This window comes from Nycticebus coucang, chromosome 7, assembly GCF_027406575.1.
Source record: "Nycticebus coucang isolate mNycCou1 chromosome 7, mNycCou1.pri, whole genome shotgun sequence".
NCBI lineage: Eukaryota > Metazoa > Chordata > Mammalia > Primates > Lorisidae > Nycticebus > Nycticebus coucang.
The window spans coordinates 88,283-160,371 of NC_069786.1; the positions used below are offsets into that span (position 1 = coordinate 88,283).

General features: G+C 40.5%; 3 protein-coding genes across 3 annotated transcripts; all 3 read left to right on the forward strand.

The window, feature by feature from the left end:
• Positions 1-15,994: 15,994 nt before the first annotated feature.
• On the forward strand, positions 15,995-23,057 carry LOC128590423 (beta-defensin 106A-like). The gene is made up of 3 exons (XM_053597740.1): positions 15,995-16,043; positions 18,636-18,764; positions 23,005-23,057. Exons 1-3 carry the CDS (start codon positions 15,995-15,997, stop codon positions 23,055-23,057), a joined length of 231 nt encoding a protein of 76 aa, XP_053453715.1.
• A 637-nt stretch (positions 23,058-23,694) lies between these two features.
• LOC128590424 (beta-defensin 104A-like) lies at positions 23,695-27,452 on the forward strand. Its single transcript, XM_053597741.1, has 2 exons — positions 23,695-23,752; positions 27,292-27,452. Exons 1-2 carry the CDS (start codon positions 23,695-23,697, stop codon positions 27,450-27,452), a joined length of 219 nt encoding a protein of 72 aa, XP_053453716.1.
• Positions 27,453-34,209: 6,757 nt separating this feature from the next.
• SPAG11B (sperm associated antigen 11B) lies at positions 34,210-48,308 on the forward strand. Its single transcript, XM_053597742.1, has 3 exons — positions 34,210-34,270; positions 34,845-34,979; positions 48,139-48,308. The coding sequence occupies exons 1-3, from the start codon at positions 34,210-34,212 to the stop codon at positions 48,306-48,308; spliced, it is 366 nt and encodes a 121-aa protein (XP_053453717.1).
• The last annotated feature ends 23,781 nt before the right edge of the window (positions 48,309-72,089 follow it).

Consider the following 72,089-nt stretch of genomic DNA (forward strand, 5'->3'; position numbering starts at 1 on the left):
TAACTACTGTACATAATCCTATACTTTTTTCTTTTTTCTTTCTTTCTTTCTTTATTTATTTATGAAATCATAGCTGTGTACATTATTGGCCAGTCTCTTAGTCCCATTTAAGAGACCAGTTTAGTATAATAACTATGTCTCATTTTATGAGCTGGCATTGCAAATAAGTCTAGAATCTAATACAGGTGTGCCACAGTTTCCCCCCCTCTTTTGAACCATTTTTCTCTTTCTAATTTCTCACTTCACTAAAAATAAATTATAGCATAACTAATTCAATTGCTAAAATAAACTGTACTTTCAGTATAATGGGTCTGATTATTTGCATAAAGTGCAGGAAGAATAATTATTAGTCATCTAAGCTATTTCCTCCCTTTAAAATTGGCTTTGCTGGAACCTTTTATAAAGAATTTCAGGTTAGATTTGAAAGCCTTCTACAAGCCCAAGTTTCATCTGTGCCATTTGATACCTCGGGTAAATTCCTCTTCTCTTGAGGTCCCCAAGCAAATTGTGATTTCCAGACTTGTCAGAAAGTGACACTCTATACTCACCACAGATCAGGAAATGTTATTGAGGGGTATCTGGCCATTTTTTCCAAAGGGCTTTCTGTTGGCTTTATAAAGTCAACCTTAATTCCTTAACACATTTGTACACCTCTGAAAATGCTATTCCCATCAAAGCCTTGGTAAAACAACCAGTGCCTTCATCAGTGCCAACCTTATAGAACAAAAGAGATTCTTATTTAACTTATGCAAATAAATATTGTAAGAAATTAAGAATACTTACAAATGGATTTCAAATTCTGGAGAAATAAAGGAGAGAGAAAAAAATAAATGTTTCAAACTCAGCCTAGAACTATATATATATATTGCTGAAAGCTACAAATAGCTCAAAAGACAGAAAATTGTTTTCTTGACTTCTGGAAAGCAGAACACAGAAAGAATCAGCAATGTTTTAAACAAAAAGCCATAACGAATCAGCTCAGTTCCATGTAACTGATTTCTGTTCTGTTTGAAATTAGGTTAGCATTACTCATGGAAATGTTAGCTTTCTGATTAAAGTCCTAGAAGTTTGCTTTTAGCCCGATGGTATCCAAGGACATCATAAATTTGAATCCAAGAGAATTTCCCAGTATTTTCCAGTAATTTGTCTTGAAGGATAAACTTTGGACTCAGCCAGTTACAAAAAACACTTTCTGAGATGAATTAAAATTATTACTGACAATATACATTAATACAGATCAATATTTTATGATATTGGAATATACATATAAACATAATTCACACAAAATTAACCACTATTTTATATTTTACAATATTTTTTATACAATTTTAGTATACCAAATAAGCCTAATATGTCTTTCTCAGACTTTGAGTGGTCTTGATATTTCAAAAAGACCAAATTTAGAGTTTAGATTTTGGAAGGTTTATCAAATATTAAAGGCTTAAAACATTTGTTCAAAAAGATTACAAGCCAAAAGATTCTACAGCAGTGGTTCTCAGCCTTTCTAATGCCACACCCTTTAATACAGTTCCTCATGTTTGGTGACCCCCAACCATAAAATTATTTTCATTGCCACTTCATAACTGTAATTTTGCTACTGTTATTAATTATAATGTAAATATCTGATATTAAGCGACCCTTGTGAAAGGGTCAATCGACCCCTAAAGGGTTGCAACCCACAGGTTGAGAACCACTGTTCTAAAGGCTATACCTGTTAATTAACTGGATGTCATGCAAATTCCTTCACAAATCTTCTTTTATGAATCTTATTCAATCCTGCACAGACAATTTACAAACGCTGTCAACCTTCTAGATTGCCCTACCTATCACTTTCTTAAATAACCATTCTGTTTCAGGATGAACTTTATCACACAAGATCCTTTCCTTACACTATGCCATTTTTCTTTCTGCCTAATTTCTCTTACTCTCAAAAAACCACTTTTCACAAAACAGGATCACAGTTTGCTATGAAGTTAATTATTCACTTGGCTAAACTGATAATTAGAAGGTTTAAAAGGCAAGAATCTTATTTTTTGGCAAAGACTCAGTTTCCTAAATAAATTTGACAACCAAATTATTACATTTAAAAATGATAGACATTTTATTTTATCAATGTACCATTGATACAGGATATTTCTACTCAGGGCTAGACAGGAACCCCAACCACATTTTTTAGACTCAGGTGAGCTCAGAAATAAGACTCCCATCTTGAGGCAGAAACAGGCTGTACCCTACAGGCCACAAACAAAGCAGCCTGAATAGGGAGCATACAACAAAACAGCCTGAACAGGGAGAACACACCCTATCCCCTCCCTACAACAAAAACAGCAAAGACCTAATAACCTTGCCCCAGGGGAGGAACTGCATTCATTTATTTGTTAAAACACTCATTCAGCTTGTAAAGGTGCTTTTCCATCTACCAAGTGCTGTCCAAAATTTCTTTTAGGGATAATATTTACTCCTAGACAGAGGACCCATGCAGAAGACCTTTGATTTGGGCCTCCTCCCCACTGCCAGAAGCTCTGGCATTTTCACTCTCTCTGTATGCCCTTCTGTCCAACAAAATCCCATTTTATCATTTATTTGTGGCCTATGGGCTCAACTCTCCAATCCCTGAGATCAAGGACTCACTAAAAAAGGAAATTCCAGTAACGAAATCATAACACAGGCATTCTTTCTGATGATTTTTCATTGCCTTCCTAAATCTCACATGGCCACGTGGCAAAGATAGCCACCAAGGACTGGATCTGAATCTAAGACAGAAAGCAGAAAACCTGCAAAATACAGTTTCTCTTTAGAATAGCCAGTGAGTAAAGTTGGGGCAGGGAAGAGGGGGCCATGTGGGCTAGACTGGGCCCTGTAGTTGCTGGCCTAAGTATAGGGAACATGCCCTTAGGCCTCACAGAATCCCAGAGATTTAAAATCAAGAACACAAGCTCACAGTCAAATCCAGCAAACTTAGAAATATTACAGAGTTGCAGATTTATAATCTCTGAACATTTGAATTTTAATAACAGGTTTAAAGCCAACTTTATCCTAAAGGATATCACAATCACCTGAACATTCAAGGTATTTGAGTTATTCCTGTTCAAAGCTCTCAATCTGTCCAGAGACATGGTGTAGTAGTCTCCTGTAAGTTCTTTTTCAAAATGCTTCAGCACAGTTTCTAACAAGAAGGGCTTCCCCATGTGCTTCTCATTTCCTTCCCTCAGACAAACCGCAAACACTTTACATACAGGGATACAGACAAGGGCCTGTCTCACATTCATTTTGCCCCGTGAAAAGTGGGGGTGCACAAAACCCTGCCTATTATTACCTATCTCAGGCAGTTTTCAAGCACTCATATGCACACAATTCCAACTCATTTCTAAATCTGGGCAGCCGTGACTTTCTACTAGAAATTCTGCTTAGTCATAGGAGGCAAACCAACACTCCCCTGTGAGAGGAAGTCAGAGCCCCATACTTGGTGTCCAGTCTCTGTCCCACCATACCTACACCCTCTCCTATGCCTCTCACCAGTCCTGCTAGCTATCTAACACCCAGGGGTTGATCAGACCCCTGATTCCAATCAAATAGTGGGAACTCTGGACTAATTCTACCTTGTCTTAAATATCTCCTAGTGCTGATGCCAGTTCCTGTGTGTCATTCAGCAACTACCAGCCTATTCTTTCCTTGGGTAGTCTTGCCTTGTTGTACACATTGCACACACACAAAGCCAGGGAGGGGGGTTATGGACTAAAATCAACTACTGATCAATGTAGGGGAACTGATCCAGGTGACCTGGCTTCCCAGTGACCACTTAATGGACTACAGTCACAAAAGCCAGGTCAAGAAATCCAGTAGAAGGCCACCCTACATTAAATCTGGGCCATTCAACTTCAAAGAGAACTTGGAGGCAGTTCTTAGAAAACTGGACTCCATAGTCATCACAGAAGCCAGCAGTAAAGTTCTTTAACATGCACTGGAGTGGTGTCAGGGGTTACTTTATTGAGTTTCCATGATTGTGAACCCAATCAAAAAGAATAGAAATTCTATCAGGACAGACAATAAGAAAAACAGACACACTGATGTCAGGATAGACAATAAGAATAACAGACACACCGATGACAATGACAAACAAATGCATACACAAATTGGACACACACCTCTGATGCTGAGACCCACAACTGGCATCCTGGTGTTTCCAGGAACCTGGGACAGGCCTACCCAGAACCAGGCAGCACTTAGGAGTCCCTATGCCTCCTTCTCGGGCCCCTGTCATCCTCCCTACATGCTAACCTGCTTCCCTGTGGCATTCACCAGCATCCCAGTAGCACTGGCATGCCAGTGACAAAATGGGCCCATTTGTGGCCCATTACTGGGAATGTAACATTACTTCCTGAACACAAACAAACTACACTTAGACAGAAACAGAACACTTACCTTTCAAGAGGGAGTTTGGACCCAAGATTTTGGTGCAGTTCATATGAGTTCCTCCAAATCCCTCAGAAGGATTTCAGGAAATTACAGGGCCATGGAACATCTAAGGGGGCACAACCTCCTATAATTTCTGCCCTCACCAGGGGGCCACACAGGGAGACTGATCCTCCAGCTGGCAAGATCTCACTGGGGCCTCCAAATGTTGTATCCAATGTGAGTGGAATTATAAAGAAAACATCAGCACCCTGTTCAAATTGAGTACAGGGTCCTTTATTGGCCAGCTGATACTGAGAAATGTTCACACTTGAAAACTCTTGGTGCTCGAATAACAATGGAAGGAAGGTCTTACTAATAGAGCTAGCCCCAGAATCATTGGAAGCACAGATACCTATCTCTCAGATTAATCAACAAATCAATTTGTTTCCACCCATCTACACACAGCCCCCCTAGCAACCACTTGCTGCACCTATACTTTCCTCACTCTCCCCCTCCCTTCCAAAAGTCATCTATAAAGGTTTGTGACCATCACTGAGACTTCGGGTAATCATTCTTGTGGTTCCCCCATAAGCATGGTATTTGGAAACAAACCTTTCTCTTATTAATCTATCATAATTGTGAGCTGATCATTCAGTGCACAAGGTCAAGGGAAAAGGGCAGGTTTCATACTGATCCCTATATAGTAAATAGCAAGTAGTACTATGTTAGATTGAGAGATCCAGGACAAAAGGAAGTCTTTATACTTGATATTTTTCATGGTACCTGTTTCCTAGACCTTATATTTTTATTTTGCACCAGAACCAGCAAATTATGTAGCTAGTCTTGACCTGGGATTAACTAGTCATAGAAAAACAAGATGAAGTTTGACCTCTTGAAACAGTTTCAACCACAAGAATGATTACCCAACTGTATTCCATGCCTGCCTGCTCCAGTGGTGTCTACTCTTTAACTCACATCTCTGTAGAGATCATGACAAAACCTGCCCTTTTCCCTTTGGTTGGTTCATTGAAAGATCAACTCACAATTATGATAGATTAATAAGAGAAAGGTTTATTTCAAAACACCATGCACATGGGGGGAATCACAAAAATGATTACCCAAAGTCCCAGTGAGGGTCAGAGACCTTTATAAATGTCTTTTGGAGGGGAGAGGGGGAGAATGTGGAAAGTATAGGTCAGTAAGTGGTAGTTAGGGGGAATGTGTAGATGGAAGGAAATAGATTGATTTGTAAATTAACCTGAGAGATGGGTATTGTGCTTCAAATGACCTTGGAGCCAGGTCTACTAGCATGTGATAAGGAAGCCAGTAGGCTCCTTTAGATTTTAGGTAGATAAAGAAAAAGCTTCATTTAATGTCTCCTAATCATGAATGGTTTTTACCTTAAAATAATCTTTATTCCAAGGAGTCATATTTTGGTAAAAGGAGAAAGAGTTGTATGATCTGAAGAGAAACCAGAATATAGGAGTCATATTTGGGGACAAATTTCCTTAGCTCCTTCATTCCCTTGTCTGGAACTTCCCTAGAATTTTCACACATTAAGAGCTGAATTGGTAACTGTGAACAGAGAGCAGGTTAGTAATTTAGTAATAAGATGCTTGAAAAGAGATATAAGAACAGAAATTAGGATGAGAATGAATAAGCAGAAAAGAACAGATCTAAGCACATTTGTCCACACTCCATTAAATCAGTCTCCTTTTCCTGGGAATAGGCCAGCTCAATAAAATGGTTTTGCTTCATTAATTTAATGAAGAATATTTATCTTGTTCTCTAAGAGATGTAGACCAGTCTCTATTTGCCCTGACTGATTTATGTAAAGACAACATTTCCTCCCAATAACAGCACAAGTTCCTCCTTCTTGAGCTGTCAAAGCATCCAGGATGCGGTGATTTTGAATTACAACAGATGCTAGGCTGTTAACCTGTTTGAAGTGTTCCCAATGCCTACATGGTGATGTTGAGCTCTTGTTCTATTAACACGGAGAAATTCATGACTTCTCTTAAAATTTCATAAGTTCCAGTTACTGGATAAAGAATCCTGAGCATTAAAAAGAACTTTGAATTGAGCAGCACCTGTAGTTCAGTGGGTAGGGAGCCAGTCCCATATACCAAGGGTGGCAGGTTCAAACCCAGCCCTGGTCAAATTGCAACAACAACAAAAAATAGCCTGGCATTATGTTGGGTGCCTGTAGTCCCAGCTACTCAGGAGGCTGAGACAAGAGAATTGCCTAAGCCCGGGAGTTGGAGGTTGCTGTGAGCTGTGCGATACAATGGCACTCTAGTGAGGGTGATAAAGTGACACTCTGTCTGTACAAAAAAAAAAAAACCTTCGAATTATGCCATTCAAGGGGATGTCTTATAATGTCACATTTTGTATGTTTATAAGTTACCACCTCATGAACAAAGGAGCCCAGGTTTGTATTTGACTGTCATTTGTGTCAGATAACCAAGTCCATAGCACCCTGACCATTTGGGTGGGAACCATTTGTATGCCTTATCACCACACAAGATAAAAAGACCAATGTTATTTATAGAGTCAGGTTAGAACCTGTGACCTTCCAGCTTGGAGTTTGCTGTGTCTTCTCCTCCTCACTGGCATGTTCACATATCCAGTTGTCTTGTGTCACTGTCAATTTGTAGGAACAGAACAGGGAGAGGAATATTTAATATAAAAGGGATTTTGACTAAGGCTTTGGCAGTTATATGGCTTGATGCTATTACCTAGCTAAGCTAGTCCAGACATTTGGTCTATATAAATGTAATTGTTAGTGCCTAGCAGTTTAATAGGAGAGGGAGTGAACTATCCCAAATTACACAGGCCTGACCTGTGGGCTGTTCATAACATATAGTAATTTGACACATATTGTCAATATGAAGTTTAGTATTGGCACCACCATAGAATCAAACCATAGGGTTTGGTCACAATAGTGTTCCAGGATATTACCCAGAAAAGATCCAGCATCATTCTAATTTTCAATGCAGAGGAGAAAATTATGTTCTAGTGACTTTACCTGAACAAAAGACAGTTCTTGAGTTTTCACAGTTTTTCTGCATCCAGGTGTCTCACTATTGGATAAAGTTGTATGGTGCTTCTTTTCTGGATGTTGATGTCACATCTTATCATTTGTTCATTTTCCAGCTTGGTTCTACTATGCCCTCATATCAGCAGAGATAAAAATGAATTCAAGTTCCCTTGCATGATCTAGATTTTGGCATAACCAGCAATCAGATTGATTAGTGTGGCCAGAGTTTGAAAGACTGATGCAAAGGGTACCAGGTCTGTGCTTGACCTGCTGGAAAAAATAGTAAGGGTAAAAGTAAAACACAGTTTGAAAGAAGAGTCACAGTGGAAGATAAAAAGAAGAGAGAATGGGATGGATTGAGGCAACCTTCACTCAGCTTCCTATGTGTTATTTCTGAAAGTGGAGGGGGATGCTTAAAGAAAAAAATGTTTAAAAGTGACTATTGGGGGTTTTAAAGGAAAGGTGTATAGATTTGAATGAGGTTTCTTCATCTGTGATCTTGGGAAATAGTTGTCTACTTCATGGAGTCATCTGCTTCAGGGGCCTGGAATTGGCCCTGGAAATCCTTACTTTTAGGTCACCTGTAGGGGTCATCCTCCAACTGTGTCAATGTATTCTGGCATGGCTCATGTGAATCCAGGAGGGCTTTTCCTTTATTTTTATGGCAGCACAGGTGGTTAGCAGTACTTAATAAGAGCCTTCCCACCGGGGTGACAGTACATGTTTTCTTCTAAAAACTTTGATGTGTACATGATCTCCTGGTTGAAAGGGATGGCAAGGCTTGTTAGTTGGTGGAGGCCATGCTCTTTTCAACTGTTGATGATATGGTCTGAATATGTTAGTTAGTGCCTGTATACAGCTGGTCGTGGTATCAAAGTGTTCACTCAGATCTCTATACTTTCCATTCAGCCCAGGAGGTTTAGAGTTGCCAGTAGACATAGAGTTACCAAACATTATTTCAAAGGATGTTAATCCATATCTTCTACTTGTGATGTTAAGAATTTTTATAAGGGCCAGAGGTAATGCTTCTGGCCATTTAAGTCCAATGACATATTTTTGCCAAAGTTCTCTTTACGTTTAGGTTTTTATGTTCTACCTGTCCTGAGGATTGAGGATGATATAGAGTATGAAATTTTTATAAGTAACCCAGAGCCTTTGCAAGTGGATGATTTGTTTCTGCTGTTAAATGTGTCCCTTAATCTGATTCAATCAGGAGGAGGAGGAATTTCAGTTACCAATTTCTTTACTACTGTTGTAGCATCTGCACATCCGGTTGGGTAACATTCAGTCCATCCGCTTAACATACAGACAATAACTAAGCAGTGAGAAAAGCCTAAAGCTGGAGGTAAATCTACAAAATCAATTTGGAGTGCCACAAAAGGCAAAGTGGGTCTTTGGAGACTCCCTAAAGAGTGTTGGTCTCTTCCAGAGATTTGGTAAGATTTACAGAATGGAAGTACACTTGAAAATAATTTGGTCAGAGATTTTATAGATTGTAGGGCAATATCAACTATATATATATATAATTTTTTCTTAATCATCCCCCATTTTCACATATCTCCATGTGATGGGTGAAAAGTGTAAGTCAAATAGTTAAAAGGGAACTAGGGAATTTGTTTAGTTTATTGTGTAATTTATCTGATATTATAGATTGAATAGTTTTTATAAAGAATTTTTACTAGTTGGCTTTTAAATGTTACTATTTTTAATTCAGACTTAATCTTTGAATTACTTATTTTATTGTTTTAAGTAATTACTAGCTAGGTAACAACTTTCAGTAAGGTTTAATTTAATTATCAAATTTAATTTTATTTTACAATTATTTTAGTTTCTGTTACTATTTAAGACAGAATTAAAAATTTTTGTTTAAAAAGAAAAAGAAACTCAAGAGGCCAGTTGCAGTGGCTCATGCCTATAATCCTAACACTCTGGGAGGCCCAAGGCAGGTGGACTGCTTGAGTTCACAAGTTCAAGACCAGCCTGAGCAAGAGTGAGACCCCCATCTCTACTAAAAAATAGAAAAGCTGAGGCAAGAGGATTGTTTGAGCTCAAGAGTTGGAGGTTGGGAGCTATGATGCCATGGCACTCTACCCAGGGCAACATCTTGAGACTCTGTCTTAACAACAACAACAAAACAACACCAAAAAAAAAAAAACTCAAAAGTTGAAAACATAAATCTGTGGGATCTTGGAATCTGAGATTTTACCCAAAGGCTTAAGCTGGAGTGAGAGCGTGCACAGGTTAAGCACATACCTTACCTGGACTTTTGGTGCTTAGGGTCTCTGTTTCTGGGAGTCCTTGAGAGTTCTATCTCTGAAACTATTTTTGATAAAAATTAAATTTAACAGAGCTTAACTGAGTAAAGAGTATTTCACAGGTTAGCAATACTCATGGACATGTTAGCTTTCTAGTTAAAGTTCTGGAAGTTTCCTTTTAGTCCGATGGCATTAAATCTCTCAAGTCATCAGAAATTTGAATCTGAGAGAACCTGCCATCCTTTTTTTTACTATTTTTCTTGAAGGACAAACTTTGGATTTAGCCAGTTACAGAACACTTTCTGAGAGGAATTAAGATTATTACTGACAAAATACATTAAGACAGACTTTATATATTTTATAATTATATATATATTTTATAATATTAGAACATATAAAAATATAATTTACAGAAAATTAACCACCATTTCTTTCTTTTTTTTTTTTTTTGGCCAGGGCTGGGTTTGAACCCACCACCTTCGGCATATGGGACCGGCACTCTACCCCTTTGAGCCACGGGCGCCGCCCACCATTTCATTTTTGACAATATTTCTTGTACATTTTTAACATACCGAATAAGCCTAATATGTCTTTCTCAGACTTTCAGTGGTTTTATTATTTCAAAAATACCAAATTTAGAGTTTTGATTTTGAAAGATTTGTCAATTATCAAAGACTTAAAACATTTGTTCAAACAAGATTACAACCCAAAAGATTCTAAAGGCAATACATACTTCACTAGATCACATGCAAATTTCTTCACAAATTTCCTTTAATGAGACTCATTCAACTTGCAGACAATTTACAAACATCTAAATCTTCTGGTTTTCCCTGCCTTTCATTTTCTAAAATAATCATTCTGTTTCAGGATAAAATTTAATACACAAGACCTTTTCTTTCACAATGCCATTTTCCTTTCTGTCTAATTTTTCTTACTCTCAAAAAACCATTTTTCACAAAACAGGATCACAGTTTACTATGTAGTTAATTATTCAAGTGGATAAACTGATCATTAGAAGGTTTAAAAGGCAAGAATCTCATTCTTTGACAAAGATTCAGTTTCCCAAACAATATTTTTTCTTTGTTGTTGTTTTCTTTTAATTTTTGTTGTTCTTTTCAAACAATACATTATAGAGAAACTCCAATGATGAGAAGATGTATGGACAGAAAAGAGAAAGTGAAGTATAAAAATAAAAGTTGGATTGGCTATAGCTCAGTATTTGTCTTATTTAAATACAGTTTGAACAGTTGACCATTTTTGATTGGCCAAAATTCTATGATTTTCTCTGATTCTCAGAGAGGCAAGAGTAGAAAGGAGTGAAGATGAATGGATCAAACATTATTGAGGACAAGCAGCTAAAGTTTTATCTTATGAATGAAACTAATAAGGCTTAATCAATATTATTGTGTAATTAAAGATGTAAGAAATATTTTAAGAGGTGGAGAACAGCTTTTACAAGATCCACAAAAGTTATGAACAAGATGTAACTTATAATTTTGTTCAGTCATATTTTCTAGAATCTTAGCTTTTCAGTTGATCATTTATACATAAATATTAAAAGTCTCTATCTCTACAGAATATAGGAAAGCAAAAGTTGTGCATAGAAGGGAAAAGAACTAATGAACAGTACAAGTTATAAATATTAAGCTAGAACAGGTTCATTCTCTGCTCAATAATCAAACTTAGGGTTGCTGAGATGAAAATATAGAATTTTAATCATTAGACTATGAAATAAACTTGCTCATCATTATTCTTAGAGGGCAGTGTTCAAAAGATTTTTGTTTGCTTGTTTGTTTTAAATCAGATATTTGTTCTTTAATTTTGTCAGAAATTTTAGGGCTAGCCATAACATTATGTGTTTTTCTTTTAATCTAATTTCTGTGTTAATATAACATAATTATTTCAAATAAGAGATCTCTGAAAGTTTTAAGAAAATCTAGAAGTATTTTTTTTTTTTACATCTTTGGTCATTAATCATAATGGTATGTTTGTTCCAAAAGTGATTCAATTTGATGCCTTTTTATAAGGCCTCAGGCCTCTTCATAGAAAAACCCATTTCCAAGAGTCCCAAAAATTCACTCTCAGAAAGAGACTTATATTAGAATAGACAATGACAATAGACTCACTCCTCAGAGCTTGGCTTGTTCAGTACACACAGTGTGCTGCTTAGAATCTTATGTGTCCCAGACTCCCAGTCTTTCTAGACAGGCCACCCCACATGTTCCCTTCAAATCACACCCTCCAGATGGTGGAGACTGAGGGGAGAATTCTCACTCAGTCAGAAAGTCAAGCTCAGGGCGGCGCCTGTGGCTCAGTGAGTAGGGCACCAGCCCCATATGCCAAGGGTGGCGGGTTCAAACCCAGCCCTGGCCAAACTGCAACAACAACAACAAAAAAAAATAGCCGGGCATTGTGGTGGGCTGCTCAGAAGGCTGAGGCAAGAGAATCACGTAAGCCCAAGAGTTAGAGGTTGCTGTGAGCCGTGTGATGCCACGGCACTCTACCCGAGGGTGGTACAGTGAGACTCTGTCTCTACAAAAAAATAAAATAAATAAAAAAAAAAGAAAGTCAAGCTCAGAGACATAAAACAGGAACAGAGGGAAACCTCATACAGTTTTCGTTTCAGAGACCCACAACAAAGTTTGTCTTAAAAGACACTAGCCAGAACCATGTAACTGGCTGGTATGCAGGGCTGGTTTAAACATTGGGCTGATGGGAAGCTAGGCCCAAGTTCCACCCTATTGTAACCCTCTTTAGACAAAAAGACACAGAAAGACAGGTGACAAAACAAGAACAAGCAATAACAACAATAACAATAAAAGCTATTTCTGAGAGGAGATGGAATCAAACAATATGAACATTCATATACCACAAAGTACCTAAAAATATACCAATACCAGAGTCACTTACAAGACTTGTCACCAACAAAAACATTTCTCTTATTAATCTTAAATATGGAAAGAACAATGAACTTTTACCATCTGCTCAACTGGATCTTCCAGAGAGGAAGACCAGGAACCTGACTGTTAAGTAAAATATCTCACCATGTTCTGGCTGGTGTCAGGGTTCCAATCCTCCTGCTGTGACTTTTGGGAGAGCAGAGTGGCTTTGCGATCCTACTGACTACAGCAACTGTAGGGATCATGGCCAAACCTGCCTTTTTCCCTTTGGTCTGGTTTGCTGAAAGATCAACTCCCAATTATGGTAGATTAATAACAGAAAGGTTTATTTCCAAATATGATGTGCATGGGGTCTTACCAGAAGAATGAGGGTCTTGTCCCAGTGAGGGTCAAAAACCTTTATAGATGGCTTTTGGAAGTGGGGGGAGAATGTGGAAAGTGATAAGGAAGTCCACAGCCGTTCAGATTTTAGGTAGGTAGAGGAAAGCCCTCGTGTAATGCCTCCTGATTATGAATGGCATTTAACTCAAAATAATCTTTATATCAAAGAGTCATATTTTGGGGTAAAATTTCCTTAGCTTCTTCATTTTCAATGTGGGTTACATAGTGCGACCAAATAGCCAGTTGTAGTGGTGCATGCCCATAGTCTCAGCTACTCAGGAGGCTGGGGTGGGAGGATCACTGAACCCAGGAGTTCAATACTGCAGTGAGCTATGATCACATCCCTGCACTCCAGCCTGGGTGACAGAGTAAGATACTGCATCATAAAAAAGACAAAGTGAAGAGATAGGAGAGAGAGGAACAGGAAGTGGGAGATATGAAGAAGAAGAAGAAAATTGATGATTTTATGTAGATCACATATGAAAACTATGTTTTCAGTAACACATCAATCATTTTTCCTGGTTTTATGATATTTCAACATATGTTTCTAAGGTATTCCAACTTTTTTTGTTTGTTGAGACGGAGTCTCACTATGTCACCCTTGGTAGAGTGCTATGGCATCACAGCTCACAGCAACCTCAAACTCTTGGGCTTAAATAATTCTTTTTCCTCAGCCTCCCAAGTAACTGGGACTACAGGCAACCACCACAATACCTGACTATTTTCTTGTTGCAGTTGTCATTGTTGTTTGGCTGGCCCAGGCTAGGCTTGAACCCACCAGCCTTGGTGCATGTGGCTGGCACAGAAAACACTGTGCTACAGCCACCAAGCCTAAGGTATTCCAACTTCTTTTTTTTTTTGGCCAGAGCCAGGTTTGAACCCACCACCTATGGTATATGGAACTGGCGCCCTACTGCTTTGAGCCACAGGTATCACCAGGTATTCCAACTTTTAATAGTAGCAGTAATAATAATAACGGGTAATGAAGAGGTATGTTTATCTCCCTAATATTATGTTGTTTTTAAAGAAGGTCATCTCACTCTCCACCTCACAAAGGGGAAGAACTAAAGTGGATAATCAGGGCTTTCTCTCCAACCACTTTTGATTTACTCCAAATTAGGAAAAGGAGTTAATGGAATTGATAGAAGCCTGTAATGTTTCAAGTACTTTTTCTTATGGGAGAGGATGTCACAGTGTTAAAGGCACTGTTCTTGTTTAGGATTTCAAGAATATTTAGACATCTACACAAGTTTTAACAATTAGAATACAATACACATACACAAAGTCTTTGCTTGACATCCAAAATCAAATGTCCATTGAGCTCATATTCAGCAAAGTGAGGATTAAATGAGATGATGTATGTAAAACTAAAGTATACAGCATACAGCAAGATTTATGATTATTTTAATAAATAATAAAATATGTGTTTAGATTCAGCATTTTGCCAACTTTACACAGCTCATAAAGTTTGCATCTGAGGGCAGCACCTGTGGCTCAGTGGGTAGGGTGCCGGCCCCATATACCAAGAGTTGTGGGTTTGAACTCAGCCCTGACCAAAATGCAATAACAACAACAAAAAAATAGCTGGGCATTGTGGGGGGCACTTGTAGTCCCAGCTACTTGGGAGGCTTGGAGGCTGAGGCAAGAGAATTGCCTAAGCCCAGGAGTTGGAGGTTGCTGTGAGCTGTGAAGCCACAGCACTGTACTGAGGGCAATAAAGTGAGACTCTGCCTCAAAAGAAAAAAAACCTAAAAAGTTGAATCTACAATTCAGACTCAGTTTGACTACAGTGCCAGCTCTTAACTGATCATTGAAATATGACATAATTACTCTCATTTTACATGTGGATGAATTGAAGCCATTAAGGAATACAGCCCTGTAAGATAATATTTAGAAATAAACATATCCTACATCAAGCACACAAACTGAACTCAGTGTGAATTAAAAATGGTTTGCTGTTCTTGTAGAGGCTTAAGGAGCCTGGGCCCCCCTGAGCTACACACAGAGCTGGCTTTCCTGGGGTTAAAATTCCACAAGCTGATTCTCTGAAGTTGTGCACCCCATTAAGCCTGAGGCCAAAGGGCAGCGGCCCCTCCTCGGAGATATGGTTGATAGATAGGGTTGACATATGTCAAAAACATATTGTCAGAGGTCTATAGGTGTTCTGCCCTGTGGAGAAACACAGTTGTTTCTTCATGCTGGGTAAACTGAATGAACGCTTGAAGGTACTCTTCCTTTAACTCTGTTCCCTGTGGCTGTTTTCTTCTTTGTGATCTTTATTTAGATACCTTCCCAAGAGATTAGTGTCTAGAAAAGAATGTTTACTGCAGAAGTGATTGTGTTGATGTGGTAACAGGATATTTCCTTACAAGTTAATTTCAGATAGGTAAAATGAGGTAATGGTGAAACTAACAGATGATAGATTAAGTGTGTATGTGACTAGAAGTGTATAAAATCAGACCCCGAATAAAGAACTTTGCTACATGCCATCCCATGCTGTGTAGTCTGTTTCTTGCCCCACCACCTTTTTTTTTTTTGTAGAAACAGAGTCTCACTTTATGGCCCTCGGTAGAGTGCCGTGGCATCACACCAGCTCACAGCAACCTCCAACTCCAGGACTTAGGTGATTCTCTTGCCTCAGCCTCCCGAGTAGCTGAGTTGCCCCCTTTTCTTAACATTGCAAGAGTGAGCTTATTCCTGAAGGCTACAAGGCTGTCTCTCTGCAGCATCGGCATTTACACCAACAGGCCCTGATTAGAAATCCAAACTCCTGGCCTCCAGATCTTTTGTTTTTTTCTGCATCTTTTGTACTCTGACATCCCCATTTTCCTTCTTGAGAACTTTCCAAAATCAGAAAGATGATAATCTGCTGAGGTTTGTGGGCTCTGCTCAGCTGAGCATGAGAATCTTTGCCTTCCTGACAAGGCTCACTGATCAAGGTGTTATTTGTTCTGGAAAAATGTATAAATGTGGATGTCCTTTTCTCATGGACACTGTGCTGCTCTTTCAAGACCCTCCGAGTCATGAAGATATTCATCTTTTTCTTTGCTGTTCTCCTCTTTCTGGCCCCAGGTAACATGAGTATCTTTATAGGGAATGTGATCAGAGGTGGTGTCCCAGAGAAAGGGTCCACCAGCCATAGTGCACATGCAGCCTTGGTCCAGTTCCTCTGCAGGGGACCATCTGCTACTGGAGGAACCTTCCTCCTTATGCCTCTTCCATAAATCCTTTGCATTTTCCATTATTGTCTAGGAGGTGCTGTCATGGGTTTGTAGAAATAAAGAAAAGCCAGGTAAGATGGCTTTTGGTACCAAAAAAATATATATTGGGAAAAATATTAAAAGCAAGGGTAGCAGTCTGAGGACCTTTTAAAATATGATTATGCTAGAGATCATAACAGGTAAGGAAGAAAGACAAAGAAGGGAAAGAATGAGAGATAAAAGGAATGGAGCTTAGAGATATATGATGTGCATTCATGCCAGATGCCAATAGATAAAACAGCTCAACTTAGAATGACATTCCTTAATACCATTCCTTAACCAACATTCCTTAAATACCATAAAGCTGCATGCAATAATAACAACTTCACATAAAATTCCTTTAATTCTCCAAAGCCGATGCCTTCAAGGGAAACTCTTTTCTACTTTTAATTTAATGGTATGCAGAGCAACATTTTGGTTTGAACCCTCCATTTTACATATATTTTACAGATGCAAAAATTGCATCTCAGATGGGGTAAACAGATTCTTAGACAGATAAGCAAGAGAGAAGCCAGGAATGGTGTTCAACTCTGCTTTGCCACAGCAAGAGGCCTTTAAAATGCCCTCCCCACACCAGAGCTCTCTTCATTTTCTCATGCTCCTGGGAAACCACGATGGCTCCAGTTGCAGTCTAAGACTATACTCATCCCAGGTTCCAGAGAGCTGAAGAAAGGGCTCCTCAGGTCACAAGTCTGAAAATTGCTTATGGGAGAATAGGAGGCTTTAAGACCTACAGTGGTGCTGTGTCCATTCATCTGGCTTTGATGCACTGGAAACTGACCAGAGGTGCTCTTTTTAGATCACTTCATTACAAGTCAACACACTACAAATTTATTTACTAGAAAATTATCTAATATATATATACATGTATTTGAGACAGAGTTTCACTATGTCGCCTTGGGTAGAGTGCTGTGGCGTCACAGGTCACAGCAACCTCAAACTCTTGGTCTTAAGTGATTCTCTTGCCTCAGCCTCACAACTAGCTGAGACTACAGGTGCCTGCCACAACACCTAGCCATTTTTTTGTTGCAGTTGTCATTGTTGTTTAGCTGGGCCAGGTTTGAACCCACCAGCCTCGCTGCATGTGGCTGGCGCCATAACCATTGTGCTACGGAAGCCAAGCATATCTAATATATTTAAATGAAGCCAATGTATTAATGCACCATATGCACACTCACACACAATATCTACAGGCTATCTGTGATAGTGCACTGGATGCCTGTGGGCACCAATACAGTACAAGGATTCTTGTCACAACAAGGTCATATACTTCCATCCTGAATTATCTATCTCTAGAAGGGCAGAAAGAACATAGACCTTGCGGTGGAAGCCTGGGTTCACTTAGCTTTGAAACGGTGGGGTACTTATACTAATGGACTGAGATTCTGACCCTAGATAATGAGTGGCACATATGCTGGCACTAATCCATCTGGTTGCTAAGTTTCACATAGACATGAATTAGACACCCTTGTATTTTGACATTTAATGCAATCTCTGTACATCTGTCACCTTCATTACATATGCCCAAAGTAGGCAACTCTACAATGCTGATTCTGATAAGATATATTGTCTGTCCTTAACTTGAAGCAGGTTACTTTTATGATTGCAACTGATGAAGTATAGGCAGTCCCCCAATTACAAACATCTGATTTACATATGACTCGTACTTATGAATGGGAGGCTATTACCATTAATAGGTAAATGTACCTGTTCCAACTTACATACAGATTCAACTTAAGAACTAACCTACAGAATCTATCTAGTTCATAACCCCAGGGCTGCTTGTAGTAAAACTGGAACTGGAATTCTGTGCAAAATGATGTTAGAAATGTCTTGGGAACCATTCCGAACATACTCCTCCAGACTGCTCTAAAGCATCTGCTTCCTACAGCTAATGTTTTGTTAGAATATGGAGGAGAAATCAGATCAAGCTTTTCCAAATAGCTTCTTTACTTTATGTCTATAATAGTAATTTTTTTTTAATTTTTATATATTTATCCCATCATGAGCCATCTCCCCAATCTTAGTTCTTGCTTGACCCTGAGCAAGTAGCAATCTTTGAGAGTATGGTTGAAGAAGTCATGGGCTCCATAGGTGTTTATAGGAAGAAGCTGATAATTACCTCAACATATTTCAATAAAAGAACAATAGCTTCTGTTTCCCAAAGCCCCCACAGAGCATAATCTCAAATGTTGGAAGGCAAATCTATTCTTCCTGATATTTCACCCTATGAGAAAAAAGACAAAAATACCAAATAGGAGATATTTGCCCTTTCATCTTATCTAAACAGCAGGACATGGCACTATGACAGCTTGTAAAAAAATCTTCACTAATTAATTATATGACTCATATCTGGACATGTCTGAAAAGAGAATTAATCCAGTTGGCTCCTTCCCTTGTGTAGCCAAGAATTCATTTTTTGATGAGAAATGCCTCAAGCTTAAAGGGAGATGTGTGAATTATTGTGAGAAAAATGAAGAACTTGTTGCTCTCTGCCAGAAGTCCCTGAGATGCTGTGTGACTCTCCAGCCATGTGAGAAGAATAAGGATAATGACTAATTTTGAAGATAGGCTTCCCTGAGAAGCATGAATGACCTAGCTTCTTTTTTTCACTCTGGTCTCGTCTCTGTTGTTAGCAGACACTTTAATAAAAATAAATGACTGTCTTTGATCAGTTTTTCAAATACTTCATTTGGAAGGGAAAACGTGGCTACCTAAACTTGCTGATTTTTCATAATTTTGTGGTGAGGAAATTTTCCCAACACATTTGATATTTCTCTTAAAGGGAGATGTATATCAATAAAACTCTAGCTTCATTCAGGCAATTGGTCCTAACCAAATTATTGAGACAAAAGAAGAAAGAAATGAAAGGAAGCAAGAAAGGAGGGAAGGGACGGAGGGGAGGGATGGAGGAAAAAAGGAAGGAATAAAGGGCCTTCCACCCACAAGAACTGTAAGCATACATTTTTATTGTTTATAAATTACCCAGTCTAAGGTATCTTTTTATGACAGCATGAATGAATTAAGACAATTACCTAGTGAAGGGAATCTCTGAAAAGCAAAAAGCAACCTCTGCCTAAAGAAGAGAGCAACCCTCAGGTAAATAGTTAAAATTGACAAAACAAAGCACAGGGCCAGAGGTTAATGTAAGAATGAACTTACTTGAAGGCAGATAGAATAACAGGGCAGGGGGCCCCTGTGTAGAATGAGAGGGGGTTGTGAGATGGGAGAAGTAATTTTTCTTGCACAGTGAATGATGCTGTGTTTGAGACTAATTCCACAACAGATGTTGATCTTGCATCAGAGTGAAAGCACATGTAGTGAGAATCAGATGGAGTCAGGCAGGCTAAGGCAGGCATAGCACAGCTGGTCTGGTTGGTGTAGGTCCTGCCTGACCTTCACTGTCTCCCATTCTTACTGTTTTGTAAATTTAGCTCCCACCCTAAAGATATGTGGAAAATTCTAATTAAAATAGAATAGTTTAGGTGGCTTGATTTAGGAGATTAACTTTTGAAGTGGAATGCTGTAATAAGTCACTGAGTTATACTAAAGGTTAATATGATCTTTGCAATTATGTGAACTATGCAAATTAAGAAAGAATACCACATTGGGAAAGGGTAGGTAGCTTTGGGTATATAAGAAGTAGAAATTTGAGTAAAGATTGGTGAGCCATTTTGGCTACCCATCTACTGTTAAGCCTTTTTTTAACTTTTGTAGAGCCTTTTTATATCCTTCAATAAACTCTGAGTACTCTAATACGGCCTCTTTATTTCTTCCTGGTTGTCCTGTCTGCTTGGAAGTGGTGTGTCAACTGAAAGCCTCTGGCCAGGGTACATCCTGGTGTGGCTTGAAGTGCCTCCCTGGAAGGAACATGGACAGATTTCCATGAGTGTGGCAAGCAGGTTTTCTTTTTTCACAATGAACAGTCACCTTAATCTGTTTTTGTTGCTCTTTTGTGTTCACCAGTGGTGTGCTTTTCAATTCTTTGACCACCCAAGAACCTGCTGTTTAAAGCGCCAACACACTTTCACTACTTTAAGTGACAATTAAACTATCATGATCCCAAAGCTTAAGACTCAGTTTAATTCTTCACTGGAATAGAAAGCATTCCTTACCTTCATAATTCCTCAAGGTCAATGTATTCAATTCTATTGGAATAAATATCCCTTTGACACATACTAAATTAGTGGTTACTTCTTTCATCACCTTAAATATTTCATCCTATTTTCCTATTGTTTGTATGATTATTTCTGATTTTACTACAATTATTTTTATTATTTTTTTTTTGAGACAGAGTCTCATTTTGTCACCTTGGGTAGAGTGTCATGGCGTCATAGCTCACAATAACCTCAAACTCCTGGGCTCAAGTGCTTCTCTTATCTCAGCCACCACCCTTCCTTCCAGTATCTGGGACTACTGGTGCCCACTAAAATGCCTGGCTATTTTTGGAGACAGGGGACTCAATCTTGCTCAGGCTCCTCTCTGAATTCCTGAGCACAAGCAATTAGCCCGTCTCAGCCTCCCAGAGTATTAGGACTACAGGCATGAGCCACTGCCCCCAGCCTGACTTTACTATAATTCTTATCCTTGCTCTGTAATGGGCTCCAAGAACAAATTTCAATGATTCCCCCTTTCCTGTTTGTTATAATCCTTTCCTTTCACTACCTAATCTTTTAAATTATTTCCAGCTATGGTGGATTTTCTGCAAGACAAAGAAATCCAAGATTCTGAAGGACCCAGTGCAGACTTCCAGGGCAAAGTGTGAAGGAGGTGAAACATTCTCTAATCTTATAAAGAATTCTCAGTCTTTATTTTAGTCTAAGTCATACTGAGACACACAGAAGCATTTCTTAGCTACCCCCATTCCTCAAGTGAGACAAGAAGTGTAGATGGAGCTAGATTAAACAATTGCCCTTTCACCGGTTTTGATATGGTTCTGGTAAAATTGCCCCCCTCCTCCCACCCAGGAGTAGGCTTTTGTTATAAAGAATCCTCTGAACATATTTCACAATAATTGCTCTTCCCTCTCTGCCAGAATCACTAGGAGTTCCATTTGGCACTTCACCATAAGAACGTGGTGTATTTCTTGGCATTAAAACCCGGGAAAGTGTATGGGCCCCTTTGACTGTAAATTCAAGTGTTTATTCACTCATTCTAGTCCACATTTAGCCTCTGGCAGTTTGTCAAAGTCAAAATAAGTGTTCTTATTAGTTTATAGATTAGCACATCTTAGCTGTGACTCTCCATGTTTCAGGGTGATGGGTTTGTCCTGGGACTTCAGTTCTTTGATGGGTCCAAGAAAAGTCATTGATTTTTCAGTTTGTTCAACTTTTTTCTTACTTTAGGAATGGGAGTAGAGACATCCAGCCTTTTATCTGTAGCAGCTGAAACCAGAAATCTCTGGTACTTCTTAAGGACCCAGTGAAGTAATTCTGTTTTCTTTTTTCTCCCAAGATGGTTCTAGATTTCTTTTGAAGTTTAGTTATTCAATCCCTATTTATAATTCCTTTTTTATCTTTGTAGAGTTGCTCACTATTTTAATTAGAATTTTCCACACAGACAACCTTGAATATAGATTTTTTATCTTCCTGATGTTTATTATCAAAGGTTACTACAGCCTAACATGTGACAGGCTGGGAGAGCCCCATGGGTCAAACGTCGTGATGCTTCCAGTTTGTCAGCTGTGAGAATAGGGACAGCCTTCACCTGCTGCACGTTTGCAACTTACTGCAGGAGTCCCATGGGCACCACTCCTGTGCTGACTGCTTGTGGTTAGTGAGTAAGCAAACACACACAGTGTGGACTGAGAGCTGAGCCATTTCTGCTGAGCTGGGACAGCTTGTGCTCTGGGTTTCCCCACTGACAATGCTTATGTTTCCTGTACTGTAGTCTCAGGCTCTCTTCCTGCCCCCGACCTTTTTACATGTGTCAACCTATGACACTTTATCACTGACACTCCCCAACACATGGACTTCCTTTCTAATTTATGCAGGTGTCAGCTTATTGGAGGACCTAAACTGGAGCATTTGGTGACCTCTGACTCTCTATCCTGTTATTATATGAGAAGAACCAGGTCTCAGTCACATCCTCCCCTAAGTGGGAGCTCTGGGTAGGACACACTCACTGCTTGATTTTGCTTAGGATGTGTAAGCAAAGTGTTGTTTTTGGACTTTGTCTAACTTGTGTTCCAGAATGAAGAGACCTTATTCAAGAATATCAATTTCCAAAATGGGACACTTTCACCTTCTCTAAAGGTGAAAGTAATTTTTTTCTTGAGACAGAGTTTCACTCCATAACCCTGGACAGAGTGCCGTAGCATCATAGTTCACAGCAACCTCAAACTCTTGGGCTTAAGAAATCCTCTTGCCTCAGCCTCTTGAGTAGCTGGGACTACAGGTGCCTACCACACCTGGTTAGTTTTTCTATTTTTAATGGAGACAGGAGTTTTATTCTTGCTCAGGCTAGTCTCAAACTCCTGAGCTCCAGCAATCCACCCTCCCTAGACTCTCAGACTGCTAGGATTATAGGCTTGAGCCACGACTTCCGGCATATCTGATATTTTTCCTAAAGGTGAATCCCAGGAGCCTATGCTCTGTATGTTTTGCCTGGGGTGGAGGTGGGGATTAAATCCAAGTGTATGTACTCTGGAAGGGTAAAGAGCAGGTTACTAATTGGTGCCACTGTTAGAAATACAGCATTTTAGTATCCTTTAATCTCTTAATCAATACCCTTTTAACCTCCCCTCTCACTCTTGTCCTCTTTTTCATCCTTAGCTCCAAGCCAGTCTGATGTCGTGTGTCCAGACATCATGCCTCTTGGTGAATAACAATGCTACCATAAAGTATTCCCTGTGGTCATCTGTTGTCATTCTCACCTCATACCCTTTCTATCCCAGAGATGTGCAGAGACCGCTCATGTATTCATGATGTCCTGTAATCATGATTCATGATTACACACTACGCTTCTCTTTGATGATATGTTTTATTTCTGTATGTTTATTCTAGAGGGATTTTGGGAGGGATGAACTTGAACCACATTTACCTACACTATTATCAACAAGAAGCTTCTGACTGATGTTTATCTAAAGCAATTAAATGCCAGTTTAACTGAAAACAGAACAGAAAGTCCTCTCGCCTGAATCACATAATGTTGGAGTGGAAGGGTATCTTAGAGAACATCTAATACTACTGTAATTCTTGTTCCAGATGGGGAGGCAAATGAGGTGCCTGGGCCTTCCCACAGGGCACTCACCTTTCCCTATCCTTAGCTCTGTTGAGCCTATGTTTCTGATGCCCCCACACTTCCCCCTCACACTGCGTCCTGGTGCATGCTCCTGGGGACATTGACTCTCGACGTGCTTCAGTACCAGAAGCAGCACTCTGCCCATAAAAACAGCAGCCCCTGTTCTGTCCCAGGACGGTTCCTCTAAGCTGCCTCTGCTTCCCTCCACCAGCCCATGTACTATGAGGATCACAGTGCTGTTTTTAGCCATTTCTCTTCTGCTCTACCAAGACCCTCCAGGTAAAAAGAGGCTCTCAGCTAGACATAACACAGTGGCAAAGGGTGAGAGGTGGGAAGAAAAACTCAATTCAGAAGAAAAGTCCTGAAGGATTCAGCAGCCTCCTTCAATCCCAGCCTTTGTCACTTGCATATTGGATCCATTAGGAAAGTGCAGGGACACCATTCATGTACACCTCCCAGCTTTAAGACTGGAAGTTCTAGGAAGAAAGACAAAGGTAGGAGTCAGAGTTCTTATATATCACTAAGCCCTGGCTGCCCATAGTAGCTGCTCCTCCTGGACTCCTCGGCTATGGGGACCCACCATCCATGCTTACTCCATTGCAGGGCAGCTGCAGTTACTCCTTGCTGGTTTGTGGAGTGGAGTGAGATGCCTTCTGCCATCTGCCTCCTTCTAAACAACTTTGCACTGGATGGAAAGGGGGCCTTCTAAATTTTACAATTTTTCATATCAGGTTAAAAGATTACAATCAAGAGGAATGCAGTGAACTTAGCAGGCAAAAACATAATTTACTGATAACACAAATAGCAGGTGCCTTTGGAGTCTGCTAAGGAAATTTCAAGGTTGGACTGAGATGTCAGCAATCTTCTGATCCTGTTTTAATTTGTGTGCAAAGAAGCCTACAATTTTATAATATTAGATTTGGAAAGGATATAAGAGATCATCTAACCTAATTTCCTCCTTTTAAATGCTGAGCCTGCTTCATAATATAGTGCATGGAAGTAATTTTCTCAAAGTTGCTCATCAGTCTAGCTGTACTGAGACCAAACCAAATGATTTGATTCCTAGACTCTATGGCTCCCAAGCTTCCCTTTGGGTTTTCTGAGGCTCTAAGGAATGCAGCGTGCATCCTTTCTCTCTTCCCTATGGGGTCTCTGCCATGATTCAGATGGTTCATCATTTCTCTCAAAGAGCACATGTTGAGCTTACTTCTTCCTGTTCTGTCTTCCTGGATCATTTTGGATGGACACGTCCATAAAACTCTGCTATCGGCATATTCCAGGTTTGTCAAAATATGATAGTAATTTATTCATCAGAAAATAGGTTTCCCTCAGCCTGTGATCACAAGACAAAGAACCTGTCAAAATAGAAAGCCTGAGTCAGGCTACTGCAGAACTCGGGGGTGGGAGGCACACATGCAGAGCTGGATGCCTCTGCCCACTGGGGCTCTGGTCTACTTATCCATGAAAAGGGGCCTTAAGAGGAAGATGCTCTGGGAGGGAAACAGCAGCACTGGCCAACTCTTGTCTCCTGCTGCTCCTGCTGTGGGTAGTTTTATCTCTCACAAACCCTCAGCCCCTCAAACACCCACTAGCACTGGGGACAGGGGCAGAGGAGGGCAATTACTTATTTGAGAAAGAGAGCCAGCCTAATTTGGTTGACCCCAGAAGGTATCTATTGCTTAGAATATATTTATTGCTTGATTCATAGATTATATTCTCCCTTTGGCATTCTGTTTACTCAGACTCTAAGACATATCAGTTGGGCTTTCACTCCAGCTTTGACATCTAAGTTGCTGTATGACCTCAGGTTAGTCATTTTCCTTCTCTGGGCCTTAATTCCATCTCTAAATAGATGGCTTATGAGGGCTTGCTTGGAACTGACACTCTAGCACTTTAAAGACTATATTCTCTTTCCTAGTCTATTTTGCTTCTCCCTGAATTCTAAGCTTCGTGTTTCCTGCACACACCTGGTAGCCTCCTGTTCCTCCTCTAACTCCAGGCTGTAATGTGCTTGACTCCAAACATGTTGGAAGTTATAGATCTGCTACCCAGCCTCTACATAATTACTCAACATAATAAATACTACAGCTCGTCTCATCCCTTTCTTCCTTGCCTTCTACTCTTACCACAGTGGCAGAGGTTACAGCAAATGAGGCTTTTCTTCCACCCACCATGGGGGCATTACAGCCATGGGACTCATAATATCCTGTTAAGCCTATGATTCAGTCAAGGCATTTCTTAGTTCTCACCTACACCCTAACCCAACAACTTTGACACTTATGCATTGGAAAGAAGAGGATTTTCTTTACTAGGACAAAAGAAAGACAGAAAACCCTGGTCCAATTACAATCAACCCTGCTGAGTTCCCCTGCACCTCTATTTTGTGGAGAATGATGGTAGGTGGGAGGAGAGAAGGACTTAGGTGGGGTAAGGATGGGCTCTTGAGCTATGACTCCTGCCAGGGCTCACTGCACAGCAGACTTTCTGCTCTCCAGTGCTCTCTCAACACCTTCCTCAATGCCTGGTTCATGCTGAATCTGTCAGAGGACCTCAAGCAAAGTCCTTCCAATCTGTTGCCTACTTCCTGTGCACCTTCAGGCTCACCTCTCAGCAATCCTAGCATTGCTTTAAGATGCTACCTGTTGGGCAGTGCCTGTGGCTCAGCGTGTATGGCGCCAGACTTATGTACCAAGGGTGGTGGGTTCAAACCCGGTCCCAGCCAAACTGCAACAAAAAAATAGCCAGGCATTGTGGTGGGCACCTATAGTCCCAGCTACTCGGGAGGCTGAGGCAAGAGAATTACCTAAGCCCAAGAGCTGGAGGTTGCTGTGAGCTGTGATGCCACAGCACTCTACCCAGGGTGACAAAGTGAGATTCTGTCTCTAAAAAAAAAAAAAAAAAAAAAAAAGCTACCCGTTTGGCATGCCGGGTAATGAGATTTAAAAAGCTGCTTTTCACATCTCCTGCACATTTTTGGGGGCTAAGGGCCAAAAATCAGGATTCTGGTTTATTCTAGTTTCCTCTACTCTACTCAGGTCTATTCTAGTCTATTATAGTTTATTCTAGTCCACTCTACCCATCATTTACTCAGCAGGCTCTTACTGAGCTCATGTTATGTGCCTCATACCAAGTCTATACCAGTGAGCAGCACAAACGTGGTTCTCACATTCAGAGAGCTCAAATTTAAATTGGAATAGCAAATAATGAAAAAAATATGTAACTACAACTTGGATTGTAAAATATTAACATGAAAGAATAATATGTGCATGGCAAGGAAAATAGTTTTGGGGCATTTAACTACATGAAGGAAACAGGGAGAGGTTTCCCCAGCTTTATGACCCTAGGGTTGAGAGACCAAAGTTCAAAGAGTACATTCACAGGAGGGAAGAAAAACCTTTGAGGCAAAGGGGACAGTGCAAGTGAAGGCACCGGAATAGCCTGGAATAGCAAAGAGTCAGTGCAGGGCCACAGCAGGAGCCAGGGCCACAGAGGAACCAGGGCCACAATAGAACAGCATGAGTTTGAAGAGGTGGCCCAGGATCAGATCAAGATAACTTTGAGACCAGGTGGTGGGCTTGGTTGGATTTTGTCAAAAAGTAATGGTAAACTGTCAAGGAGATTTTAAGAAGAAAGTCATTCTGGCTGGGAACCAGAGGGCCAAGTCAGTCAAATAGGAAAGTGCTGGAGAATTGAGGTCCTAGGAAGAGCTCAGCCACCATTTCCTAGCTCTCGCCACCCCTCCACTGAAGAAACTTGCTGCCAATCTGGCCTGTCAGTGCTAGGCCACAATAATCACAGTGACTTATCTTGTTATCTAGTGAGAAGTGAACTTGAAGTGGACAGAATATGTGGTTATGGGACTGCTCGCTGCCGGAGGAAATGTAAAAGCAAGGAATACAGAATTGGATTATGTCTCAACACCAATGCATGCTGCTTGTTGAAATGGGATGATGGCATGATGAATTTCACAGAATCCTGAAATGCAGTTGTGCTGATCCCTAGAGTTGCTGGAAGCAAGATCTCTGTGCCTTCCCTTGCTGAGGCCTCACTGCAAGGATGTTCCCTGTGCCACCAAGGATGTAACCATCAAATAAGATCTGCTGACCTTCCATTCAAAGCATAGCAATGCAGGGGTCACAAAAGAGCACAGGCCCTCTTTGCCCCAGTGGGCCTTCTGGGTTGAAGATAAATGAGGACAGCAATACAGGTTAGGCATGATTTTTGAGTCTTTAAAAACTGAATGTCCCCACACACACACACCGCTCAGCACCTGTAGCTCAGTGGCTAGGGCACCAGCCACATACACTGGAGCTAGCAGGTTTGGACACGGTCTGGGCCTGTCAAACGACAATGACAACTACAACCAAAATGTAGCCGGGCATTGTGGTGGGTGCCTGTAGTCCCAGCTACTTGTGAGGCTGAGGCAAGAGAATCACTTAAGCCCAAGAGTTTGAGGTTGCTGTGAGTTGTGATGCCACAGCACTCTACAGAGGATGACATAATGAGACTCTGTCTCAATAAATAAATAAATAAATAAACTGAACCCCCCCCAAGTAGGCATATCTAATAAGCAATGAACCTTAATAAAACATCATTTGTTTTTGCTTGAATGTTATCAATTTATCTTAGTAATCCCAATTTTCTTTCTTGATCACAAGTTCTGCTTAGCATTACATATATATACACACACACGTGTGTGTGTGTCTTTTGTTAATTAAAAGGCAAAATAAATCAATGTTAAGTGCATCCTGTTTGGAATATGTTTCAAAACATAGACTTCATAGGGGAAAAACAAGAGATGTCATGTGATGACAAGGTAAGGGATCCCATCATAACTTATGTGGCTGAGCTGGGTCCCATCCAGCAGGGGGCGGGAGAGAGCAGCCCTGCACCAGGCTAGGCTGTATCCACACTCCTGCCCTCCAAGAAACTGACAAAAAAAGAAAAAAAAGAAGTAATAAAACATTTGATCTGCCTTTCCTGTACAAATCATATTTTGGGGTCACCAAGAGGTTTATGAGGAAAAGCTTCTCTCTATAAAAGTAGTCCTCTACTATAAAAGAAGCTTTATAAACACTTCTCTCTATAAAAGTATAAAAGGTAATGAATGAGGAGAGTCTCCATTTCGTAGACATGTAGGCAAAGTAATCCAGCCAATGAACATCAGTAGCCCCTAAAATAAGCAAGAAAGACATCCTGCTATCCTGTGCCTTCTAATCAACATACACAGTGCCATGGATGAGCTGAAGGCAGGGTAGGCAGAAGCATCTTCACCTTTTTGTGTGGATGGATTGTGCCCTTTGTGCTAACAACTGTATATTGAACCTTCATGGAGCTATTACCTGGATTCAAAATGCAGTTAATCTTGTTTCATCCTTTGATAAGCTTCTTCTTCCTAAATTATTTCAAAGAATAATAAATTATTTCAAAGATGCCCACCTGAGAACACTTTGGAATGTATAACTCAGAGAAAGGAATTATTTTTTAAAATGTCACCACAATACTATTATTATCCCTGGAAAGAAAAAATCAGCAATAGATCCTTAATATAACTTAATAGGCAATCAGTATTCAAATGATCCTGATTATTTCACAAGTGACTTTTTAAGACTTGTTTTCTTAGAATCAAAACCCTACAAGGTGACATATCGCATTTGGTTGGTTGTCTCCAGGGCTTCTTGCATAGGTGGTGTAGTAGACTTACTATACCAGTGCTGAAATACTGTGCCCAAACTGGAATGCAAATCTGGGGAAGTCTCTAGTTCTTACCACTGCAATTATAGGGATGAGAGGAACCTGTTAAACAGCACCCAAGGGTGCTGCATCTCCAAATGCAGAATACAGAATATGCCATGTGCTTTGTATTTCTTATACTATGTTTGTGTCCTTCATTATTCTTTGTGGTTTACAAAGTCCTTTCAATACATAATTTCTTTTGGTTTTCACATTCAGCTCTTCAATTATGCGGAGTAACAACATCATCCCCACCTTTCAGATGTGAAAGCTAGGGCTCAGAGGGACCAGGGCTTTCCTGATATTGTCCAGAATATTAGGTAAGGCCAAGCCTATGCCCTGTAGCTCAGATGCAAATCAGACCTCACAGTATGGCACAAACACAAGGAGCCCAGAATCCCAATGCTACCATGCAGCCAGTAGCCTTAGGAAGTTTACCTAAATGATTTGTGCCTTGATTTTCCTTTCTGCAATGCAACTGTTTTACTACACAACACTTACAAGCACAGACTCGACTTCTAGGCCCACATTAAAATTATTTTTGTTTTGGGAGGTGCCTGTGGCTCAAAGGAGTAGGGCGCCAGCCCCATATGCTGGAGGCGGCGGGTTCAAACCCAGTCCCGGGCCAAAAACTGCAAAAAAAAAAAAAATTATTTTTGTCTCTGAATTAAATTTCAGTTTGATACTTTGCCAAAAAAGAGGCAATCTTGTACCTTCCAGTGTAATAACAGAGCAGAGCAAGGCACTTCTACAAGCCTCAGTCAGCACCACTAGTAGTAACAGCCAGAGTGGTAATGACATGTTGAAAGAAAATTATCTCATCGTTCAGTGAAATCAGGGTGGTCTTAGTTTCTGACTGTCCCTAAAAGCCCGAGGTCTTGCTTACTGTCCTGGTGTTCTGTCCCTTCACTTTCCAAAGAGGCTGGGTTCTAGAACAGTGCTTCCCTGGGTATACTTCACAGTCACATTTATGAACCGCTACCCTCAGCACTAAAGGGAATTACAAAGTCAGACTGTTTTAATATCATGGCTTAATAATAAAAGAACAATAGTATATTGTTCTATTTTATTGTTTCCAGAACTGGCAGGAAATAAAGTGTTTGTACTTGATGCACTGCACACACAATAGAAAATTCAATTACATTTCTGTTTTTCTTCCTTGAAGGATTACTACAGATCTGAGGGCTGCAGTTCACATTGGAAGATCCGTAACCCTTTGAAACGGTCCTAAGGAAAATCAGTATCATTTTGGACATTTTTTATTTTATACATTATTCATTGTTTATCATGTGAAGTTATGAAAGACAGAGACAAGAGACATAGAGAAATTGAAGACTGACCAAGCAAATACCTGGGTGAGCAGATGCACTACTCAGATTCTTACTGGAAAACTCAAGTGCACAGGGGATAAGATTTTTTTTTTTTTTTTTAGACAGAGTCTCACTATGTGGCCCTTGGTAGAGTGCCGTAGTGTCACAGCTCACAGCAACCTCAAACTCTTGGGCTTAAGTGATTCTCTTGCCTCAGCCTCCCAAGTAGCCGGAACTACAGGCACCCACCACAATGTCCAGCTATTTTTTGGTTGTAGTTGTCATTGTTGTTTGGCAGGCCCAGGCTGGGTTCAAACCCGCCAGCTCCGGTGTATGTGGCTGGTGCCCTAGCCGCTGAGCCAGAAGGTGAGATTTTCAACACTGTCTCATGTTGTTTCTTGCCTTCCAAGTGACCTCCCATTTTTATAAATCCTAGAAAATATGACTGCGAGAATGGAAACCATATGACAGACAAATCTAAGCTCCAAATTCGCTGTGGAATCAGCTTTGAATGCTTTTATTGCATTTGAAATGACCCCCAAAAGAAAGTAAACCCAGAGGAGACTCACAGAAAAGTAAACCGAAGATTTCTACATGGATTTTCTCGTCCTTCGATTTTAGATCTTAAAGACTACTAGGTCCACTAGGACCTCATTCACATCGGCACAGATGCCCCTCTACTAGGAAAGAGAAGGTGAGGTCCTGAGTCTTCTCAATATGGCAAAGTCAAAGACAGATTTGGGCTCAGGAGCAGCAGATCTTGGGAGGCAGTGGAGTTACTTTTGTGGCTAAATTGAAGAGAAAAAAGTTATCAACTTATGAGGACTTGGAAGGAGTTGAAATACTTTTCAGTTATGAGAAACCAAGCAAAGAGAACAGAAGCAGCAGGGAGGAAACATATCATTCCCGTGAAAACATTCTTTTTCTTCTTATGTCTATGACTACCAAGAATTCTTCCTCCTTTCCAAAGGAATTTTCTTCCTACCCCTTACCTCTGAGCATCTCTTTATTTACCTCCAGTCCATTCAGTTATCTTAGTGTTCACATTACACAGGCAAGGCCAGATCTTTACTCCTTAATTCACACATATGTACACACACCAGAGTGGTGGTTACTTACACACTGTTACACAGTTTGAGTCATGATTTCAATTCATGATTCATCACTATTAGTATCTTAATAGTAGAATTGGTTTGTTTTTTTTTTTCTTTTTATAGGGAAGACAAACATATATAGAAATAAGTTGCCTATCTACTCTTAGAATTTGCATCATTTATAGAAAATCCCAATTCCAAGCTTAAATGATGACAAATGCAAGTGTAAGAAACAGCTATTGGACCAGAAAATAAAAGCACAAAAAGTTGTGGGTGAGAAAATAAGAGAAAATTTGCTTATGGGTGAGGCAGCAGCAGCTGTTTACCTCCCCTCCTGATCATCTGCATCCTTCTGACATTCAGTTGTAAGAATCTAGTGCAGTGGTTCTCAACCTTCCTAATGCTGCAACCCTTTAATACAGTTGCTCATGTTGTGGTGACCCCCAATCATAAAATCATTTTTGGTTGCTACTTTATAACTGTAATTTTGCTACTGTTATGAATTGTAATGTAAATATCTGATATGTAGGATGTATTTTCATTGTAACAAACTGAACATAATTAAAGCATAGTGATTAATCACAAACCAATATGTAATTATATATTGTGAAATATTTATTTCTAATTATAAATAAAATTTTGTCTTGAAGCATAGTGTAGCATGGGTAAGGGTCTTAATATAACAATGGTAAACTACATTGCTACATTTTGCAACAGTATGCTGAAGGTTGAGATTGCTTCTTTCTCACCAGATCATAAATTCTTGGGGCAGTCTTTGCAAGAACACAACAAAGATCACCTTCCACAACAAGTCTACTTCTGTATTTAGACTTGATAACCAACCAGCTGGAAAACTCTGTTTCACAAAGATATCTTGCTAGAAATGGAAGAAGAAGGTGCAACACAGTCTCAGACAGAACAGGAAATGACTGCAAACACTTGATCCAGAATTTTGTAACTGGCATTGTAGAGAAATCAGTTCTTGCTGCATCACTGTTAATAAGTTCAATGAACTTCTCTTGTGCTGTCTCAGGAACATCTTCAACTTTGACTCTGAATGGGCTTCTGGCAAGTACAAATGGGGTGTCAGGTAGATCCTCCTGCCCCAGCCTTTCGAGTAAGGGACTATAGGTTCATGCCACAACATCAAGCTGATTTTTCTGTTTTTTATAGATACAGGCTCTCAACATGTTGTTCAGACTGGTCTTCAACTCTTTGGCCTCAAGCAATCCTCCTTCCTCAGCCACCCAAAGTGCTGGAATTCAGGTGTAAGCCACTATACCTGGTTCCCAATGTTGTCTTTGAATGGAGAGATTTCTTAATTCCTTAAAATAAAAGATGTGAGTGAAGCTACTGCTCTCCCTCCCTGCTTCACAGAGTTGAATCTGTCGTGAGAGCTATAAGGAGTGACTTCTGTGCTCTGTAGCTGAGACATCTGCTGTGCACACTTGTCCAGAGCACTGGGCTTCACTGTCACTTCCCAGATGCCCAAGTCTCTGTCTTTGTTGCTGCCTCTTTCTCTATCCACTTTCCCCTTTCTCTTAGAAGAGTATATGCATTTTCATTTACATTTTTAATTACATTTTTTCTGTCTGAACCAAAATGTGCATGCCAATGAGACACGTGACATAAGCACTGCCCTTTCCAGAGTTCACAGATGTTGTATTGAACGTTTGTGATTGCCAAACTCTTCCACTAAAGCCTATGCTAGTTTGGTTAATCCAAAACAGGCTGCCTGGTGATTCATGGCTGACATAATGCAACAAATAAAAACTCATTCATGGTGAAGGAGACTTTTGTGATCCCCTAAAAGTTAAAATTCATCATGAAGGAGATGGGGAAGAAGAGCCTTTTGTTTACAGAAAACCCAGATTCAGATACAGATTTTTTTCCCTTTTATCATAGTCAAATTTAATCCAATGGCATCAACAGAAGGTGTCTAGGGAAAAGCAGAATAGAAAGGGGGGAGAAAAATGAAGAAAACTCAAATTAGTTAAAATAGAAAAGGGAAGATTGAGAGAGATGAAGAAGTGGGGTAAGTAAAGAAACACAGAAAGACTTGGGAAAAAGAAAGAATAGAAAGGAACATTTTGAGTTGCTTTGGAACTGTCTATAACTTCAGGAAATGACAGTTTCTCAGGTCCTACCTGGGATATTTTCTATCTTTTTAAGTGACTTTTTACAGTAAAATAAATGTGTTCAGCAGATAGAATAGGAGGAGTGCAGCAGTTTTATTTATGTCATTGTTTTAAGGAATACCAAGGGGCTATTGAGAAGCACTTGAGGAAATTGGTGATTTTATGATAATGGCTTATTTATTCTGCCTCTCCACACCTTTCATCTTCTGTTACTCATCTCTTTCTCTTTGCTTTTTCTTTCTTAATCACCAATCCCACCCAAAGCACTCAGGCATGTCATTTTTTTCCTGAGAAGTACACATATGGCTTCAGTGTTTTCCAACCAGCAGTGGGACGATGACTCCTTAACATGTGTCCTCAGCTCTGCCCACACGCCAGGCCCACTCTCCCAGCCTGCTCCATAAACAGAGGCCTGGGGCTGCCCACCCTGGGACCTCCAGCTTGCAATCCCTGCTGTAGACATGAAGCAACAATTTCTCCCTCCCTTTACCAGCCTTCTCCTTGTGTTCCTGCTGTTTCCAGGTAAAACAGAAAGGTGATGTGGACCTGAGTGCCAGGATCTCTTGGCAGTGGGCATTTTGGGAATAAGAGTCCAGACCAGGCAGGGAGAGATGAAGCCTAGGGTGGGGGGAGGGTCCATGCTCTGGATGGTGCCCTTGGATGGGAGTCTCTGAGCTGTGTTTGCAAATGACACTGTGAATATATCACTGGCACTTGCTTCCTGAAAGACAGAGTCCCTCCCCTGACTTTGTTTTCTTATCTTTTTGACATTTCCCTTCCCCTTACAGAGAAGAATTTTAACTTTTAGGGGATCACAACAAGTATCTTGGAGACATCTGAGGCAAATGCTCAGCTGGGCTTCAATGACGTATTCAGGCTCCCTGCTAACTGCACACACTTCTCACACCACTCACCTGCTCTCTCCACACACGTGCACATGCACACACACACAGGTATGCAGAAACCCCTGCTAGCTCCCCTATTCAGTCGCCCATGTTGAATCATCCCTCAAAGTGGGATGATGAAAACCACATCATCATAGGTTTTCCAGACACAGAGCTTTGAACATTGTATGCTGGGTATTTATGTTTGACAGGATTGTCTGGAACCCAATATGTTAACCACTCAAGCACTGAGGGTCCCAGAGAACTTGGGGAAGGATCTCCTGGGCACTCATCACACCAACAAGTAAAACGCTATGTCTTACCACCGCGTACTCCCCCATATCAGGGTAAGTGAGGCATCCAAGCTTGTTCATCCACTTGGGAGATGTTGAAGAAGGGGCACAGGGAAGGTGCTGTGTAGGCCAGTATGGGTGACAGCAGCTGTTTGGGGGAAAGGAAATAGGTGGTTTGAGCTGCCCTATCTGTTGAGAAGGGCTCTGGGTCCTACAGCCTCTGCTAGGGCTGGATCACTTATGGCTTCATGAGACCTGAGAGTGTCAGGGGCCAAGAAGCAACTTACCTGAGGCCACGTCTGTATTCATTGACATCACACACAGTAGCCAGAGGAGACACTGGCAGAACTTTCTCCTCCTGCCAGGCAGGACCCTACTCCCTTGGCTGGGGAGGCCATTACTCTGCAGGAATTTGCTGAATATCTTTCAAATGCCAGGTACCAAATGAGATTCAGGGAAGCTTCCTGGAGAGATGGGCAGAGAACAGATGGTGCTGTCAGTCTGCTTGGGTGAGGAGGAGTACAGGGAATGACAAAGGGCAATGAACTTATGGATGCTCTTGTGGACTTTTCCAAATAGGACCAGGCTCATGTCTGTGCCCAAACACCTGTCCAGGGCCAGATTCATAACCACAGGGACCTGGAGGAGACAATAGTTTCCAATATGCTCCTTATTCCTGAACTCATTGCTGAACCTGAAATAGGAGGGACTAGGCCAGAAGCTCAGCAGGCATGAGCCAGGAGGATGGAAGGGTGCTGACAGATTGCTGGTAACTTTCAGCAGATAGAGCCCCCATCAGCTTGGATTCCTACAGCATTCTACCCAACATTTCATCCCTTTATAATTTGTCTTAGTTCCAATGGACTCACTCATCTGATTCTGCTCCCAAGGGAAGGGGAAAAATGCAATAATTGCACCTCAAATGTGAACAATGTATGTCATTTAGTCTAACAGTATTTCTATGAGACAGGAGTATCATTCCTATTTGGCTAGAAGAGATTTAGAAGGGGCAGAATTATATATCTGGAGTTGATGTTATACTTTAGAACTCCATAATCTGTCACAGGATTAGTTATTAAAAAAAAATACTTAAAACTATGAACTGCAGAAAGCTGTTTCCTATCCATTGTCATCCCAACACATTCCAAAGGGCTAAAATGACCACTGCTTGATTCTTTTCTTTAGTTTTCATTTTGGTGTTTTTAAACCTACTCTTTGATTCTTGAGATGGTTTTAAGAGGCTGATGTTGGATATTTCTTCATACAGAACCTGAGCCAGATTTCGAAGTTGTCAACTGCAAGAAAAGTGAAGGCTACTGTCAAAAATATTGTAATTATATGGAAACACAAGTAGGCTACTGCTCTAAAAAGAAAGACGCCTGCTGTTTACATAGAAACTGATGCTGTGGATACAGAAGCTGAGGCTTGACCACCTGCCTGTTTTCCTAGGCCACTCCATTAATCCAGCTATAGATTTTTTTCAAAAGTATCTGATTAGGGAGGGGTGGAAGTTACCATTCATGCCAGTGTAAACATTTTATTGTGGCAAAAATAAATGATAAAAAATGCTACACATGATCTTACAGAAAGTAACTTAGCTTCAATTTTTAAAATCACACAATTTGTGCTGGTAGATGAGGATGTAATAAACTTTCATAAGAAAGCATTCAAATAATTTGTCCTTTTATTTAATAAAATATTTTTTAAAAGCCTACTTTTGTTTTTGGCATGAAAAATGAAGTGAGTTAGAAATGTGAGCAATATATGTGGAGACAAATAGCTAAACAAATAAAAACAATAAATGCTACATATGCCCTCATGTGGATATATCCTAGGCAGTATGTGCAGCAGATAAATAAAAGATAATTTATAAAAAAGTTCCAAGGGAAATTTGAGAAGGGTTTTAGCGGATGAGTAAGGATTTATTAAGGTGAGAGACAGAGATTTTCAAAACAGAGGGCACAGTTTACAGAACAACCTGGAGACATGAAAATATGGTTAACTGGAGGTGGGAATATCTCAGGTGAACCTGCAGAAGGAGTTTTGGGAAGTGCCTCCAAGCCTGTTCCAGTTTCTAAAAACTTTGATTGTCTGCTTTGTCAGCTCCCATCTGTAGGCTAATTAAAGCTCTAATCTATGGGCAGCAGCTGGGAAAGTCAGGATATTAGCTAACCCCATTCTAAGGATAAAGTGTGAGCTGGGAATTTTTGCCTGATCACTCTACACTGAGCCTGGGGAATTACTCATTTTCAGTACACAGGCACTTGTTAAAACCTGCATTTTTTTATTCCTAGTGGCCAAGAGAGACTCACAAATGCAGAGCCCTATCCTTTCCCAGAGCTAGATCATTTAGGACATGGTCCCTCAAGTGGAAACTGTAAAAGTTGAGACACTCAATAGTTATACAAACCATTTCCAAGCAGAAGCTGGAGACCTGGCTTTATTGCTAGAGCAAGCCAGTTAGGAGAAGGCAGAGGAACTGCTCACATGCCCATTTAGATTTCCAGAGTTCTACTGTTCATGAGGCCCATCCGCTTCTATGTGCAGGCAAGTTAGAAGAATAGCTCTCTGGCAGCAGCTGGGAGAATGTGCCAATTAACTCCTTCCAGGGAGAAAACAGGGAGCTACGAGTTATTGCCCATTCTCTCTCCATGACTGCTGAGAAAATTCCACTGGAAGTGCTCTTATGCTCCTTTTAAACTAATCTATTTGTTCTCTATGGTTTCAGGAGACTAAAAAATTCACTCAAAAAGTCCCATCCATTCCTAGTGGTAAGTGCTTGAGGAGACAGTTCCTCAGGTGGGAGCTGTAAAAGTTTGCTTGATGCATGTACAATCTCCTTCCAGATAGAAATTGGAGGTCTGATTTTGCTCCCAGAAGTTTATTGTTAACTCTGTCCCTTGGCCTCCCAGATGCAGGCTAATTAAGAGTCTGAGCCTCAGGCAGGTAGATAGAAAAATATGTAGGCAAACCTGGTGGAAACTTCCAGGTGGAAACTGCCTGCTCCCTCTGCTCTGTGCCCAGGGAGATAACTGCTTAAAATGTTTAAAAACACCTCTTTTGTCCCTGTGATTTCAGGAGACTTGAAAATGCCCACCCATCAGCCCAGAGCCTGCCGATTGAAAAGTCAATTGAAAAGTCAACTCTTGAGCTGCAACCATAAGGTTGGGTGGTACTGTTGTGCCCAGGTTGTGGGGTACCCCTCATAAATCACCCGAAGACCAAGTCTGACGCAAAAGCAAGAGGTAGTTTATTCACAAGCTCGGGCTTGGGCTTCTCCGTTCCTGACGCAGCAGGAGAGCACAGAAGCCCCAACCACAGAGGAAAGAGCAGTTTTAAGGATACAGAAAGGAAAAAGGGAGGGGGGATAGGGGCTTAGGGAACTGGACAATGTTTGCTATCAATGTTTGATCTGGGCTAATTAGCCTGGGGGAAGGATTTACTACTACTGGGGTCAGGGGTGAGTGCTGTTATCACTCGGGGCAGACATACTGGAGCCGGGGGTGGGGGAGGAAGCAGGTTGCCTATCACCTTTGGTATGCAAGCAGGTTGCCTATCACCTTTGGTTTGCAGCTGCAAATTGAAGGCTGTGGGGCAAAGTGGGGTCAGTGAAGGCTATGAGACAAAATGGAGTTACTTTTAACAAAATGAAGTTAGCTTGGTCCTTTCAGTAACCCTTTACTCCTTAGGGAGAAGTTGGGGGTTGGGAATTCCTTCCCGATTGTAGGGTGCTGTGCCAGGCATGGGTTGTAATAGGAGTGAGTCTCAGCTCTTCCCTCCTGTTTTCCTGTATTTTCTCAGTTGCTTGGTGTGTACTAGTCTGTCAACTAGTTTCAGTCTTTCTCTCAGAGAGAATTGATCTGTGTGTTTGTCTTCACTTACTATGTCCATGGCAGGAAGAAAGGTCAAAGACTTTTATAGTACTTGCTGATGTCAATCTGGTATATCCTTGATTGTTGTGTAAACATTTTTTTCATTTGTTCATTGAGTATTTTTTCTTTTATGTTTTTATTGGTTTTATTGTGAAAGACTTGGGACAAGACCCCCACTCTGTCCTGGATTAACACGACCCCCAATCAACCGCAAGAGACGACACTTGATGCAATCAGCACGAGGGTTTTTTTTTTTTTTTTTATTTTTTATTCCAGCATGCCGGGGCCTAACCCGTGACTCTCGCAGGAGCCGAGGAGTTAGGCCCCAAACAGCAGATTTTACAAGCTTATAAAGGCAAAAACCACAGAGTAGGGAGGGGGAGCAGACATAGCAGGGGCTCTAACCATAAAGTAGGGAGGGGAAGCAGACATAGCAGGGGCTTTCCAGATAAGAAGAACTCTGGTTCATTATTCAACTGTCTTAAGACAAGACCAACAGTCAAATATTTGCTTAATAGTAAATATTTGCTCCAGCTCGGGGCTATCTCCTGGAACAGTTACAAAAGGTCACATTCTCATGGTAGGGGGTGAGAGGTGGTCACATTCTCATGGTAATATTTTCTTTCAATTGGGTTACTACTTTATTCTTACCAATGTACATGTGCTCCTTTTATTTCTAACCTTACGTATTGTTTCCCCCATTAGTTACCTTCCCTCTTTTTGAAATGCCTATTATTTAAAACTCAGTTATCCTAGAAATATCCTCCCACTCTATTGCCTTCCACCCATCACTCCCATGTCTTCCCCTGTGCTCTCTACTGTTTAGATCACCAATTTCTCTGTCTGGTAGTGCCCTTCCATTTTGTTATTATGTTTGGATTTTCAAATTCAGATATTAGATTATTTATTTTTAGGTAATCTTATATTGGCAAATAGTCTTTTTCTTTCTTAGGGTGTGACTTTCTCATGGAATCTTGTTCTCAATTTACTGAACAAACTATGGCTTCTTAAATCTCATTCGGAATAAACACACATTGGGTTCAGCGCCTATAGCTCAAGAATAAATACACATTGAATTAAAAAAACTGCACTTTTTCTATTGAGATGTCATCTATTCTAGTTCAGTTTAGTCTCTCACTTTTTTCCCCTCTCTCTCTCTCTCTCTCTCTCTCTCTTTGATATAGTCTCACCATGTCACCTGTGATAGAGTGCCATGGCATTGCAGCTCACAGAAACCTCAAACTCTTGGGCCTAAGTGATTCTCTTGCCTCAGCCTCCCAGGGAGCTGGGATTACAGGCACCCACCACAATGCCTGGCTATTTTTTTGGTTGTAGTTGTCATTGTTGTTTGGCAGGTCTGGGTTGGATTCGAACTTGCCAACTCCAGTGTATGTGGCTGACACCCTTGCCACTGAGCTACAGGCACTGAGCCTCTTTTACTTTTTTTAAGTGATGATTTCACTTAGCTTCTAGTAGTTTTGTACCAACTGCTACTTTCTTCTTTCTTAGGCAGACCAGCTCTCAGGTATTCTGGGGGTGGGAGTGAGTGAACAGGTGAAGAGGTGAGATAGGATGACATGTTCCATAGACAGAACCTGTTGTTTGCCTTATAATTTTGTATGGAGTATTTCTGCTTAAAAGAAGCTTCATGAATATTTTAAATAGATAAATAGTGGAGAAATAATGGAATTGCATAACCTTTCTATGAAATATGTGTATGTCATAATTATCTTAGGCTCATTACTTATTAATAAACTGTTCATAACTCACAGCCTATCCTTTTCTTTACATCTTTCTTTAATTCTTGTGAGTTAAGAATCTTTCCAGATATTATTACATATAGGTATCCAGGTTGCAATCAGAATCCTAGGGCTCAGAGTGAACAGAATTAGGTATGCAGACTCCTTTACAGACTTCCACATTTCCTGGCTTCTTTCTGAATAAAGATGTTCCATCTCTAACTCACACACAGGCCCTCTTTTAAAAGCCAGATACCCAAAGATAATGACGGCAGGATGAAACTAGATTTACGTACAAAACGAGAAGCACTAAAACTTTAACTTCTTTGTAAAGCAATCTGTTAATGTGTATGTAAGATACAAAGTACTTGTTCTCAATGTCTCAGTTATTCTGCCTCTCAGAAATTATCCTCAGAAAACAACAAAAAATATTTGGATGAACATTTTGAAAAAAAATCTTAATGTTGAAAATAAAGCAACAGCTTGGGAAACTATGATACATCTACTTAAAGGAATATTATATATTTCTTAGGTATAATAAAAGCAAAAGCAGTGAAAAGCCATAAAAGTGTAAAAGACAAAATATTTAAGATTATTTTCCCTCCTAAATATCCCAGCATTCCAATGTTTATATATTTGGCATCAAACTAATTTTGTAAAGTATCTCCAAAAGCAATAAAGATTCCAACATTAAGATTACTGGTGATTTTAAACTGCTTTTTTTTTATTTGTAAAATACCCTGTCAAGCTATTGCATCACTCTTAGATTCAAATATACCTTTTTATGAACAAAAGTTATGTGCCTAAGGTTAAATACATGTGTATATGAAAACATTCTTTGATTATAGGTGAAGACAGCTGCAGTAAACTTAAGTTGCACTAAGAAAGACCTGAATTTAACCTGAGAAAGAACTTTTTGGGCACCAAGATGATAAAACATTGGCACATATTACTCAGGGAGAATTTAGAGCTACTCTAGGAATCATAAGAAATAGGTTAAAAACTGATTTTTTTCTACCATTCTGTGGTAATTTTTGCAATTCTGGTTGGAGAGAAGAGAATAAATGTAATGCCTTTTCAAGATCAGTTCTGAGTCAGCAATTCCATTAGTTAAGCTTTTTTTTAATTGCTCTTTCTTTCACAAAAGTAGTTTAGTGCCTAAGTAACAATGGGGTTTTATGGATACCACCTGTACCCCTGGTGGGAAGAGGCCCTCCAGCCAGCCAGTTGCTCCAGGCCATCACCGGGCAAGGTGACACACCTGATTGCTCTGCTTCTGCCCCCCACACCCACCTTCCACACTGTGTTCTTCCCTCCCACTGCACCCCAGGAAGCCTCGCCTGTGCTTTGATCTCTCTAACTCAGCCACAGTCCAGAACTTCCTTGCTATCAGGAATACCATATCTCTCTTTTTAAATGAAAATGTGGAACTATTTGACATTTCATTTTTGTTGAACACCTTTTTTTTCCTTTTTTGAGACAGATTCTTAAGCTGTCACCCTGGTAGAGTGCCATGGCATCACAGCTCACAGTCAACCTCAAACTCTTGGGCTTAAGTGATTCTCTTGCCTTAGCCTCCCAAGTAGCTGGGACTACAGGTACCTGACACAATGCCTGGCTATTTTTTGTTTGTAGTTGTCATTGTTGTTTGGCAGGCCCAGACTAGATTCAAACCTGCTGGCTCCAGGGTATATGGCTGGTGCCCTAGCTGCTTGAGCTACAGGAGCCAAGCCGGGTGAACACCATTTCCATCACTAGGAATAGAATTACATGATCAAATTGGCAACTCTGTCTAACCAACTAAAGAGCTACCTAAGTTACCACAGCAGCTGCACCAGTTTGCATGTTCACCAGCAATTTCTCCATGTCCTCACTAACATTTGCTATTTCCAGCTTTTATTGTGTTTTTTTTTGTTGTTGTTGTTGTTGTTGTTGTTGTTGTTGTTAAGGCTATCCTACTGAATACAAATTGATAGCTCATTGTGATCTTAACTAAGATCACGTACTTCTTTTCACGTACTTCTTGGCCAGTTGTATTTTCTTCTTTGGAAAAATATCTATTTAAGTCCTTTGCCCATTTGAAAATTGAGTTGTCTTTTTATTGTTGGATTTTATAGAGGTTTTTTGTTTTTGTTCTTATTTTTAGAGATAGCATCGCACTATGTTACCCAAGCTAGAGTGCAATGGCATCATCATAGTTCACTGTAACCTCAAACTCCCAGCTCAAGTGATTCTTCTATCTTAGCCTACTGAGTAGCAGGGACTATGGGTGTAAGCCATTATGCCCAGCTAATTTTTCTATTTTCTGTAGAGATGGGATCTTGCTATGTTGTCTGGGCTGGTCTTAGATTCCTGGTCTCAAGTGACCCTGCCTCCTTGGTTGCCCAAAGTAGGCACAGATAAGCTACTATGCTTGGCCAAAGTTTTTTTAATATATAAAAAAGTTGCTACTATCAAATGTTTACAGTCCTAAATGTATCTTTCCTCTGCTCTCCTTACACTGTCCTTTTCAATTCATGAGTATCGTGTACATTGGAATAATTATCTTATGTGTTGAAACAAACTGAGCTTTAGTTTCTTTCAACTCTGCAATTAAATAAACCTTTGGACCTATGACCATATAGTAACGAATCAGTCAATGAGCTTGATTTTCTAGTTTTTCTTCTTTTGAATGATATGCCTCATTCTTCATAACTATTTATAAAATTCTTCCTTGGGGATTGCTTTCTGCATCTAAGACTTGGAAATAAATTTACATCTAAAGGAGAAAGTGAGTGATAAAATGTGACACTAGTTATTTGTCCTCCAAATAAGTTGATTTTACAACAGAGCTCATTCAGTTTCAAAACTATACTGAAAATTTCTAAACTATAATTTCACAGCTGTTTTTTTAGTGGCTGTACTACTAGAAAAAATATACAATCAAGTTTTACCTTAAAACTTTTCTCACTTAAGATACAGTATAGGCTCGGCACCCGTAGAACAGTGGTTACAGTGCCAGCCACATACAATGAGGGTGGCACGTTTGAACCTGGCCTGGGCCAGCTAAACAACTGAAACAAAAAAATAGCTGGGCACTGTGGCAGGTGTATGTAATCCAGCTACTTGGGAGGCTGAGGCAAGAGAATCGCTTAAGCTCAGGAGTTTGAAGTTGCTGTTAGCTGTGACGCCACGGCACTCTGCCAAGGGTGACATAGTGAGAGACTGTCTCAAAAAAAAAGATACAATATAAAAGAATGAATGTAATATATAAAACATGCATTTTGTTATCTCAGCTACAATTCACCTTTAAAAGAGGACTTTTAAAAAATAACCTATACATTTATCTACATACACACTCAAGTGTTTTTTATCAAATGGTAATTCTTGTTTTTAAACTACACTTTGCTGTGCATAGGATACATTCAGAATTATAGTTATTTGTTGGAATCCTTGAACTTAGGGTGTATCTTAGTATGAAAGTCAACTTTCCTAAGGTTCACATAAAATTACATGTTTCTTTTTTAAGATGGCAGATTTCAGAATTGTCTTCAGAACAAATTCTCCACAGAGAAAGAATCTCAGATTTTTTTTTTTAATTCTTTTTTTTTTTTTTTTTTGTAGAGACAGAGTCTCACTGTACCACCCTCGGGTAGAGTGCCGTGGCGTCACACGGCTCACAGCAACCTCTAACTCTTGGGCTTACGCGATTCTCTTGCCTCAGCCTCCCGAGCAGCTGGGACTACAGGCGCCCGCCACAACGCCCGGCTATTTTGTTGTTGCAGTTTGGCCGGGGCTGTGTTTGAACCCGCCACCCTCGGCATATGGGGCCGGCGCCCTACTCACTGAGCCACAAGAATCTCAGATTTTAACAGGCTTATTATTCACTGAGTTCAATCCTCCCACATGCGCGCACGTGTGTGTGTGTGTGTGTATATTTCACAAATACTTAGTTCATGGCATGTAGGGCAGCCTGTCACAACCAACCAGACAATATCACCTAAAGTCCTAGTTTTAAAAGTGTTTTTACTAGTCTGTGAGTCAAGTTTGTGAGTCAACATAACCTTCGTGAGGGCCAGGGCCTACGCTTAATCTTTCCAGACCTGGAAATTTGGGAATGAACTCATGGCCCTCACCTCTTGGACACTCACACTGTTTTCCTCAAACAAAAGGTCTAGAGACATTGTTTAATGTCTCTTCTTCAAAATCCATTTTCTAGGAAAGCTGATGGTCAAAATATTGTTATGCTAGACTGTTAACAAGGTGAAAGACAGCTTACAGGATACACAATGAGGTTGCTATAAAGAATGAGAAAGTTCTCCAGGTGTCAATCACAAGGCTTTCCAAGATGCACCATATTAAAAAAGAAGAATAACACATAAACTCTGCCATCATTTATATAAAAAGGGCGTTTTGATTCATATATGCTCCTGTACACATAGAAAACCTCTGGAAAAATTAATAACCATCTAACGGTAATTGTCATGTAGGCCTGGGAGACAAGATAGGAAGAAGACTTGCCTTTTATTTCCCCTTTGTATTAACAGAATTTTAAGAGAAATAAATCTACATGACCCAGGGATTAAAATCAAGTAGGGGCAGAAGGCACAGTTGTATCAGCTGTGTGTTTTCATACCACCCATTAGACAATCCATGTCTCTGCAGACTCTGTCCTAATGCTCCCCTCCTTATGGAGATGAGCCCCAGGTCCCCCACTATCAGGGGGTCTGTGCTGCCCCAGCAAGCACGGTCCAATGCAGACATACTTCCCTGTGGTCCTGGGAACTCCCTGCATCCGTCACTGGACTGCCACCTCCTCAAGGTAGGCACATTCGTAAAATGAGAAAAGAATCTGCCCTCTTCCCCTCAAATAGACAACATCTTGGCTTTTAAGGAATAAATAGATCAATTATACCAAATTTTTTGAATAAAGTAATATGTTGTATCCAGGGGTTTTCCACTCAGCATGATTTCGTAAGGCTTATCCATGTTGTGTAGGCATCTGCATTATTGTTGTCGTTGTTTTTCTATTTTTGTTGCTTTGTGGAAACACATTACTTCCTTTATTACTATCATAACACACTGTGTGTTCTGTTGCCTGTCATGAGTGACACTACAATGAACATTCCTGTCTCTTGGTGCACACGGGCCTGTGTTTCTGTAGGGTAGACTCTTGGGAGTGTTTTGCTGGTTCATGACACTAAATCTGCTCAACCATGGTGGATTCTGCCCAGCTGAAAACTCCTCGAAGGAAGGGAGCATGACTTCACACAACTATTCCTCCATCCCATTCCTGCTGCTCAGCACTGCTTTTCTTTCGTCTTCAGTCACCATATTTGGAGTTATTGGTCAATCCTTACTTCTCTGAACACCAAGTCTGTCTATTTTTAGGCAGAAAGGGAAGAGTAGTCAGTACTTTCTGCCCACAGCCTTACTCAGTAGAGCAGATAAATATGCTCATTTCTGATCAGTCTTCTCAAAAAACCTATAAATGTTCTGTTTTATGCCTTTTTCCACCCCACTTCATTCCATCATTCATCGTATCTACATTCCTGCACAGGAGGACAGAGAGGTCTGGAGGAACCTAGAAATATGAAGGTCCTCTTTCTTTTTGCTGTTCTCTTCTGTTTGGTCCAAACTAACTCAGGTAAATGTTGCTTGCTTAGCCCTTGGGAGGGTAGTGCAAGGACCCCACTCACATGTGAGTGTGTAAACAGTGGTGTCTGTGTGCTGTCAGCAGGTGCAGGTGAGCCCTGGGCCACTTTGACCTTGCCTGTAAGGAGTTTGTAAAAGCTAAGTAAGAGCAGCATGAGTCATAATGTGAGTCAAAGGGGTATCTGGATACAAATCAAAATCATTCCCTGCAATTTGCAACCTGAGAAAAGTTTCCAGAAAGAAAGTATAGTCATAAAAATGTCAGAACCAGAGGGAATTGGAGATCTTCCATGGCAGCCCCACACGCCACAGAGAGAAAATAAAAATGCAAAGAAAATAAAGGCCAGGCGTGGTGACTCACACTGTAACCCCTGCACTCTGGGAGGCTGAGGAGGGTGGATTGCTTGAGCTCATGAGTTCGAGACCAGCCTAAGCCAGAGTGAGACCCCCATCTCTAAAATTAACCAAGTGTTGTGTCAGGTGCCTGTAGTCCCGGCTACTTGGGAGGCTGAGGCAAGAGAATCGCTTGAGCCCAAGAGTTTGAGGTTGCTATGAGTTGTGATGTCAAGCACTCTACTGAGGGCAACATAGTGAGACTCTGTCTAAAAAAAAACAACAACAACAAAATGCAGAGAAAGTGTTCGTTTACTGCTAAGCAATGGATAGTTATGGTCATAGTAGATCTTTACACTGATAATATTTCCCAGGCTTTCACAGATAACCAGTTTCACAGACGAGAAAACTGGGGTGTGACCAGTGAAGTGAATTGTCTAAGGAGAGATGAGAGAATCCAGATCTCCAAACTCCAAAGGCAGCTCTTCTATCTTTACTAAAGTAAAGGTGGGCTTGGTGCCCATAAAACAGTGGTTATGGCACCAGCCACGTACAAGTGTGGCGGGTTCAAACCCAGCCTGGGCCAGCTAAACCACAATGAAAACTCTAATAAAAAAATAGCCAGGCATTGTGGCGGGTGTCTGTAGGCCCAGCTCCTTGGGAGGCTGATGAAAGAGAATCACTTAAGCCCAAGAGTTTGAGGTTGCTGTGAGCTATGATGCTACAGCACTCTACCACGGGTGACATAGTAAGACTCTATCTCAAAAAATAAATAAATAAATAAAGTAGGGCAGCACTTGTGGCTCAGTGGGTAGAGTGCTGTCCCCATATACCAAGGGTGGATGGTTTGTACCCTGCCCCAGCCAAACTGCAACAACAACAAAAATAATAATAAAATAAGGGTGGACCCACCTCTTCACCCTGCTACCCCATCCAAACCACAGCAGGGGTGAAATGACACAGGATCACAGAGTTAGCCCCATTTGGAGCTGGTCTATGGTGCAAGACTTCTTATAATCATGCAAGACCAATGGTGTATTGTTCGTTTTGAAGTTGTGATATATAACATTTGCAGACCTGAAATAAGTAAGACCTTTTGTTCAAACATCTGTTGCCTGAAGTGCTTTCCATATGGGAACTTTGAGTAGTTGTGGTCATATTTGATTTATAAGCACATAAGTCCTGGTGGGGAGAGGGCTTTTATTTTCTTCTTTTCATTGTAAGGCATAAAATTAAAAATTGTGCCATAAGCTGAGAATCAGAGCCATTTCTGATTTTCTTAGAAACCAAGACCTACCCCCCACCACTCCATTCTGGTTTCCAAAGCTCCCTTTGCTTTTCCTTAATGCACATCTCTTGCCAGGAAACTTGAGGATCCTGGACTAAGAGTCAGGGCCTGCACAGGCCAGGTGAGCTCGAGTGCAGGACACCATCTGATCCTCCTGGCAAAGTTTGAGATAAACTATTGTTTTTAATTTAAAGCTAAACTAAAGCTCAGTTAAATCAAGACTTGTCCGAAAATACTTAGCTTTGTAAAACCATAATAGACAAAGGAGTTGGGCTGTAGGCTTGGGTTGTTCTTTATTTTCTGCCCTGTATGAATTAAAGATCAACTCTGTTCTGTTGTATCCATAGGGGACATTCCACCTGGAATTAGAAATACTATCTGCCTTATGCAACATGGGAACTGCAGGCTTTTTTTCTGCCATTATGGTGAGAAAAAAGGTGACATTTGCTCCGATCCTTGGAATAGGTGTTGCATACCAAATAAAGAGGAAGGAGAAAACAGAGATGCTACAAAATAACAACAGATCTGGGATCTAAAACATAAGCTCCTGGAAGGCAGAGATCTTGGAGTATTCCGAGGACTGGCTTAAGGAAATGTGTGGCTTATACTTGGTGCTCAATAAATATTTGTTGAATGAATTTAGCCCCAGAGGTAAAGGTCTGATGAAATAATTTTCTTAAAAGCCTCTTTATCTTGCCATTTTCTGGGGTTTTTTGAGGCTTCTCATAATTTTGAAACATTCACTGGTTTTTTTTTTTTTTCTGTTTCAGGGAGTATCTTTTCCCTACCCAGTGTTGGTGATAGACTAGAAACTAGGCTCTACACTTAGTTTCAGAGGGACAGAACTGCAATCAATCTTCAAGTCTCTTTTTCACCTAGTGACATATTTCTTGTCGAACCCACATAAGCCTTCTCCTGCTTATTCACCCAGATTGTAACAAATCTCATCCCTTTTTCATAGCCTCCTCAAGGAATATTACCAATAGGTCACATTTTGATAGGATTTTATTGTTTTTAAACATTTGCTCTTAGATTATCTCAACTGATTAATAAATAACACAATCATATATAGCAAATAATAAGGTGTAAAGCTAGTAAAATGGAACAAACAGTTATATTATAGCAGTGGTTCTCAACCTTGCTAATGCTGCGACCCTTTAATACAGTTCCTCATGTTGTGGTGATCCCCAACCATAAAATTATTTTCGTTGCTACTTCATAACTGGAATTTTGCCACGGTTATGAATCATAATGTAAATATGATAAGCAGGATGTATTTTCATTGTTACAAAAGGGTCACGACCCAAAGGTTGAGAACTGCTGCATTATAGGGATGGAAGAAAAATGAAAAGCAAAATGCTAAGCACACTGCCCTCAGGTTAGCAATTCATCAGTGGGATTCTTGGCATATGCCTAATCAATCAAGTATTCATTCTGTGTTACTTCTAAAGAACATACTTCTGAGCAATTAAAGCACGGTAGGGCTTGTTCTTTGCTTTTTTCTGAATCTTGCTTGAATTTGTTGAGGCAGACATTCTAATAGTAGTGAATATTAATTACAGGTAAGGAATGTTAAAAATAATAAAACTAAATGTGCTGACATATAGGAGACCACGTGCCAAGCTTTTTCTAGACTAACAGATGGCTTGGGAAGATACTCTGTTTTCGTATTTCTGTTTACTGCCTGAATCCAGTTTCCTCATGAATAAGCTTTAAGAGTCACCTAAAATATATACTTCGGGGTTCCTCTTTGATTCCCAGCAGAGGTTGCAATGAATATTGGCAAAACGCCTTTGGCCTCTCCCCAGCCTCTTCTAAATCCACTCCGTTTTTTATTCTTTAAATATAATCAGACAGACCCAGGGTTGACAGAGGGGACTTCTCTTCATCGCACTACGGCATCTCTGTAGAGCCCGTCCGCATGTCCCCAGGGGCTACAGCGCCCGGCTGGCAGGTCGCTGGCCTCCGGTTGGCGTTCGCTCTCGCCTGACACACAGCAATACCCAGGTCTCAGGATGGGCAGATGTTCTTAGCCAATGGTACCATCACTCCGAGGAACAGATATGTACCCCAGAGATAGAAAATAACACGAAGGGGCGGCCGTGTCCAGAACACAGGAAGATGGAGGACCATTAGCACCAGCCCACGTTCTTCAGAAATCTGATAAGGGGACTGTGCGAGATCCGTCCAGCCAATGGGTGGAATCAGCGCTCGCCCAGGGATCCCAGGTGAGGTCTCCTCCAGGTGAGCCGAAGAGCAGAAGCCCTGCCTCTCAAGGCCCTTTTGCCTTGTCAGATGAGGGCCTCTTAAGGAACTGTTGGCCGAGTCCAGGAAGATGGGCCTAGTCTGGCCTACGTTGTGAAAAAAAATGTTCTATCTTGCTCTAATGAGAAATTTCTCTAAAATGCTGTTCTTCAAAGCCTGAAACTACCTTGCCGAAGCAGGCAGCCTATCGATACCAACACCCACCGCGAGAGGGAGCGCCACCACAGTTGATGCCTGCGGACTGCCCTTGTCACCGGGTTTGAAGCAGTTTTGGAGCAGGTTTGAAGCCGGTCCAGCTGGCTTAAGGAGAGTAGCAGCTGCAGCCAGAGCAGGCAGAGAGCAAAGGGAGCCTGAATTACCACTCCTGGACTGGATTCCTTGGCACCAACTACAGTGTCTCATCCTTCTCTGCCCTGCCACACAGTAACCTTCCACTGTAGGTTTGTGAAAATGAATTGAATTCAGTTCAGCCTGAAAAGATCAGGGAAGTTACTAAAGCACCACTGTGTGTCTCCTCTTATTTGGGAGCAGGGCGGGACCAGCGGCTCAGACAAAGCTGTGGATGAGGTAAGCAGAGGCTGTCTGCTTCCTGCTGCCTGCCTTCTGGAGTTGTGGCCAGGGTGGCCTGTGCTGGGTACCTCAGCGGCCAGGAGGCAGCTCCCAGCACAAGAGCGGTACCTCAGGGCCTCTCCGGCTCTAGCCACCCCTGGTCTGCCACTTGGTGTGCTCCACGGACTCTTTACCCTCAGGATTTACATGGGAGACTCCTGTAGGATGTAAGTAGGCAGACAAGTAGAAGTTGGTATTTGTGTTCGTTCCATCCCTCCTTCCATCCTAGTCTGTTGGAACTTGCTTGTCCTGCACTGTTCTTGCTCTGAGACAACTTCAGAAGGTGATTGGGGCAGGTGGGAGGGGGCATCAGGGGACTTTGAAGCTTCTCCTAGTAGGTCTGTCAACCCTAGGAGGAGCAGGAGGGCTCCTAGAGGTTCAAGACCAGCCTGAGCAAGAGCAAGACCCCCAACTCCACTAAAAATAGAAAAAAACTGGCCAGGTGTTGTGGCGGGCACTTGTAGTCCCAGCTACTTGGGGGGCTGACGCAAGAGAATAGTTTGAGCCCAGGAGTTTGAGGTTTGAGGCTGCTGTGATGCCAGCAGGGGTAGGAAAGTGAGACTGTCTCAAAAAAAAAAAAATTTGTTTGTGAACAAAGAATATTAGGACTATATAAGTGGTTCATTTTATTATCTAATGTTGAATCTTCTTGATTCAAAGAAGATGTGGCAAAAGTGATTTGAGTTTGTTTTTCAATGTGGAAATAGCACATATCACATGTGATACCATATGGGCACAATAATTTGGTGATCAAAATACACACATGCACATTTTCACAGGGCACCTTGCTATACAATTAAGCCACTCACACAAGAGCCGGTCCCCCATCCAAGCTCAACATCTCCATGTTCAGTCTAAGCCCTCCAGACCTGTCTTTCCCCACTCTTGGAATCCTTGAATACAGATAAGCCACACAAAAAAGTGAAGGTCTTGTCCTACCACTTGTCTCTGGAGGTGATTTGTTACTCCCCAATCCCACCCCCACAACAGAACTGTGCTGAGAGGTGAGCAGGATAATCTCATCAGAAACTCCCCTTGGGTGGCCTCTGGGCCTCACTCCCAGGCAGTCTGGCACTTGATAGATCAGCTCTCCCAGGTGATTGTCTGCACCTGAAGAGGATGCACTCTGCCGAGGGACTACAATGTGGGGATGAGAAAACCCTTTGAAATGCTCTTCTTGGGGAACCACAAAGCCACATGCTTTAATAATAATACCACAGTCACTCAAAGTATTAAAATTCCTCTTTTGGAATTGCCAACAAAATTCCCCTCCACATAATCCAAATAATGTCATCTTCTTCAAAAGAGCCTAGTTTACTATGATCATTTATTTCTCACCCAAGGACACTGAGATCCCCTGGGCATTAAGAAACCTGTTCATGGTTCTCTGCCAGTAGACAATCTAATACATAACCACACAAGAGAAAAACTCAATTAAATTCAAGATTGGGGGAGGAGGAAAGAGAGAGGGAGAGGGAATAAGGGAAGGGACTGGTGCTCCCACTTAATGGGCACAATGTGAGGGTGTATGGCACACCTCCTGGGGACAGGACACAGCAACAGGATTATACCTAACAAATGCAAACATTATAACCTAATTCTTTGTACCCTCGAATTAACCTGACATTTAAAAATAAGCTTTTATTTTTTTGAGATAGAGTCTCACTTTGTTGCCCTTGGTAGAGTACCATGGCATCATAGTTCACAGCAACCTCAGTCTCCTGCGCTTCAGCAGTTCTCATGCCTCACCTCCCTAATAGCTAGGCCTACAGGTACCTGCCACAACACCCAGTTGATTTTAGAGATGAGGTCTCACACTTGCTTAGGCTGGTCTCGAACTCCTGAACTCAGGCAACCCACCTGCCTCTGCCTCCCAGAGTGCTAGGATTATAGGCGTGAGCCATCACGCCTGGCAAAAAATAAAAGGTCTTTAAAAAAAGAGAAAGAGAAACCTGCTCATGATTCTCGGTTGCCTCCCTTACTCTAGAGAGAAGCAAGATTCTGCCACCTGAAGAAGATAGTTCTCAGAATGGCTGGAGGCCAAAGGGACACCCTGCTCCCAGGGTTCCACCCCAAGGCATTCTGATTATATATTAGATCACCCACAGGTTACCATATAGGTGACTTCACCAGATTCTCAGTCCCATGTCTCACCTGCAGGCTCAGTCTGAGAATGCACACAGAAAAGCAGCCTGCCTCACACATACGCTGGAGGAGGTTTGGTAGTCATTGTGGCTGCCCTAGGATGATATGAGATCATCAACACAGCACAGGGCTCTGGGAAGAAGGGAGGAGGACTGGTGCTCCCACTTAATGGGCACAATGTAGGGGTGTATGGCTCACCTCCTTGGGACAGGACACAACAACAGGATTATACCTAACAAATGCAAACATTGTAATCTAATTCTTTGTACCCTCAAATTAACCTGACATTTAAAAAAAATATTTTATTTTTAAGACAGAGCTCAGATTAGGTCTCCTCAGCATTTGAGTGCACAAGAATTCAGGTGTTAAAGTCCCCACATCCCGGCGATGTCCTGATTGCAGGCCAGCAACTTGGTGCCTACTGAATGCTTCTCCACTCCAATGTCTGGCAATGCAGCCCACATGCATTTATCTCAGTCAGTTGAATGGCATGAATACACCCATAACACGATGGATACCTAAGGCTCAGAGAGATGAAATAACTCACCCAGTGCCACACAGTGTCTCCAGGAGGAAACTCTGTCAGATCAGGTGGAGAGTCAGCAGAAGACTTTTACTGTCTTTCTTAAGGTTTGAAAGGCTTTGCCTGCAGTCATGCAGCAAGTTAATACTAGACCCAGATGGCCCAGCCTGGCTCACTTTCCGTACTCCATAAAATATCAGAGATGAGGGGTTCACTCACTGTGTCCCCTCTAGCTTTCTCTTTCTTAATAAATAGTGATTGTGAGGACCACCATGTTCACAACAAGGCAGAAGACCATTCATTATGAATCACTTTTCTTATTGCACACTTGATCTTCAGCGTGGTATGTGTCTTTATCTACATTTTAGAGGTAAGGAAATGGAAACTTACCCAAGTCAAGAACCTGCCCTAGGCAGCTAACAAAGTGGCAGAAAGGGGCTGGAATTCACCTGTTTTCTCCTTCACCAGGAATATGTGAAAGGAATTTGGACTTTCTGCCAAGTCTCACATTTTTCTAGATTTGGGCAAGGTAGGAAATGAGTTGCAGGCTTCATGCTGCTATAGCACCCTACAAAGCCTCCTTGAGGCATTTAACAATATGACCTAAGACTAAAACAAGGGGCCCCTGCCAATCTTGGAAGAAAGCAGAAAAGTCTAACAAGGTAGTCTTGGAAGGTGGGGGTTTGCCTCCCTGGCAACTGGGAGCAGCTGATGAGTAACCTTATATCCAACAGAACTTGGGAAGCTGAGGTGGGTGGATGGACTGAGCTCACAGGTTTGAGACCAGCCTGAGCAAGAGTGAGACCCCATCTCTAAAAAATAGCTGGGCATTGTAGTAGATGCCTGTAGTCTCAGCTACTTGGAACTACTTGGAAGGCTGAGGCAAGAGAATTGCTTGAGCCCAAGAGTTTGAGGTTGCTATGAGCTGTGACACCATGGCACTCTACCAATGGTGACAAAGTGAGACTTTGTCTCAAAAAAAAGGAAGAAAGGGAGAGACAAAGAAAAGGAGGAAGGAGACATGCAGGAAGGAAGTCAAGAATGAGCCCAGTGGGTGGCGCCCATACCTTAGTGGGTAGGGCGCCAGCCACATGAACCAGGGCTGGTGGGTTCAAACCCAGCCCAGGAGTGCTGAAACAAAAAATTAGTTGGGCATTGTGAAGGGCGCCTGCAGTCCCAGCTACTCAGGAGGCTGAGGCAAAAGAATCACTTGAGCCCAGGAGTTTGAGGTTGCTGTGAACTGGAATGCCACAGCACTCTACTAAGGGCAACAAAGTGAGTCTCTGTCTCAATTTAAAAAAAAAAAGAAAAACTAAGAATGAACCCAGTGGATGGCTGCATCCAGAAGGGTGACCCAGACCTGCCCCCCAAAACATGAGGTGGACCAAAAGGTCTCTATCCTTGCTGCCCACATGGTGGTTGGCTCAGCGCCCAGAGCAGGGTTGAGGACACCCATAAAGGGAAGTGTGGGCTGTGAGGCTGGGTAGCATAGGCTGCAAAGGGGGCCCAGCTAGTAGCCAGGGAGCAACAGGACACTCAAGTGTCCACAGGGTGTAAGTTTGTCCCAGAAGCAAGGAAAACTGGTTTAGCTGAAAGAGGCCTGGGAGGGGCATTTCCACTGCATTGGGCTTCTCTGTTCTTCCTCCCAAGAGGTGGTGTCTCCATCTGATTCCTTCCCCAAGACTCATGCATCTTCCCTCCAAGTGAGGAAAGCCCCACAGACTCCAGCATGACCACACCTAAGGTGGTAATCGAGACACCAGGAATGCAAATTCACATTATGAGACAGAATAGGGACCAGATCCTTTTCCAGCAAACTGAAGCCACCGGGCTTCCTGGAATTCCTGTCCACCCACCCATCTGAAAACAGCCTCAAGACAACTCAGAGGACTGAATGGTGTGATGCTTGGTCCTGGGTGTGGCTCACGTTACAGGTGAGCATACCCAAAGTAGCTACAAAAGCTTCACATTTCACTTTACTGTTGTCACTGTGTTGTTACAGGGAAGAGCCGTGGACTGCAGAGATGGTAACCATCTAGCAGGCAAGATTTGTCTCTCTGAGCCAGATAAGCATCCTCACCATTAAGGAATTATCTTCCTCTAATCCTGTGGTTCTCAGTCGCTTTCTTGGCAGCTTTTAAAAATTACAGATTATACCAACCTTCCCCCTTCAGAGGTCTGGCTTACCTGTCTGGGGTGGATCCTTGGCTATTTTTGTTCAGACATCTGATTACAACTCCCCTGAGTCCAGAGCTGACACCCATCCCCTGAAGGACAGAGTTGTGGCTCCCCCTGGACACTGTACTCTGCTCCTGTACCTTCCTCAGTGTGCGTGCTTCCCTCAGCACACAGGCACTGCTATGGGCTGTAGGCTGTGGCCTCATGACATGATCACCTCCATGCCATGGGTGATGTCCCCTCTCCAGGAGTATAATGACCCTCCCCTAGCCACAGACTACCTCAGATGCCTTCACATGCCTGCATAGACCTATCTAGTACAAAGAAACCAAACCAAACCAAATCATTCTACTAAAGCTTCTGGAGATTTCTCAGAGAAGAGAAAAAAATCAAAGTCTGCTATATTTATGCTTTCCCCAGATTCCAAAAGGAAGCTCTCTTTGCTTGGGCCCTTTACTAAGCCAGTCTTTCCCCACTGAACTCATACATCTTCTGGGTTGTCCTCCATCACTCACTCTCCATCTCTCCTCCACTAACCCCCATTCCCACAATGAGGACACCACTCTACTGATCCAACTCCTCTTTTTAGGTAATTGAACAGGCTGAAGCAACCACTGAGAGCAAGAGCTGGACAATCCTGAGTGTCTGGTGATGCCTGAGTCCAAAGAACACCAAGCCTGTAGGAGCTGAGCTCATCTAGACTCCTGGTCCTGGAAGGGCAGAGATTGAGCCCCCAGACCCTTCTTCACATGTTCACCAGGGCAAGTGCAGAAGGGCTTCTTTCATTAGCTCAAGCACCTGTTGGGTGGAACATCTGTACAACTCCCAGGACATGTGTTAGATATTGAGACCTGTGCACTCTTAACGCAATGTGAGGAAGGAAATATTTTCCTGATTACTAAGATGCATCTTACTTCACTGAGAGTTAGAAACTCATTGTTCAGCAGAGCAGCATTTGGTTTCTTTCCTGCTCCATCCCATGCCTGCTGGGATAATTAAGGTCACATAGTCACCCCCTCTTTATCTCAGGGGTTGTTGAAGCCAGATTATTCTACTTAGAATCCAATTAAATGGTTTTGTCTGCCAGAAAACATGAGGAGGGTGAACAGAATTTGGGACATTCAGAGAAGAACAAATAAAATGCAGATCAGGGAAATAAATAGCTCTCTTATTTATTTAGCTGACTAGCCTAAATAGAAATAAGCATAGGGAGTGAGGCAAGATGATCAACTGGAGCCAGCTTTCCACAGAGGCTCCCATCAAGAAGAAGAGTTAAAGGACAGAAGTTTAGCAAGTAAGCTGATGGTTTGGAGATGAGCCAAGAGAGAAGGTTGAAGAATGCACATCAAACCTGCTAAGGCAAGCTGCAACCCCAAGGAAACAAATAATAGGTACAAAATCCATTGCTAAGCAGACGGGAATCCCCTCCCCCGTGATAACAGCTCATAGTAATCTTTCTACAAACAAGCAAGCAGAGTGCTGACATCCTCCTATTTTATCCCACAGGAGAAACTCTCTAAAAACTAGAACTCATTCCCCAGAGAGGACCCACTAACACTAGTGGCACTCTCCTGCCAGGCATAAAACTGTATATGTTCTGAACTACCTGAAGTTCTGAACTCCCAGCACTCCCCTCCACTCTCACCCCCAAGGTCTGGAAGCCTGTCTGCCATGGAGTCCAGATTCTGGAGCGTTTTCTCAAGAGGTGTGGACAAGGCATGGGCTGTTGCAGGTCTGTGCTGATTCTGTGACACAGGGGTGAAGAGAAGACTGTGGATTGAGAGAGGGAGAGAGAGAGAGGGAGAAGCAGTACCCTGTGGCACAGATCAGCAGTGGTGGGAACAATAGGGCCCACACCCACTGGGGATATTTTGGAGAGACACTCCCCACCTCTCTTGGTAACTGGTAGCAGCCATTGGTGGAACAGATCTAGGATGGAAACGCAGGCCCCGTGAGTAAAGGGTATGCCTGAGGTGATACCTGCCGTAGGGACAGAGACTAGAATATGTGCACACGGAGATGGCATACTCCCAAGGTGGGGCAGAGTCAGAAGTGCTGCTTTAGTGAGCCTAAGAAGCACCTGGCCCCCAGGGGAACACAGCTGAGACAAAAGCAAGCAACAGCAACAGCCCAGGGAGAAATAGACACTGAGAGCTGAATGTGAGTTTTAACTGCACCTGCCCCAACACAGACTGCAGCCGAGACAGAGAAGTCAGCTCTGTGAGAACTGAGAAACTAAGGGCTGAGCCATAGTTTCTGTGAACTCAAACAGAGTCTTGCCCACAGGGGAATAAAGATGGGTCAGAAAAGCTAATTCTGTCAGAATATAAGTGGCAACAACATCAATCTGGGGTGGGGCTGGAACTGAGTGAACCACCCCAGCTTCCATTACGCATCCGAGGTTGTCAGGCTTCAGCTCCCCCTGCCGGCTGGTGGCAGAGTGCAGCAGTCTAGCAGAGGAGACATAGATCTTCCTGTGACTCAGGCAGGTGCAAACTCTTAGAGCATCTGCTCATTGGAAGGAACTGGGTCACAGCCCTGAAGGGTTACAAGTGACTGGGTGTGACAGAGGTGCAAGGTGGGGAAGAAGGCATCAATCTTCCTGGACTAATTCATTTACTGGGCGGGTCCTTCTGACTCTACAGAACACCAGAGCGAGTCATACTTGAGCTGTCAGCAGACCACTGTTTGAGACCTTTTGAATTCTCTCACTTGAGACTGGGTGCTGACTGGGAAGATTGATTTGGATCTCCTGGACTGGACCAATCACCTGAGGACTATCCAAAGTTGTACCCTGGGTGTGTGGTTGTGGGAAGTTTGATTTTCCTTCTACAGTTGTTGCCCATGGGGGACAGGGTGACTTAGTTGCTGGTATTTCTCCACAGTTGAGACTTCAAACCAGAGTTACAGATTCAAAGGATTGGACTGAGACTAGCTAAAAACAAGACAGAGCCACTTACCCCCACCACATTAAGCAGGTCCCTAGTGTTTCAGGCTGTAGCACTGTATGAGTAAAGCTCTAGGGGAAAAGGTACAAACACCAGTCCCAGCTCTTGGGCAAAGGGCTGGTTAATCCCTACTCCAGGAGCCTCCAACCCAACTTCACCTTATCTGCTCATCTGGCCAACAATGTAAAATAGTCATGGGGAAGAATCAGCAGAAAAACTCTGGCAACATGAATAGTCAGAGTAGATCAATTCCCCCAAGGAACAACATGGCAGACACAACAGAAGATCCCATTCATAAACAAAATCTCACTAATGGAAAAAAAAAATCCAATATACTCGGTACTACTATAAAACAAATTTATAATCACTTACACTTTCATATGAGAGATGAATCACAACTATAGCCCAGGATGAAGGAGGGAAGGGGAGGAGAATGGGAAGGGAAGAGGTGGTTCTATAGAAGGAGGGTTAATGGTTGGACTACATGGAGCATATTGCAAGGGTACAAGTCAAATCTATCAAGTATTGAACACAAATGTCTGTCTGATTAAGTAAATGTGGTGAAAGCTATGTTAATTAGTAAGATGAAATGAGGTGAAAGCTATGTTAATTAGTAGGATGTAAGCACTCCAATTTATACATATAATCAACACATTAAATCTCACAAAAGCTTACAAGGGTACATGTGAAACTTACTAAATATAGAATATAAATGTTTTAACATAATAATTAAGAAAAAGCCAGAAAGGCTATGTTAACTAGTGTGATGAAAATATTTCAAATTGTATATAAAACCAGTGCATGGTACCCCATGATTGCATTAATGCACACAGCTATGATTTAATAAAAAATAAATAAATATAAAAAATAAAAATAAATAAAAAATTTAAAAATCCCACAAAAGTATAAATGTATTCATGATCTACATATATATGACTTAATTTAAAAAAAATGGGTCAGATGTCAGAAATTGAGTTCAGAATTTGGATTGAAAATAAGATTAATAGAATGGAGGTAAAGTTGGAATTAGAAATTCAAGGAGCATTTCAAAAGTTGTCTCAAGAATTCAATGAATTCAAAGACAAAATCACCAAAGATTTTGACACATTGAGACAAGAAATTACAGTCATTAAAAATCTGAGAAATACAGTAGAATCCCTCAGTAACAGAACAGAGCAGGCAGAATAAAGGATTTCTGACATTGAAGAAAAGCTTTTGAATGCTCCCAAATGCTCAAAGAGGAAGAGAAGTGGAGAGCAAAAATGGAGTATTCTCTCAGAGAGCTCTGGGATAATTTGAAGAAAACTGATACTCACTTTCTAGGAATTCATGAAGGCAACGAGGTGGCTTCAAAGTCCCAGATGCTCTACTCCATGAGATAATTAAAGAGAACTTGCCAGACATGCCAAGAGATTCTGAAATTCAGGTAGCAGACAGTTTCAGAACCTCAGCATGACTCAACCCAAATAAGACATCTTCCAGACACATCATAATTAACTTCACTAAATTATGAATTTATATTCATATTAGTTCAATGAGACATCTACCTGTGTCTGGGAGATGTCTTATTGAACTAATATGAAGGAGAAAATTCTGCAAACAGCCAGATGTAAGAAAACCATAACCTACAAGGAGAAGAATATTAGAATGAATGCAGATGCTTCTGCTGAAACTTTTCAAGCTAGAAAGAAGAGGGTGGTCATCAACTTTTAATCTCTTAAAACAAAATAACTTTCAACCCAGGATCCTATATCCATCTAAATTGAGTTTTATTTATGATGGAGAAATTAAATACTTTAATGACATACACATGTTGAAGAAATTTGCCATAACTAAACCAGCTCTCCAGGATATTCTCAGACCTATTGAGAATAATGACCAGCACAATTGTCTACTACCAAAATAAACTCACTCAGAAATTTTTTGATCAAATTCTAACTTCCACAGTGCTGAAACAATTAAAAATGTCTACTGGACTTACAAAAAACTCGATACCCAAAATTCTACCAGGCTTATCGATATTCTCAATTAATGTGAATGGTTTAAATTGTCCTCTAAAGAGGCCCAGATTGGATGCCTGGATACAAAAACTCAGGCCAGATATCTGCTCCATACAAGAACCTCATCTTACCTTAAAAGATAAATATAGAGAGACTGAACTAAGATGGCAGCTGGGTAGCAGCTTCTATGCAGCTGGGCACAGTGAGAGTGGGGAGAGAAGACTCCAGGCATCTCTGGCTGGTGGGTTTTGCCCAGAGGCTTCTCTTTGGTGACACAAGAAGTCAGTGAGAGACTTCTGGACCCCACAAGGAGGACAGAAGTGGTGGGTGCGTTTGTTTAGTTGGAGGCTGCCCACAGCTGTAACCATTGCAACAGCAAGACTGTAAACAGGAAAAGCTTTACCTGTGGGCTGTCTTGGTTTTTGGGACTTGGGCACTCGATTGAACTGCCTTGGGAGATCTTGGGTGGGGGTGCAGTTCACTTTGGGTGTTATCTGGGGGCCTGAACTGAACTGCTGAGCCAGAGGGGAGCCAATATCATTCAGCTGTGGGCTGCCAGCACAGTTATTGTGGGGGAGCTGCCCCTGTGTGTTGCAGCTCAGGGATCAGCCGGGAGACCTTAGCCAAGTAATTTAGTGACTGAGCTGCCCAAAGGTGGGGACTGAGATGCTGGGGAAGTGCAAAGATCCAAGTGTTTGGCAAATTAACAGCCTCGGCCCTCAGGGGCATGGAGGGAGTCTGGATTTGGCAAACTGGATAAGCAGGCAGCCATGCCAGGAGAAATCCCAGGGATAAGTGCTCTCCTTGGAAAGCTTCTGCTTGGGCAAGATTTATAGTTTGGAGTGTCTTTTAAGTTAGCTGAGGAGACATTTGGGCTTCCAAACCTGCAGGGTCTGAGAGACCAGCACAGGCCTCCAGGTTCCATCTCAAACAGCTGTATTAATATTGCAATCAATATCTCATATCTTAGTAGATCATCTGTTGCCTGGACAATGTTCAGCAGGATATATATATATATATATATATATATATATATATATACACACTGTTTGGTTGTTTGGCTTTGGGTATTGTTTTCTTCTTCTTCTTTTTCTTCTTCTTCTTCTTCTTCTTCTTCTTCTTCTTCTTCTTCTTCTCCTCCTCCTCCTCCTCCTCCTCCTCCTTCTTCTTCATTTCAACATTTTTCCTTAACATTTTTTTTCTTTTTACTCTTTTTTCTCCCTTTTTTCACTATTCTAGTTTAAACACAATCTTCCATTTTTGCCTTCTTTAAAAATTAGAATTTCATTTTTGTCAGTGCTTCTGCCCTTATTATTTGTTTTTTTCCCCCTCCAATTTTATCCCGTAAGGGTTTTTGCTTGTTTGTTTTGGTTTGATTTATAGTATTTTTGACTTTCCTCTATACCTGGTGGAGGTGGAGTTCTGTGTCTGATCTGGTTGGCAAAGAGCTGTTGACCTCGAGGGAACCCCCAGCCCAGCAAACCCAGAGGTTGGGGACTTTTTAATGTTAGGTCATAGTACCCTAATATACACCTATGTTACTCCTATTTCCCTCTTTTGGTGCCTTTCTTCTTTTTGTCAGTATTTCCTTTTATTCACCCCCTCTTCTTTCTCTTCTTTCTTTCTGTTTAAAATCTTTTTTCCCTTCTTGCTCTTCAATTTTCTTATCCTTTTGGTCCAATACCAAAAGGACTCATTAAAACTTTAGGCCAGAGGCACAGTAACTTTAAGAGCAAGAAGAAGTGAAAGGAAAATTAGGCTAAGGAAACACATACAAGAAAGCACTCATGAAGAATAATCAGCAGAAAAATCCTGGCAACATTAAATACCAGTCCAGAGTAACCCCTTCTAGGTTTAGTGAGGTAGCTACAGCAGAGGATTCCTCCTATAAAGAAATGTTAGAAATGACAGAGGGGAATTTAAAATACAGATGATGAAAACAATGAAGGAAATTGTTGAGAAAGTGGAAAATAACCAAAAGGAAATCCAAAAACAGAATCAAATAAGAGATGAATATGAGGAATATAGAAAGGATACAGCAGAGCTGAAGGAACTGAAGCAGTTAATTAGAAATCTTAAGGGTGCAATAGAAAGTATCAACAACAGATTAGATCATGCAGAAGAAAGAATCTCAGAGGTAGAGGATAAAGCTCTTGAGATTATTCAGATAGTTAAAGAGGCAGAAGAGAGAGATAGCAGAACATTCACTGACAGAATTATTGGACTCTATGAAGCATTCAAATATACGAGTTATAGGTATCCCTGAGAGGGAAGAAGAATGCCCCACAGGAATGGAAGAATGCCCCACATTCTAGAGAATATTATAAATGAAAAATTCCCAAATATTACCAAAGATTTTTACATACTCCTTTCAGAGGGATATCGGTCCCCCGGTCACCTCAACTCAAATAGGGCTTCTCCAAAGCACATTGTGATCAAACTACCTAAAGTCAGAAGAAAAGAAAAGATTTTGCAAGCTGCCAGGAGTAAGTGCCAACTGACCTACATGGGCAAATCTATCAGGGTGACTGCAGACTTCTCTAATGAAACTTTTCAAGCCAGAAGACAATGGTCATCTATCTTTAATTTCCTTAAACAGAACAATTTCCAACCCAGAATTCTATATCCCACTAAGTTAAGCTTTAAAATTGACCGAGAAATCAAGTCTTTTATTGATATGCAAACATTGAGGAAATTTGCCACAACAAGACCAGCTTTACAGGAAATACTTCAACCTGTTTTACACACTGACCATCACAATGGACCTTCACCAAAGTAAATATCCAGAAATTAAAGGACAGAATCTAGTTTCCACAATGATGCAAGACACAAAACAAAACTAAGCAATGGACTTTCACAAAATAAGATAAGATGAATAGAACACTACCAAACTTATCAATTATCTCAATAAATGTCAATGGCTTGAATTCCCCACTGCACAGGCATAGATTGGCTGATTGGATTAAATAACACAAGCCATCTATTTGCTGTCTGCAGGAAACACACCTGACATAAAAAGACAAATTAAAACTCAGAGTTGAGGGTTGACAGTCAATTTTTAAGGCAAACAGAATTCAGAAGAAAAGAGGGGTTGCGATCTTATTTTCAGATACATGTGGATTTAAAGCAACCGAAGTCAAAAAAGATAATGATGGTCACTTCATATTGGTCAAGGAAAAATTACAACAAGAAGACACTTCAATTGTAAATATTTATGCACCCAATTTAAATGCTCCCAGATTCTTGAAACAGGCCTTGCTTAATCTGAGCAATATGATATCCTATAACACTTTAATAACAGGGGACTTTAACACTCCTCTTACAGAGCTGGACAGATCCTCTAAACAGAAATGAAACAAAGATATCAGAAATTTAAATGAGAACCTAGAACTGTGCTTGATAGACGTATATAGAACAATCCATCCCAAAGATAAACAATATACATTCTTCTCATAATCCCATGGAACATTCTCCAAAATTGATCATATCCTAGGACACAAAACAAACCTCAACAGAATCAATAGAATTGAAATTCTACTTTGCATCTTCTCAGATCACAAGGCACTAAAAGTGGAACTTAACCCCAACAAAAACATTCAACCTCACACAAAGGCATGGAAGTTAAACAACCTTATGCTGAATGACAGTTGGGTGCAGGAAGAAATAAAAAAGGAAATCATTAACTTCCTTAAGCATAACAACAATGAAAACACAAGCTACCAAAACCTATGGGATATAGCAAAAGTAGCTCTGAGAGGAAAATTTATCGCTTTAGAAGCCTACATTCAAAACACAGAAAGAGAGCATATCAACAAACTCACAAGCCAACTGATGGAACTGGTAAAAGAAGAAAAATCTAAGCCTAAATCCAGCAGAAGAAAGAAAATATCCAAAATTAAATCAGAGATTAAAGAAACTGAAAACCAAAGAATCATTCAGAAAATTAATGAAACAAGGAGTTGGTTTTTTGAAAAAAATAAATAAAATATATAAACCTTTGGCCAATCTAACTAGAAATTAAAAAGTAAAATCTCTAGTAACCTTAAGCAGAAATGATAAAAGGGAAATAACAACTGATGCCACAGAGATACAAGAGATTACCTCCGAATACTACCAGAACCTTTATGCCCAGAAATTTGACAATGTGAAGGAAATGGATCAATATTTGAAATCATACCCTCTTCCTAGACTTAGCCCAGATGAAATAGATCTCCTGAACAGACCAATTTCAAGCACCAAGATTGAAGAAACAATAAAAATCTCCCAACAAAAAAGTGCCCTGGTTTGGATGGCTTCACACCAGAATTCTATCAAACCTTCAAAGAAGAACTTATTCTTATACTGCAGAAATTATTCCAAAAGGTTGAGGAGGAAGGAACCTTCTCCAACACGTTCTATGAAGCAAACATCACCCTGATACCAAAACCAGGAAAAGACCCAACCAAAAAGGAGAATTTCAGACCAATTACACTCATGAATATAGATGAAAAAATTCTCAACAAAATCTTAGCCAATAGATTACAGCTTATCATCAAAAAAGTCATACATCATGATCAAATAGGTTTCATCCCAGGGATGCAAGGCTGGTTTAATATACACAAGTGTATAAATGTTATTCACCGTATCAAAAGAAGTAAAACCAAAGACTATATGATCCTCTCAATAGATGCAGAAAAAGCATTCGATAAAATCCAGCATCCTTTTCTAATTAGGACACTGAAGAGTATAGGCATAGGTGGCACATTTCTAAAACTAATTGAAGCTATCTATGACAAACCCATAGCTAATATTTTACTGAATGGAGTAAAACTGAAAGCTTTTCCTCTTAGAACTGGAACCAGACAAGGTTGTCCTCTGTCACCATTACTATTCAACGTAGTGCTGGAAGTTCTAGCCAATACAATGAGACAAGACAAGAAAATATAGGACATCCAAATGGGAGCAAAGGAGGTCAACTCTCCCTCTTTGCTGATGATATGATCTCATACTTAGAGAACCCTAAAGACTCAACCACAAGACTCTTGGAAGTCATTAAAAAATACAGTAATGTTTCAGGATATAAAATCAATGTCCACAAGTCAGTTGCTTTTGTACATGCCAACAACAACCAAGATGAGAGGTTAATTAAAGACACAACTCCCTTCACCATAGCCCCAAAGAAAATAAAATCCTTAGGAATATACCTACCAAAAGAGGTGAATGACCTCTGTAAAGAAAATTATGAAACCTCAAGAAAGGAAAGAGCAGAGGACTTTAACAATTGGAAGAGCATACCATGCTCATGGCTGGGAAGAATCAACATTGTTAAAATGTCTATAATTCTCAGAGCTATTTACTGATTCAACACCATCCCTATTAAAATACCAACAACCTGTTTTCAAGACTTGGAAAAAATGATTCTGCATTTTGTATTGAACCAGAAAAAAACCTGTATAGCTAAGGCAGTTCTTAGTAATAAAAACAAAGCCAGGGGTATCACCATGCCAGATTTTAGACTGTACTACAATGCCATAGTGGTCAAGACAGCATGATACTGGCACAAAAATAGAGACATAGACATTTGGAATTGAATAAAATGCCAGGAAATAAAACCAGCAATTTACAGCCACCTAATCTTCGATAAACCTAACAAGAACGTCCACTGGGGGAAAGACTTCTTATTCAACAAATGGTTCTGGGAGAATTGGATACCCACATGTAAAAGACTGAAACTGGACCCGCACCTTTCTCCACTCACAAAAAATTGATTCAAGATGAATAAAGGACTTAAATTTAAGGCATGAAACAACAAAAATTCTCAAAAAAAGAATAGGAAAAACACTGGAAGATATCGGCCTGGAGAAAGACTTTATGAAGAAGACTGCCATGGCAATAGCAACAACAGCAACAATAAACAAATGGGATTTAATTAAATTGAAAAGCTTCTGTACAGCCAAGGAGACAACAACCAAAGCAAATAGACAACCTACTCAATGGGAAAGAATATTTGCATGTTTTGAATCAGACAAAAGCTTAGTCACTAGTATCTATACAGAACTTCAATTAATCCACAAGAAAAAAAAACAACAATCGCATACATCAATGGGGAAGAGAGATGAACAGAACCTTCTCTAAAGAAGAGAGATGAATGGCCAGCAAACACATGAAAAAATGCTCATTATCCCTAATTATTAGAGAAATGCAAATTAAAATCACCCTGAGATATCATCTAACCCCAGCAAGAATGGCCTATATCACAAAATCTCAAAAACTGCAGATGCTGGTGCAGATGTAGAGAGAAAGGGACACTTTTACACTACTGGTGGGACTGCAAACTAATATAACCTTTTTGGAAGGAAGTATGAAGAAACCTCAAAGAACTCAACTTAGACCTCCCATTTAATCCTGCAATCGCATTACTGGGCATCTACACAGAAGGAATAAAAAATCCTTTTATTATAAAGATACTTGAACTAGGCTGTTTATTGCAGCCCAATTTACAATTACTGAAAGGTGGAAACAGCCTAAATGCCCTTCAACCCAGTAATGGATTGGCAAGCTGTGGCATATGTATATCATGGAATATTATTCAGCTATTTAAAAAAAATGGGGGTTTTGCAGCATTTGTACTAACCTGGATGGAATTGGAACATATTATCCTTAGTGAAGGAATGGAGAAATATGCATTCTATGTATTCAACTTTGATATAAGGACAATTAATGACATGCTGGGGCATGGGCAAAGGGGTGAGCAGACAGAGAAAGAGGGAGGGGGCTAGGGTAAGGAAAAGAAAAAAAAAAGAAGAAAGAAAATAGTGACTAATTCCCACATAAATTGGATTCAATTTTGACTAAAGTACATCACTTAAACATTAATTTTTACTTCAACTTGTTAATATGATGTTTAGGGTACAGGATACTGCATCCTCATTTATAAGTGAATTATGTTTGTAATTTCCCCTTTATAATAATATATTTTTTCTAATTTTAATATCAGGTATATCTAGATTAAGTAGAATGATTTTGAAGTATTTCTTTTTCTATTGTCTATAAGATTTGGCATGATCTATTTTTTGAAATTATCTTTTATATTTATTTATAAATATTAGTTGTCTATTCATTGATACTTTGGGAAAAATAATAAGAAGTAGTTAACTGATGACTCCATACTGACCTCAGAATCAAAGCATTCTATAATAGACATACTCTTATTTGACAATGTGAATGTTACTTTCTTTGCATTACTATTATTATTGTTGCTTAATACTTCATTGCAGCTATCATCTGATTTCTTTTCTGAATATATTTGTCTTTGTTCATTCTTTGCGAGGTTTTTGTTTCTGGTCCCTATCTTAAGCATTGTTATTGTTGTTAAATTTTAAGCCTTTTTAATTTTATGAAGGCAAAAAGTAGAAGCCTAATGAACACATGTATATGTGAAAATTAAAAAAGAAGATAAATATAGACTCAGGGTGAAGGGATGGTTATCTATATTTCAGGCAAATGAAATATAGATATGGAAATGGAAATCAGAAAAAAAGCAGCTGTTGCAATTTTATTTGCAGATACAATAGGCTTTAAACCAACAAAGGTAAGGAAAGATAAGGATGGTCACTTCATATTTGTTAAGGGTAACACTCAACATGATGAGATTTCAATTATTAACATTTATGCACATAATCATAAAGTGCCTCAATTTATAAGAGAGACTCTAACAGACATGAGCAACTTGATTTCCTCCAACACCATAATAGTCAGAGATTTTAACACTCCTCTGGCAGTGTTGGATAGATCCTCCAATAAGAAACTCAGCAAAGAAACTTTAGATTTAAACTCAACAATTCAACAATTGGACTTAACAGACATCTACAAAACATTTCATCCTAACAAAACTGAATACATGTTCTTCTCATCAGCCCATGGAACATCCTCCAAAATTGATCACATCTTAAGTCACAAGTCTAAACTCAACAAATTTAAAAGAATAGAAATTATTTCTTACATCTTCTCAGACCATCATGGAATAAAAGTTGAACTCAGTAACAACAGGAATCTCCACACGTATACAAAAACATGGAAACTAAATAACCTCATGCTGAATGATAGCTGGGTCATAGACAAGATTAAAAAGGAAATTACCAAATTTTTGGAACAAAATGATAATGAAGACAATTACCAGAACCTCTGGGATACCGCAAAGGCAGTCCCAAGAGGGAAATTTATAGCATTGTAAGCCTTCCTCAAGAGAACAGAAAGAAAGGAAGTTAACAACTCAATGGGACATCTCAAGCAACTGGAAAAGGAAGAAAACTCCAACCTGAAACCCAGCAGAAGAAAAGAAATAACCAAAATTAGAGCAGAATTACATGAAATTGAAAACAAAAGCAATATACAACAGATCAATAAATCAAAAAGTTGGTCTTTTGAAAAGGTCAATAAAATAGATAAACCTTTGGCTAACCTAACCAGGAAAAAAAAGAGTAAAATCTGTAATTTCATCAATCAGAAATGGTAAAGATGAAATAACAACAGACTCCTCAGAAATTCAAAAAATCTTTAATGAATATTACAAGAAACTCTATTCTCAGAAATATGAAAATTTGAAGGAAATAGACCAATACTTGGAAGCTCACCACCTTCCTAGGCTTAGCCAGAATGAAGTGGAAATGTTGAACAGACCTATATCAAGTTCTGAAATAGTATCAACTATACAAAATCTCCCTAAAAAGAAAAGCCCAGGACCAGATGGCTTCATATCAGAATTCTACCAAACCTTTAAAGAGGAACTAGTACCTATATTACCTAACCTTTTCCAAAATATAGAAAAAGAAGGAATACTACACAATACATTCTATGGAACAAACATCACCCTGATCCCCAAACCAGGAAAAGACTCAACAAGAAAAGAAAAATGTAGACCAATATCACTAATGAATATTGATGCAAAAATATTCAGCAAGATCTTAGCAAACAGAATCCAGCAACACATCAAACAAATTATACATCATGACCAAGTGGTATTTATCCCAGGGTCTCAAGGCTGGTTCAATATACCTAAATCTATAAATATAATATGTCACATAAACAAAATAAAAAACAAAGACCATATGATTCTCTCAATCGATGCACAAAAAGCTTTTGATAGTATCTAGCATCCTTTTATGATCAGAACACTTAAGAAAATTGGTATACAAGGGACATTTCTTACACTGATAGAGGCCATCTACAACAAACCCACAGCCAATATCATATTGAATGGAGTTAAACTGAAATCATTTCCACTCAGATCAGGAACCAGGAAAGGTCGCCCATTATCTCCACTGCTTTTCAACATTGTGATGGAAGTCTTATCCATCACAATTAAGCAAGAAAAGGTAATCAAGGGTATCCATATAGGGTCAGAAGAGATCAAACTTTCACTCTTCACAGATGATATGATTGTATATCTGGAAAACACCAGGGATTCTACTACAAAACTCTTAGAAGTGATTGAGGAATACAACAGATTCTCAGGTTACAAAATCAACACTCATAAATCTGTAGCCTTTATATATACCAACAATAGTCAAGCTGAAAAAACAGTCAAGGACTCTATTCCTTTCACAGTAGTGCCAAAGAAGATAAAATATTGGGAGTTTACCTAACAAAGGACGTGAAAGATCTCTATAAAGAGAACTATGAAACTCTGAGAAAAGAAATAGCTGAAGATGTTAACAAATGGGAAAACATACCATGCTCATGGCTGGGAAGAATCAACATGGTTAAAATGTCCATATTACCCAAAGCAATATACAATTTTAATTCAATGCCTATTAAAGCTCCACTGTCATACTTTAAAGATCTCAAAAAAATAATACTTTGCTTTATATGGAATCAGAAGAAACCTCAAATAGCCAATACATTACTCAGAAATAAAAACAAAGCAGGAGGAATCACGCTACCAGACCTCAGACTATACTATAAATCGATAGTGATCAAAACTGCATGGTACTAGCACAAAAACAGAGAGGAAGATGTATGGAACAGAATAGAGAACCAAGAGATGAACCCAGCTACTTACTGTTATTTGATCTTTGACAAGCCAATTAAAAACATTCAGTGAGGAAAAGATTCCCTATTTAACAAATGGTGCTAGGTGAACTGGCTGGTGACCTGTAGAAGACTGAAACTGGACCCACACCTGTCACCATTAACTAAGATAGACTCTCACTAGATTAAAGATTTAAACTTAAGACATGAAACTATAAAAATACTAGGAGAAAGTGCTGGGAAAACACTTGAAGAAATCAGTCTGGGCAAATATTTTATGAGGAAGACACCCCAAGCAATTGAAGCAACACCAAAAATACATTACTGGGATCTGATCCAACTAAAAGGCTTCTGCACAGGCAAGAACACAGTAAGTAAAGCAAGCAGACAGCCCTCAGAATGGGAGAAGATATTTGCCAGTTATGTCTCCGAAAAAGGTTTAATAGACAGAATCCATGGAGAACTCAAACATATTAGCAAGAAAAGAACAAATGATCCCATCTCAGAGTGGGCAAGGGCCTTGAAGAGAAACTTCTCTGAAGAAGACAGGCAAACAGCCTACAGACACATGAAAAAATGTTCATCACCCTTAATTGTCAGAGAAATGCAAATCAAAACCACTTTGAGATATCATCTAACCCCAGTAAGATTAGCCCCACATTACAAAATCCCAAAACCGGAGATGTTTGTGTGGATGTGGAGAAAGGGAACACTTCTACACAGCTGGTGGGAATGCAAACTAATACATTCCTTTTGGAAAGATGTTTGGAGATCATTTAGGGATCTAAAAATAGACCTGTCATTCAATCCTTCAATTCCTCTACTGGGCATATATCCAGAAGACCAAAAATCACTTTATAACATAAATGTTTATTGCAGCCCAATTCATAATTGCTAAGTCATGGAAGAAGCCCAAGTGCCTATTGACCCATGAATGGATCAATAAAGTGTGGTATATGTACACCATGAAATATTATTCAGCCTTAAAAAAAAGATGGAGAATTTACCTCTTTCATGTTTACATGGATGGAGCTGGAAAATATTCTTCTTAGTAAAGTATCTCAAGAATGGAAGAAAAAGGGTGGTGCCTGTGGCTCAACGTAACAGGGTGCCGGCCCCATATGCCGGAGTTGGTGGGTTCAAACCCAGCCCTGGCCAAAAACTGCAAAAAAATAAAAAATAAAATAAATAAGCATTTAAAAAAAAAAAAGAATGGAAGAAAAAGCACCCAATGTACTCAGCCCTAATATGAAGCTTTCATATGAAAGCTATAACCCAATCTCAGCACAAGAATATGGGGAAAGGGGCAAGGGAGGGGAGGGGAGAGGGGAGAATGTGTGGAGGGAGGATAATTAGTGGGTCCATACCTATGGTGCATCTTAGAAGGGTACAGGTGAAATTTACTAAATGTAGAATATAAAAGTCTGAACACAATAATTAAGAAAATGCCATAAAGGCTATGTTAACCAGTTTGATGAAAATATTTCAAACTGTATATAAAACCAAAAAAAAAATAGAAGAAAAAGTGTCCAATGTACTCGGCCCTAATATGAAACCAATTTATAGCTTTCATATGAAAGCTATAACCCAATTATAGCCCAAGAAGAAGGGAAAAGAGGAGA

What these genes read in the sequence shown, in the direction of transcription:
- LOC128590423 (XM_053597740.1), top strand. Translation starts at nt 15,995, where the DNA reads ATGAAGATATTCATCTTTTTCTTTGCTGTTCTCCTCTTTCTGGCCCCA. An exon ending in TCTCCTCTTTCTGGCCCCAG is followed by an intron (nt 16,044 to 18,635) that starts GTAACATGAGTA and finishes TCCCTTGTGTAG; the next exon opens with CCAAGAATTCATTTTTTGAT. An exon ending in CTGTGTGACTCTCCAGCCAT is followed by an intron (nt 18,765 to 23,004) that starts GTGAGAAGAATA and finishes TTTCATCCTTAG; the next exon opens with CTCCAAGCCAGTCTGATGTC.
- LOC128590424 (XM_053597741.1), top strand. Translation starts at nt 23,695, where the DNA reads ATGAGGATCACAGTGCTGTTTTTAGCCATTTCTCTTCTGCTCTACCAA. An exon ending in GCTCTACCAAGACCCTCCAG is followed by an intron (nt 23,753 to 27,291) that starts GTAAAAAGAGGC and finishes CTTGTTATCTAG; the next exon opens with TGAGAAGTGAACTTGAAGTG.
- SPAG11B (XM_053597742.1), top strand. Translation starts at nt 34,210, where the DNA reads ATGAAGCAACAATTTCTCCCTCCCTTTACCAGCCTTCTCCTTGTGTTC. An exon ending in TGTGTTCCTGCTGTTTCCAG is followed by an intron (nt 34,271 to 34,844) that starts GTAAAACAGAAA and finishes TATGTTTGACAG; the next exon opens with GATTGTCTGGAACCCAATAT. An exon ending in GCGTACTCCCCCATATCAGG is followed by an intron (nt 34,980 to 48,138) that starts GTAAGTGAGGCA and finishes TTGTATCCATAG; the next exon opens with GGGACATTCCACCTGGAATT.